The sequence below is a fragment of the Urtica dioica genome, chromosome 5 (assembly GCF_054948205.1).
Source record: "Urtica dioica subsp. dioica isolate 48M chromosome 5, U.dioica_male_clone48M_v1_H2, whole genome shotgun sequence".
Classification (NCBI taxonomy): Eukaryota; Viridiplantae; Streptophyta; class Magnoliopsida; order Rosales; family Urticaceae; genus Urtica; species Urtica dioica.
The window spans coordinates 31,148,493-31,219,661 of record NC_142760.1 but is presented as its reverse complement, the minus strand read 5'-3'; the positions used below and the strand labels follow the sequence as shown (position 1 = coordinate 31,219,661).

The 71,169-nt window shown below is 40.0% G+C and overlaps 5 protein-coding genes, 1 long non-coding RNA gene and 1 pseudogene across 7 annotated transcripts; 5 read left to right on the top strand and 2 right to left on the bottom strand.

Moving 5' to 3' along the window:
• The first annotated feature begins 14,108 nt into the window (after positions 1-14,108).
• Positions 14,109-15,835, top strand: LOC149397879 (uncharacterized). The gene is made up of 4 exons (XM_089614733.1): positions 14,109-14,312; positions 14,398-14,526; positions 14,897-15,072; positions 15,475-15,835. Exons 1-4 carry the CDS (start codon positions 14,193-14,195, stop codon positions 15,611-15,613), a joined length of 564 nt encoding a protein of 187 aa, XP_089470859.1. The 5' UTR covers positions 14,109-14,192; the 3' UTR covers positions 15,614-15,835.
• Positions 15,836-24,948: 9,113 nt separating this feature from the next.
• On the bottom strand, positions 24,949-25,587 carry LOC149397878 (secreted RxLR effector protein 161 pseudogene; annotated as a pseudogene).
• Positions 25,588-32,645: 7,058 nt separating this feature from the next.
• Positions 32,646-34,691, top strand: LOC149397877 (uncharacterized). 2 transcript variants are annotated; one of them, XM_089615510.1, is made up of 6 exons: positions 32,646-32,747; positions 32,845-33,083; positions 33,205-33,345; positions 33,435-33,563; positions 33,935-34,110; positions 34,503-34,691. In XM_089615510.1, exons 3-6 carry the CDS (start codon positions 33,226-33,228, stop codon positions 34,606-34,608), a joined length of 531 nt encoding a protein of 176 aa, XP_089471636.1. In that variant the 5' UTR covers positions 32,646-32,747; positions 32,845-33,083; positions 33,205-33,225; the 3' UTR covers positions 34,609-34,691. The 2 variants fall into 2 exon arrangements, with proteins under 2 accessions (XP_089471636.1, XP_089471635.1); XM_089615509.1 differs by lacking the exon at positions 32,646-32,747 and having other exon boundaries at positions 33,055-33,135.
• Positions 34,692-37,693: 3,002 nt separating this feature from the next.
• On the top strand, positions 37,694-44,566 carry LOC149397876 (uncharacterized). The gene is made up of 5 exons (XM_089614003.1): positions 37,694-38,003; positions 42,963-43,103; positions 43,193-43,321; positions 43,693-43,868; positions 44,289-44,566. Exons 1-5 carry the CDS (start codon positions 37,986-37,988, stop codon positions 44,425-44,427), a joined length of 603 nt encoding a protein of 200 aa, XP_089470129.1. The 5' UTR covers positions 37,694-37,985; the 3' UTR covers positions 44,428-44,566.
• A 10,115-nt stretch (positions 44,567-54,681) lies between these two features.
• On the bottom strand, positions 54,682-59,771 carry LOC149397875 (uncharacterized). Its single transcript, XM_089614375.1, has 3 exons — positions 59,572-59,771; positions 55,605-56,446; positions 54,682-55,142 (listed from the first exon to the last, which is right to left on the bottom strand). The coding sequence occupies exons 1-3, from the start codon at positions 59,769-59,771 to the stop codon at positions 54,682-54,684; spliced, it is 1,503 nt and encodes a 500-aa protein (XP_089470501.1).
• A 462-nt stretch (positions 59,772-60,233) lies between these two features.
• LOC149397874 (putative F-box protein At3g10430) lies at positions 60,234-61,558 on the top strand. Its single transcript, XM_089615458.1, has one exon. The coding sequence runs from the start codon at positions 60,289-60,291 to the stop codon at positions 61,387-61,389; it is 1,101 nt and encodes a 366-aa protein (XP_089471584.1). The 5' UTR covers positions 60,234-60,288; the 3' UTR covers positions 61,390-61,558.
• Positions 61,559-68,100: 6,542 nt separating this feature from the next.
• On the top strand, positions 68,101-68,903 carry LOC149397873 (uncharacterized). Its single transcript, XR_016297295.1, has 3 exons — positions 68,101-68,215; positions 68,311-68,411; positions 68,494-68,903. It is a non-coding gene; the product is annotated as an uncharacterized LOC149397873 (long non-coding RNA).
• Positions 68,904-71,169: the final 2,266 nt, after the last annotated feature.

Here is a 71,169-nt window from a genome sequence, read left to right as displayed (position 1 = left end):
ATCGTGAATTGATTCTCATTAGCTATTACTCGATTAAATTTAGTAATACATATACACCGTATTGCATGTGCAGCACACTTGTAACTAACTGAACTAACACATGTCACGTACAGGCAAGTGCTAGTCGAGTGCCCTAACCAACGGCATGCTCAGCTGTCTTTTTGTTGTACACGATGATGTACATGTGACAGCTAACTCAGCTTAGCATGATTACATTCACCACAACAAAGTTAAATATAACCTTCTCAACTAAAGAAAGTGAGATGCTGATAAACACATAAGTATCAAACTATCATAAGTTCGTAATTCTTATATCCTACCTCGATGTGCATATAAAATAGTTTAGGGCATACTGCTTGTACAAAAGGCATCGGTGTCCATGAATTCAAGGACGGATACAAAAATATTAAATTAGGAGGGCTATTTTGTAAAAAAAAAAACTCAATGGGGGCTATTTAAAAATTTAAGGTAAAATAAGAAGAAATATATTCAAAAATAGGCGAAAAAAAATATTTTAAAAAAATCGACCCCTTCCCTGCATGAATTATATCAAGATTCACTAAATAGCTTTGATGCTTTATTATATGATTATAGCATTAATTACTTCCATCGAAGTTAACTAAATTGTTTTATTATATGGAAACAGCGGGCATGGCATAAATCATACAAGAAATGGAAACTATGAACTTTCTTATGCAAAATAAATAAAAATCTCCCCAAATATTTGACCTATATTCCTAAAAACTAGTCCAGCTATCTCATTTTCGAGTATATTTTATAAATAACTCCGTTCTCAATCTATTTTTATCTGAATACTGTTAGGAATTCTTGCCCACGAGAAGATGCTTATGTAAATTCTCGTTGAAATTATTAATAAAATAAAGTTTTGTTATTTATAATTTATTCAAATCGAAAGCGTTATTTCTTATACATTAAGATTTATCAAACATTCATCAACCCATAGTCTCCGTATCAAACTAAGTCACATGCTCGGCATCTCAACTTGGGCAGTGAGCTAAAAGTGGTCGATGATTGATTCATGTTTGGATAGATGATTGATTGGAAGAAAATACAAACAATGAAGAGTTCGACAAAGAGTGAAATAAATTAGCGAACTCGTGAGAATAGAGAGCAATATGTATCGAGATTCAAAAGAGGGAAAAAGGTCCCGAAATCTCCTTAGGTCGAAGAGATTTATACTGGGGCGAAATACGAGATTTTCATAAACATGTGCAGTTAGCTGTCTTCTTCTTCTTCACCTTGTCGATTGCCACATCGCTTCCTTATTTGAAATATCTTGGGAATTCGTCAACCTTCCGAATCTTCAGGCGAGATCTCCCTGACTTCGACTTTGTCAAGGTATACCGCAGACGTGGATCGAGCTCGCAATACCACTTGGGTCAGGCTCACATAATTTCCTTATTCGGTTGTTTTGGTGAGGATTAATTAATTCAATTTCTTTTTTTTTGGGAATAGGGCCACGTGGCCCAATGCTATTTTTGGGTCGAGATGTGCTCCCACATACCGCTAGGATTAGGATATCGTTGCAGAGGAATTTTGATGAGAAGGCTCTTCTTTGTTGTCGGTTAAAGCGGTATAGGTGCATCACGGGAATGAATTTACCGTCCGCGAGTCAGTCGAGGTAGAAGAATCCGAATCCTCCATCGATGGCGATGTCAAGGTTCGAAAAGTAATCGAGGTCGGTGGGATCGACTTGTATTTACAAATTATTACTTGCACGACTACGCGGACTTGCGTTCGTAAATATCATAGCACCTTTCCTCAAGAAAATAATACTAGACAAAAGTCTATGTGTGACCACTGTTTTGTAGCGATAGAAACAAAGATGCATTGTCTTTATCACTACTCGGCAGCGCTTATATATATTTACCAGCAATGTCCCCAACATGTTTCTTTATGTTTTTGCTTCGTCCAAAGTTAAGCAGATGGCCCAAATGGACTCTCTACGGTAATATACAAATATAACCACCTATAATTAAGAAAATAACCCAAAAAGTTAGGAATGAGTTAGACTATAGTTTTGATATTTGTGTAATTGGACTAAGTTGTAATTGAAGACAAGGATCACCTTACCATTACCGTTATCGTACCGGGACTTCAATTTTAGGGGGAAACCGCTTATCGGAGTGGAAACTGAGGGGGATTCAGACAAAAAAGGAAACCGGTACTGGTAGGAAACCGCTTACCGTAGAGGAAACCGACAAAAATGTAGGAAACCGAGTGGTATTAGACAAATATTTTGCAATAATGAACACTTTTTTTTTCATATTTTGCAAAACTAAATTACTTAGATTACAAACACGTACGAAAAACACAAAGTTCAAACCAAGATAAAATTCAACATAAAGTACCGTAAAGTCGAACCTTGATTAAAACACGTACGACAAAATATAAAACACAAAGTTCAAACTAAGATAAAATTCAACATAAAATACCATAAAGTCAAACCTTGATTACAACATATACGACAAAATATAAAACACACTACTTAGTAATTAATTATACGTGAAGTGTCTCTCGTCACTCGTGAATGAAGAACCGAACGCCATAATTCATCATCAACTTAATTTTAATTCAATATAAACTTAATCACAGTCATCAATTCATCATCAAATTAAGTTTAATTGAACATAAACATGATCACAATCATCAAATTAAGTTCAATTCAACATAAACATGATCAACATCACAATCATCACCAAATTAATTTAAATTCAACATAATCATGAATTTCTTATCAAATTAATCAATTCATCATCATATTCTAGGATTAAGACACAAATTTTTGAAAAATTGAAAAAATCTCCAAATCTCCGAAACCCTAGACTCATACCTCTTGGAAACCTTAGTTTTTTGACGAACGAAGGCAGTGATGAACGGAATCCGCTGGAAAGTACAACTAAGTTGATGGAAATCATGATACGTAGGGAGGATTTGAGCAAATGAAGGCAAAAGAAAACGAAAAACGGCCGGATTCCTACCGAGTTCACGATACGACAACGGTTTCTTCACGTTTCGTCCCGGTGAGCTCCAGTTCGGCGAATCCCGATCGGAATCCGGCCGATTCCCCTGGAAAGCTAAACTTTGATTTAAAATAGAGAAATTGATTACTGTAGGAGTTATTTTACTCCACTTTCCAGAAATTTATAAACATAAAAAAAAATTCAATTCTATCACTAAAGAAATCTCAGAACGAGAGAAAGAAAGAATCTATGAAGGAATATCGGAAGAAAGAAAACCGTATTGATTTGATTGAATAACTGTAAAGGAATTTAATTCCTTATATACAAACAAACTTATAGAATTAGTCAAAACGACTAGTCGTATAAGTAAAAGATAAAAACGACAAAAATAAATAAAAAAGGCTGAAAACGACGAAGTAGTGCACATAACTTGTATTCTAAGAAACAAACTAAAACACTCTAACCCAAAACTCCCGCTCAAGATGAAATTGGTGCAAAGAGATCGACCAAGTTCATCTTGGATGACAGTCTGAGAATCGTCGGAGAGGGTAATGGTTTTGTGAATATGTCTGCAACTTGAAGATGAGTCCGGGTAGGAAGCAATTTCACCATGCCATGATTGAGATGTTCCCGGGCAAAATGTAGATCAATCTCAATGTGTTTGGTTTTTTCATGATACGTTGTATTCGAAGCGATGTGCATTGCCGCTTGATTGTCAGAGTAAATCACGGAAGCTGAGTCAGCAACTATCTGAAAGTCCTTAGCCAATTGCTGCAACCACAAGACTTCACTCATCATAGCCGCAAGAGCCATGTACTCTGCCTCTGCTGAACTCCTTGCCACTGTTGATTATTTCTTTGACTTCCAAGCCACAAGAGCATCACCTACAAAAACACAATATCCAGTAATGGATCGCCTGGAATCAGTACATGTACCCCAATCAGCATCTGAAAAAGCACAAAGGTGTACAGAAGAAGAAGATGGATAGAATAAGCCTAATCCTGGGTTAGACTTAATGTAACGAAGAAGATGATGTATAGCCTGTAGATGTTTGTCCCTTGGAGAATGAACAAATTGGCTCAAGCAATTTACTGCAAAAGTAATATGTGGCCGAGTAATGGTTAGGTACAATAAACGACCAATGAGTCTCCTATAACCAGTAATATCAGTAAGAACAGCAGTACCATCAGATAAAGATAAATCAACCCTAGTATTCATAGGGGTCTTTATAGGTTTAGAATCAAGAAAACCTGAGTATTCAAGAATCTGCAAAGCATAATTCCTTTGACTCAAAACAATCCCTTTCTCTGACCTAGCAATTTCCAAGCCAAGGAAATATTTGAGATCACCAAGGTCCTTCAACCTAAAAACTGAGCTGAGAAAGGTTTTAACATAAGCAATAACAAGTTTATTTGGACCAGAAATAATGATGTCATCAACATATAATAAGATAGCAACAAAAGCATTCCCACTACCACGAGTGTACAAAGAATAATCGGATTTGGATTGAACAAAACCAACTCCCTTAACAGCCTCAGTGAACTTCAAGTTCCATTGTCTTGAGGCCGGTTTAAGACCATAAATAGACTTATGTAGCCTGCAAACCAGCTTCCTAGTATGTGTTTTGTACTCCCCCTGAGGTAAATAATAACCAAGAGGCAGGTCCATATATACTTCTTCAAATAAATCTCCATTAAGGAAGGCATTGCTAATGTCCAACTGAGACAAATACCATTTTTGAGAGGAGGCAATACAGAGTAAAAACTTAACAGAGACTAATTTAGCAACAGGAGAAAAGGTATGGAAGAAATCAACTCCCTCATGTTGAGTGTAGCCATTAGCAACCAATCGAGCTTTTCTTCTAGCTAAAGTCCCATCAGCATTAAACTTTATTTGTGTAAATCTACCTGCAGCCAATAGAAGTCTTGTTGGCAGGTAAAGGAAAAACTGACCATGTATTATTAGCATGCATAACAGTGATCTCTTCTGCCATAGCTCTCCTCCAATCCTCTGACTTCCCAGCAATATGGTAGAAAGATGGCACTGAATTAACTGTGACGACAAAACAAGATTTCTAAAGCCAACAGACAATCTGCTATAATCAAGCACTTTATCAATAGAATGCTTAGAATTATAACTTTGACCTGTTTTAAGCAAGTTGCAATGATAGTCTTTGAGATAGGCTGATGGAACATGAGTCCTTGAAGACTTTCTGATTGTTGAATCATGAAGAGTAGGTTGATCAAGAATGGCCACAGGCTGGGCAGGTTGATCAATGACTGGTTCTTGTGAGGCCAGTATATCAGGACCAGAAGATGGCTCAGGATGATTAACATAAGTGAGATCATCATGAACACTCTCAGAAACATGAGACTCAGGAAATGAGTGAATCATGTTATGAGTCAGGACATGTAAATGAAGGCTTGCAAAAGGATCATCAATGTTGGTAGTCTGTTGTATGTTCTTAAAAGGAAAAATATTTTCATAGAACAAAACATCACGAGAAAGAAAGACATCCTTGGTATTCAGATCCAAGAGTCTATATCCCTTAACCCCTTGAGGGTAGCCAAGCATGACACATTTCCGAGCTCTAGGTTCAAACTTTGACCTATGTGCACTCAGAGTAGAAGCAAAGCACAAACAGCCAAAAACTCTCAAATGACTATAGTCAACCTCCTTGTTGTACAGAATTTCATAAGGAGTAAGATGAGATAAATTTGGGGTAGGTGTACGATTAATAAGATATGTAGCAGTCAACACACAATCAGTCCAAAAGGTAATAGGAACATGTGACTGAAAAAGCAAGGCTCTAGCAACATTAAGAAGATGCTGGTGTTTTCGTTCAGTCACAGAATTCTGCTGAGGGGTTTCAACACAAGAAAATTGATGTACAATGCCATGCTTAGAAAAGAACTAAGTACTGAAGGTAAGTTTCTTTGTATTATCAGAACGACACTGCTTGATAAAAGTGGAAAATTGATTCTTTACATAAGTACAAAACTTAGGAAAAACAATATGAACATCAGACTTTTGTTTCAGCTAAAAAATCCAACAATACATGCATTTATCATCAACAAGAGTAAGAAAGTATCTGTGACCATTGCGAGAAGTAACCTTATAAGGTCCCCATATATCACAATGTATCACATCAAACACATTAGCAGCAAAGTGATTTGCAGAAACAAAAGGCAATCTATGCTGCTTAGCTAAGGGACAAATGTAACAAGGCAAGTTCTTATCATGATCAGAAACAGTACAAGATAAACGAGATTTCAAAAAATATAAACGCTTAAGAAAGGTGACATAGCCTTTGATGCCAAGTCTGTGCTGTCACTTTATTCACATATGTGGTGGAGGTGGTGATGATGTCTTTGGTGAAAACATATAAACCCTCATAAAGCCTACCCTTCCCAATCATCTTCGAGTGATTGATATCCTGAATAAAAAAAGAATCACAGGTGAAAGTAACATCAACTTTAGAGTTTTTAGTTAAAGCATTAACTGAAATCAAGTTAAACTTGAAGCTAAGGACATAGAGAACATTATGAAGAGTTAGATAAGAGTTCAAAACAATGTCACCTATAAAATGGACAGGGATGATAGTGCGATTTGGTAAGGTAACATTGGAGTTAATTGTTGGAATTGATCTAGGGTTTAAGAAAAAGTTTAACGCTTTGGGTAAGCGGCAGAATTTTAAAAATTTTCTTTTGACAAGTAAAACGATTTTACTAACCTACACAAAGAGCAAGTACACGTAAATAAAAACTACCATGAGCATAATAAATTTACTAACCTTTTTAGAAGCTTGAACGTTGAGAAGCTTTTGGAAAGTTGCAACGTTCGTCTCCCTTCGCAGCACGTCTCTCTTCTTTCCTCGGCAACACGAGCAACCACGACAGTTTTTATCACAAGAATCACTTGAGAGAAAATGAATTAGTGAGTGGGCACTTTTAAACACGTCTGCTCGAGAACAAGTCTCAAAGTCGAAGAGCTAAAAATACTAGGTCAAATGAGGACTTAGGTGCCAAAACAAAAACGAAAAGAGCTTAGAGAGAGAGAGAGATAGGATGGACGGCCAAACTAGAGAGGGAAGCTCTCAATCTCTAAAACTTGGGATTAATCAAATGAGAAGAATAAGGCCCCTATTTATAGGAGATGCTTTACCTTCAATAAGGTATTTTCCTCTTCTATAGAATATCACATATTCATGAGCCAAATCCTTATTTCCCATTTTCATTTTGGGCGTGTAAGCCTTGGCTTCTAGAAGCAAATTTGTTTCATATTTTGCTTGCCTTGGCCGCCCATGTCCTTTCCTCCTAGAGGAAATTTGTTTCCTCTTTTTCTTTTGGCAAGTATCTTCATACATTAAGCACAAAATAAAATCTCTTTCACACTATGGGTTGCACGAAATTTAGTCTCCCATTTCCTTGGGTTGGACGGCCAAAAGGCTTCTAGAAAGCCTTTCTAGATTTTTCTTTACTTGTTCATGACAACATAAGAAAAGCCCATTAAGAATTTTCAAGTAAAATTCTATGAAATGAAATTAATTCATAAGGCCCAATGAATACAATATGGCCGAGTGATTTGTATCATCATATGACCATGTCAAAAAATTTATTGACATTCATTTCATGCCATGTCCAAAAAGACAAAATTACCCTTTCGACAATTTTCGTAAAACTTGTCTCGTTCTTGTTTTGATTTAGCTTCTAGTTTAACTATTCCTACTCGATATGATTTGTGACAGTGACCTCATGGATCCAAATGAGCAAAGCTTGAGCTAAATACTTGGACTCAAAAGTTCACAAACCTTTTCCAAGTTTAGCTTAATGTCAACTGACTCCACTAAAGAGTTGACACTGAAAATCTCTCGGTTCAAATGAATTTATTTTCTACTCAAGAATTCAACCTAATTGTAATGAGTGGATCCACAGAATATTATCAGTGTTCACCCTTCATGAATATCATCAGCTAGTCGGGATTTACAAAACTACCATTTTACCCTTCTAGATGTTATTTCCTCAACTCCTTTGTCGCTTGTGAATAAGTTAGAAACAATGTATTGACGAGGAGCTAACAAGTCACATTGTTTCATCCAAAAGAGTCAAGACTCAATTTGGACACTGGCCAGTTCATTTATTCACATTCCAAGGAACAAAGCATGAGGTGATATACATTGCATTTCAGCAATCTTGTACATGAATTCCATATCTATGAGAATCACATAGTGAGTCCGAACTCTGACTTTCTCAAATGAGAATACGTAAGCTGTGAAATGACATGCCTCATTTCCTGATTAAGTTAAGCACAATGCAATTCATACGTAGTGACTTCGAGACGAGGTTAAATGGTTTGTTCTTATCTTGTCTCTAGAAGTGCACTGGTCAATTCAGTACCTTCGGAAGATACCTAGAAGAACTATAGAGTCTCCAACTCTCAATGCCCCATAACTGGACATCATAGATTCTCCTAACAATCGTACTGAGGTCAATAGTCATTCGACCCTTAGATTGCGAATATATCGTTTTAAGCAAACTACGAAGAGTTTGTTCATGCAAATCTACATTTGTCTCTTCGTAAGTTGTTAAGTTTGTTTATGGACTAAAGACTAATGTTTTATCATAAAGCTTCAAACAGACAAAGAAGAATGAATGAACGTTTCAACTTTTTATTAATGAATAAGCGATTACAAGCAAGAGTCTTCATGAGACTTTATTATATCAAATGTACAAAATAAAGACTACAACTCTTCTTGTGGGCACCATTGACAACATTAATAACACTCCTAAGCTTACTAAAAAGAGATTTCTCAGCACTAATATGCACTACTACAAATATAGTTTTCTGATGCGCATGACTATCAGGTGCGACTAGTCGCACCTAAAAGTCGCATCTAAATGACTTTCTGGTGCGACTAGTCGCATCAGATTGTCAACCAGAAGTCCAAAAAATTTCGCTAATTTTTTTTTTTTGAGTATCAGGTGCGACTTTGTCGCACCTGATTGTTTAAAATTTTAAGCGGGCCAATTCTCCCCCTCATTTTTTCATTCAGTTTTAAAATGGGAAAGAATTTATAACAAAAGAAACTGCTCGGGAAAGAGAAAGAGAAGAAAGAAAGAAAAGAAAGAAGAGAGAAAGGGAAAGAGAGAGAGGGAACCGAGAAAGAACGCCGGAGCAAGAGCGACCACCGAGCAGCTCCACCGCGCGCGCGTCCCAGCCGAGCAGAACGCCACCGCCGCGAGCTCGCCGTGGCCGCCGTGACCCATCCTCCACCGCGCGCTTCAGGCCGAGGAAAAGAGATGTCGCCGGGAGTCGCGAGGACGCCGGAGTCTCATCATCACCACTCGACCTAGCCTCTCTTCTTCTTCCTTTCTTCTTGTCGCGCGCTGTCCCGCCCGAGTCTCCATCGCCGCGCACTCCAGCTGAGGAAGAACAACGCCGCCGCGAGCCACGGTGACGCCGGAGTAAGAGAAACCACCGGGAAAGAAGTGAGAACCCTCCAAAGAAGCTTGAATTCGTGGATTGAGGTAAGAATTCCTCTCCTTGGATTGAAATTCGAAGCTAGGGTTCTTGGTTCCATATTTGGGGGTTTTTGGTTCCGGGTTGAAATCAGTAAAATTGGTTGGTTTTGTGTATTGATTGGGATCAATTATTGATGTTGATGATTTGAAATTGAGGATTGAACTCGGAATTTCTTGGTTGTGGTTTGAATTTGGCCGAATTTTTGAAAAAGAAAAACTGTTTGAACAGCCTTTGTAAATCGACGTGGACAGACCTGTATGACCTGAGTTCTTATTTTTGGATATTTTTCATGGATAGTAGACTGTATGAGCTTTCTAAAATGACCAAGAACATGTAAATCCATTGAGTATTGAATGAGTTATGAATTTCGAAAGTTAGTGTTTCGCAGCAGTAAAACGGGATTTCCAGAATTGTAACAGCGAATTACGGGCTGTTTTTGAGATAGCTATTCTTGTCGTATATATGCTTGTAATATCTCGTTAGAAAGCTACATGAGTCTACTTTCATTTGACGCTAGAATCAATCGATTTTAAGTTTTGTAGCTCGAGTTATGATGGCTTAAGCGCTAGTGGGTCAGACTGTCGGGAATTCTTTTGACTTGGCTGAAATGAGTTTGTGATTTTGCTGTGATTCATTGGCCGTGACACTTGTTTTGGCTATGTGATTCATTTTGACTGTTTGTGATGTTGAAATTATAGGAGTGGCCTTGTTCGATTTGAATCGGTTTTGGGACGTGAATATGAGAATCGCTTGTCTAATTTCTAGAAATTTATTTGGATGAAGTGGGTTATGAGAAATTAACGTGTGTGTGTGAGTGTCTCTTGGTGTGCATGTTGTTTTGTTGAGGCCGAGGTGCCGAGGCTGCGATGGGATGGCTGAATGGCTGTCCACGCCGCAAGGGTTGGTAAGCTTTGGTTCGTCGAGAAGGAGGCGCTAGTATGCGCTGTACGGGGGCTACAAGGACACTGCTGTTTCGGCAGCGGGATGGCACGAAGGTTTTGGCCTCGATTCGGACCTCGCCGTGCGCTCAGCCCCGGCCCCGCTGCCTCCGAGTCCCAGCCACCGAGCCGCTGTCCCCGAGTCCCCGGCCGGCCGTCCTAGGTTAGTGTATATATTAGTTTTTTTTATATAATCATATATTAGTTAGTTAGCTAGGTTAATTAGGTTGATAAATATATACTAGTGTATTAATGTGAAATATGTAAGTTAATATATGTTAATAATTGTAAATGTTAATTAGATAGTTAGTAATTTAATTTTGATTAGTTTGTTTAATTTAATTTTGATTAGTTTATGTTAATTGTAATTGTAATTAATTTGATAACATGTTAATGTTTTGTAATATGTTTAGGTTAGTGTTTCTATTAAATTATTTATATAATTATTAGTTTAGGTTAAAATTAAGTTTAGGTTAAAATTAGTTTAGGTTAAAATTAGTTTAGGTTAAAATTAAGTTTAGGTTATAATAATGTGATTAGTTTAGGTTAAAATTAAGTTTAGGTTATTTGTATGAATATTAATGTGATTAGTTTAGGTTAAAATTAAGTTTAGGTTATTTGTATGATTAGTTTAAGTTTAAATTTCCCTGAAAAATGAATGAATATTTTTTTTCCTTTTTTTTTTGTAAGTAATTTATTGGATAATTTAATAGTTAAAATCTTTAAATCTAATAAATATGAACATTTGTATTATTCATATTTATGTTAATAGACTTGGATATAACTTTTAAATTTTAGTTTTTAAATCATAGAATAACTCCCTATATGGAACCCGATATGGTTCTTCAAATTTTAGTTTTAATATGCTGATTATATATTGTAATATATAATCAGCATATTAATTTTTTTAAAAAAAGATAAAGAGCATCAGGTGCGACTAGTCGCACCTGATAGTCAAGACTTTCAGGTGCGACTAGTCGCACCTGATAGTATAAGACTTTCAGGTGCGATTTGTCGCACCTGATAATCAAGAGGATTATCAGGTGCGGACTTTCGGGTGCGACTTTGTCGCATCTAAAGTCGCACCTGAAAGTACTTTCAGGTGCGACTTTTGCACTTTCAGGTGCGAAAAAAGTCGCACCTGATGCTATATTTTGTACTAGTGATGCCTAGTGGCACCAGAGTCCATAATCCAAGTGCCTAGAGAAGAATTAGTGCAAGAATGAGAAAAATTAACCAAATCATATAAACCTGCCTTTGAAGAAGTGAGATTGACTTCTCCTGAGGTGGACACTTGATTGGTGAGTTGATTGGAGAGATGGCTGATTAGCTGGTGGATTCGCTCGGATGAGAGGCCGGTAGAGGTGTTGCTCAGGACTGATCCGTCGATGATTCCTCCCATACCAGTAACATCCATTGCATTAGCTTGAGGCTTGGTCTTGAATTTGTATCCTGGTGGAAACCATGGATCTTGTAGCACTTGTCGATAGTGTGACCCAACATCTTGCAGTGAGTACACATCGGACGATCCTTACCTTGGAACTTCTTTTGATCATCCTTGACCGACATCGCTAGAGAGTTTGACTGATCTGTATTGGCAAGAACATCCAGTTCAATCGTTCTCTGAGTCTCTTCTTGAGTAAGAAGTGCATAGACTTAACTCATTGGTGGAATAGGCTCCATCAAAAGAACCTGACCACGCGTGTGAGTGTAGGAGTCATTGAGGCCCATCAGAAATTGAATGACATACTCAGATTGAGCATAATCATTCAATTTCGCTTTTCCTCCGCAAGAACAAGCACAAGTGCATTCTGGTTTAAATTCACACAATTCTTCATGGAGAGACTTCAACTTGGTGAAATAGACGCCAATAGTCTTCTAATCTTGAGCAAGATTGACAAATTCGTGTCTGAGCTGAAAGATCCGTGGACCATTACTCTGTTGAAATCGATCTTTGAGATCATTCCAAATTTCATTGGGCGTTCCTCCATAAAGAAGGCTTCCAGCAATTTATTTGCTCACAGAGTTCATGATCCACGCCACAATGGTGCTGTTGTTGCGACTCCATAGTCGAACAAAATCTGGATCCTCCGGATGAGGTTTCTTGATAGTACAATAAATGAAACCTAATTTGTTCTTCGCCTCAAGGATAATCAGCATCGATCGACTCTCCACGCCGTGTAATTCGTGTCGACAAGAACATTCGAGACAAGAGAACCTCCAGAAGAATTAGAATGATGCAAATAGTATGGATCATCAAGAACAGACCTAGGTCTCTGGTTGTTGTTGATTCCAGTGATCGGCGATTCCAACGATGAAGCTTCCTGATCCGGCATGATTGCGAAGAGGAAAGGAGCTCAAAGATGATTAGAGGAAAAACGCCTGAGATCGGAGAAGAAAATCAGAAAGAGCGGAGTAGCTCTGATACCATATTGAAATCTCAGAACGAGAGAGAGAAATAATCTATGAACGAATATCGGAAGAAAGAAAACTGTATTGATTTGATTGAATAACTGTAAATGAATTTAATTCCTTATATACAAGCAAACTTATGGAATTAGTCAAAACGACTAGTCGTATAAGTAAAAGATAAAAACGATAACAACAAATAAAAAAGGCTGAAAATGACTAAGTAGTGCACATAACTTGTATTATAAGAAACAGACTAAAACACTCTAACCCAAAAATCACTTGTATTTTAATGAAATTTGCTACTACATTATTATCTTTTTATTTTTATTTTTAAAAAGATGTCTTCTTCTACTTTACTGTGGGTCAGAGACAAATAACAAAAAAAAATTGGGTTCCCTTCATTTTTCCTCTCTCTCTCAAGTGTTTCCTCTTCCCGCGACACCGCCACATCTCCGATCCTGGCGCGCATGAGGACCGGGAAGTAATACAGAAAGCGAGACCTCTCGCTCATGTGGATCATGCCACGTTCAGAGCGAGCGACGAGGAAGAGCCACTGCGAGAGGGAGGAGAACAAAAACAATTCCAGTGATGAGAAGGAAGGAAGGAGACGACGAGCGGATCATCGAGATCTGCGACATGCGGCGGTGCGATTCTTCCACGACGAAGAGTTTCACCCTCACATGAACTATCCGTTGCCGAGGCTCGCCGGACCCAATCACAAGGAGGAGGAGGCTACGGTTCGCGCTAGTTTGACGGGTCTGCTCCGATAAACGAGAACGTGCCTCAAGCCTATTACTTGGAACTCGTGTTTCGGATATGAACTCATCGACAACGGTGAAGATAACAAATTTACAATAGCTTGTTTGCGAATCATAGGCTTAAGTTTACTGTCTCTTATTGAAGACTAAATAACTTTTATTTTTTTTAAAATTTTTTTTATTATTTTTTTTATTAGCTACTTTGCATGCTATAATATTTCGTTAGGAGATGTCAAACCCAAGCTCAAAGCAATTTTGCGATGAAGAAATAAAGAGGGAGATGTCAAAGGACGAGAGAAATATATCGGCAAAAAATAAGGGTCATAAAAAGGATAAAATCGTACTTTCTCACCCATTCCGAGAATCCAACCAATACAAGTGTCATAATACCGCTGGGTTGGGCTGAGCTGAGTTATAAATTACGGGTCAAGTAAACGTGTGTAGTTTAGTTTCCTCCTTATATATAGTAAAGAGTTTCATGTTTTCGGGTATGTAGTTTAACTTGTAATCCATTCTCTCTCTGAGCCTGTTTCAACTCTGATTCTGTTTTATTATAGGAACACAAATTACATCGAGACATGGAAACTCAGGAAATTGAATACATTGATCTCGATGAGGACTCGGATCTGGAAGACCCGGAGCGTTACGTTTGTGACCCCATATATTACAAATACTTGAAAAGTGTCCAGGCTTCCGAGGTTACTTATTTGATTCCCCTCGTTTAATTATTTTGATAATTTGTAAATTTATTGCCGATAATCGTTATTCATGAATTGATTCTAGGGTTTTGATTGTGACCAACCCGATATGGAATGGATGGGGAGTCTTCAACCCAGCACCAAGAAGACCTTATCCGATGAAAGCTTTGTTTGTCTAGCCAGATTTGCTGTTGAAGAATTCAACAGGCTCAAGGTGTGTTTCTAAATATATCTCTGGTTAATTTGGAGTATTTTTTTTTTATAATTTCTCAGAGTAGATATATTGTCAAAATTGACCGATTGTGGAATAATTTGTCTCATCTCACACAAATTCTATGTATATTCTAACTATGAAAAGTGAAACTAATATGAGTTAAAATCCTAAGAAAGAATTTGAATAATCTATGATTAGTATATTTAGAGTTTAATCGATCAAGACAATAAATACTACTTATTGAAGTTCAAAAAGTAGTAATATAAGGATAATTGTTTGTGTAGACAATATGCTTGAATATTCCCCAAACATACATACACATCTGTCGTTGTGGATTTTGTACTATTCTGATTTCACATTTGCATTGCAGGGTACTAATTTAGGGTTTCACAGACTTGTAAGGGCGACCTCAAAGCTGATGGTTGGTGTACTCGCGTACATGACATTGCAGTGCACCGATGGATGTTTTTACGAAGCCAAGGTCTATGAACGTTTTTCGAACCCATGGGAATTGTACATATTCAGGCTTGCAAAGCACTATTCAAGGTATTTCATTCTCCATGTGTTTTTATCTCTTTGATTCATGTGTGCTTGACTGATACGCAAACTCTCGACTCAATCCACATTTAAAATTAGGCAAGGGTTTCTTTTTTGGCGGTGGTCAAGTTGAATTGTTGTTCGAGTTGATGAAAGATAAATATGTACGTTAACAAGTTGATGTCATATAGGCTTGGTATGTGACTAAAGGGAAGAGCTTATATAAATGATTCACATCTGTTTGTTCTAGCTTCGATAGCCTTTTGTTGTCTAGCAAACTGTACGTTATATTGCTTTGCAAAGCAGATGGGAAAAAATAAACTATCATTCTCGTGATAATAATATTGCAGGTTCTTCTATATGCTATTTGATTGGTTACTCAGTTTGCATTGTGTTTCTTTTTATTAACAGCAATAGTGATAGTTCCAAAGACAGTGTTTCTCCGCCCAGCAGCAAGAGTGGGGGCTCCGATGGCAGCAATGGCAGCAAGAGTTGGGGTTCCGATGGCAGTGTTGAGATTACCCCTAATAGCAAAAAGCAGAAACTGTGAAATGTCTATAGATTTCTTTCTTTAGAAAAAACAACAAAAACAGTTCTTTGTGGATCATATGTCGTCTGGTTTTGAAAATTTATCATTGTAGGGTTGATAATATGTCGTTTGGTTATGAAAATCTATCATTGTAGATTGCTATGTGAATATTTTGAAAGATTTTAAACATTTTAGTTGCTGAATCACAAAGAAACTATCAATCTAGACTAACACATTTTAATTGCTGTGCGTTTCTTTTTTTCCTTTTTTTTAATTTTTATTTATATATATTATAGAGTTTTATAAGCAACTAGGCCGCCTAAAACGTTAGGTTTGGGATCTAGCCTATGTTTGGAGTTTTTTAGGGAAATAGCCAAACGTAATAGGTGGCAAATTATGTTTTACTTTTTTGTCCTCAGTTTTTTAATTAGCATATTTTTTTTTTCCTTTTTTTGTGCGTTAATTGTTCCTGATACGTAGGAGGAAGTTATTTTGCTTTGGAATCATTATCCACGTTCTCTCTCTCTCTCTCTCACTCTCTCTCTCCAGCCACTCCACAAATCGGATCTGGGCGTTTTCTCTCTCTCTCTCTCTCTCTCTCTCTCTCTATCTCTCTCTCTCTCCAACCCGAGCGTGGCTGCGCCCGGCGAGATCGGCACCGGGTGGCGTCGGCCTAGGAGCGCCGGGGAGAGCCGAGTCGACCGGCGTGGAGGCGTGCTCGGCGAGGCGGGCCCGGGCGAAGGTGCGCCGGCCCTCGTCGGCGCTGTCTGCGCCGGAAGCATCGCCAGATGAGACCCAGGCGGCTCTGGGGGCGCGCGCGGCCTGGGTGGAGTCGCGCAGGTCGAGCCGGGCGCTGGGATGGTCGTGTCGGCCCTGGGCGGCGACGCCGGGACTGTTTGGCAGGCGAGCGGTGGCGATGGAGGCCCGGGCAGCCTGGGCCCGGCCTTCCCCGATGGGAGGCGCACCTTACAATTAAGCTTCTGTAGTATATTATTTACAATTATTTCCATTTATTTTGAAACTAGATCTGAGTTTTTTTTAACCCAGATCTCAGATCTGGTTTTTAAAAAAATAGTACAGACTGTGTTGTTACAGATGATTTATTTACAGTTATTTCCATTTATTTCCATTCAAGAATGAGATAATTTCCAGTAATTTACGTTTATTATCTGTGTTGACAAGTTCTCAACAGTAACGCCAATCTTGGTGAGTCGTTCTAGATTAGCGTGCCACGTATAACAATTTTGAAATTTTCTGTTATTTTATATTATTATTGCCTATTCTTTAATATAAATATATTCATTATTTCCATTTGATTAAGTAAAATGGCAAATTAGTCTATTAATTATTGACACCTAAGCACGTTGGCTATTTCCCTAAAAGTTATGAAACATAGGCTAAAAACAAAATCTATAGTTTCAAAGTGGCTATTTTGCTACAATGCCCTATATTATATACATATATATTTTTATAATTGATGGATTAAGATCGATGATCCTCGTTTGATTTGGGACGGTCCTGCCTCTTGTTTGACTTAGGACGCTCGTTTGACTTAGGATGACACTATTACATGGACTTGGGACTATAGGGATTTCACCACCGAAATCCGCTCAAAACAAAAGATGTAATAAAAAAAATAGCAAAAAATACATAACAAGATTTATAGTGGTTCAATTTGAAAATGTGATTTATGTCACTTTGTAGCTGCAAATAGCACTATAAATCAATATAGGATGGCATTTACAATCATTCTCTATATATATTGTTATGAAAAATCAAATGAATAACTTAAATCGAAAACTCTTTAAACACTTGTAATGTAGGAATTTTAGAAAAGAGAATGGAGAAGTATGGAGAGTAAATTGTAGAGAGAAAATGAAAGAGTGAATTGTATAAATTGGGATGGATTTTCCCTTCATCATACTCATGTATTTATAGTAAAAAAATGTGTACATTAGTCAATAAGTTAGGTGTAGGGTAGTTAATTATTTACCAATATTCTTGACTTTTGAGCATACCAATTGTTAATGCCTGAAAATGGATCAACACGAAAACCGGTCCGCGGTTCGGTCTAGGGCCGGACCCTATGACCGCGCGGTGGTCGAACGGAGAAGTTGTCCCAACACCTGTACCTCCGCCGTGCCGGAAAGGATTTCCGACGACTCGTCACCTGAGAAAAGAGAAGAGAGTGAGCTAAAGGACCGCAGAGGGGTTTCCTCCGGCGGGCACTCCGACGCTCAACATTAGTCTAGGTGTCGTGCTTCGAGTTCTAGAGAGAGAAGCTCTGATGAGAGAGAAGCAGAGGTTTTGTAAGTGTGAGCCAACTTACCTCCAAATTGGAAAGTGGAGGTTTTTATAGAGGTGTGATGATGGGTCGGGGTAAAATCGTCATCTACCCGGGCTCCTCCCCCCCCCCCCCCCCCAGATATGAGTCTGGCTGGAGGTCGAGCCTGGATGGAGGTCGGGCTTGACCCGGAGGTCAGCCCTGCTGGAGGTTGAGCCTGGCTGGAGGTCGAGCCTGGCTGGAGGTCGAGCCTGGCTGGAGGTTGAGCCTGGCTGGAGGTCGAGCCTGGCCTTGAGGTCGGGCCTGGCCTGGAGGTCGACCCTGCCTGGAGGTCGAGTCTAGCCTTGAGGCCGGGCCTGGCCTAGAGGTCGACCCTGCCTGGAGGTCGAGCCTGGCTGGAGGTCGAGCCTGGCCTTGAGGTCGGGCCTGGCCTAGAGATCGAGCTCGCCTGGGGGTCGAGATCGCCTGGGGGTCGAGATCGCCTGGAGGTCGAGCTCGCCTGGAGGTCGACCCTGGCCGGGTGTTGAGCTTCGCCTGGGGGGTCGAGATCGCCTCGAGGTCGAGCTCGCCCGGAGGCCGAGCTCGCCCGGGGGGTCGAGCTCGCCCGGGGGTCGAGCTCGCCCGGGGGTCGAGCTCGCCCGGGGGGTCGAGCTCGCTCGGGGGTCGAGCTCGCCTGGAGGTCGGCTTGGAGTTTTCCTTCCTGACCCTTGGCGTGGTTGGGATTTTTCCTTCCTGGCCCTTGGCAGGGCTGGGATTTTTCCTTCATGGCCCTTGGCATGGCTGGGATTTTTTCTCCTAGCCCTCGGCGGGGCTGGGCCCTTCCTTCCTTGCCCTTGGTAGGGCCGGGTCCTTTCTTCCTTGCCTTTGGTAGAGCTGGGTCTTCCCTTCCTCGCTCCTGGTAGGGCTGGGTCCTTCCCTCCTTGCCTTTGGCGGGGCTGAGTCCTTCCCTCCCTGCCCTTGGCAGGGCTGGGTCCTTCCTTCCTTGCCCTCGGGGGGGCCGGATCATTCCTTCCTTCCTTGCCCTCGGCAGGGCTGGATCCTTCCCTCCTTGCCCTTGGAAAGGCTGGGTCCTTCCTTCCTTGCTCTCGGCGGGGCTGGATCCTTCCCTCCTTGCTCCTGGCAGGGCTAGGTTCCTTGATTTTTTGGGTTGGGCTTGATGTTTCTTTTGGGTAAGGAAAATCCCTCATAACATTAACCCCCCAGTTTCTTAGGTGACTTGTTATTCAAGAAACTTCACGAATTTGTGAGGTGGATCGTCGCTTGTCCGGTGATTCCTGACCGCTCTCGATTTCCAGTTCAATTGCGCTGACTGTGAGTTTCTGGGTTTCAAAACCAAGTTGTAGATCTGACAAATTGGAATTCCTCCCCTTCATTTCTTCTTCATCATCTGAGCTACTTGTGGCCACGCCTCGGGGGTCGTCACTTGGGCCACGACGAGGAGCAGCACTTTCAGATCTCGGTCGTACGTGGCGAGATCTCTGACGCGCGTGGCGGGCGCTTGAAGATCGCGCTCGGCCGGGAGTTCTCTCCATCGGCTTCGGCGGGACGCTCCGTCTCCGGGCCGACGTCGGACTCGCGAGCCTCGCCAGCCCCGTGTGAGCGCACGAACTTCTCTAGCTAGGTGTAGGCACGGGCTTCTCGAGCTCGGCATAGGCGCGAGCTTCTCGCTCCGTCTCCGGGCCGGCGTCGGTGCGCAGGCATCTCTAGCTCGGCGCAGGCGTAAGCTTCTTGCTCTGTCTTTAGGCCGGCGTCAAATGCACATGCCTCTCCAGCTCGACGCAGGCGGTGGGTGGGTGCACGGATGAGATTTTTAGAAGAGCGCTCGGGTCCTCTACTCGTGTGGCTGTTCATCTCTTCTTCCTCGACGAGGAACTTGAGTTTGGGTTCAGTGTTGAGCTCGGTGGTGCTCCTTCCCGAGCTCCCACCTCGTCGCCTGAGCTCTCCATACCGGGAGAGGGGTGTTCAAACTTTGTTCATGTGGGACGATGTGCCTTCGAGATGCATGCCGACCAAGGCACGCCCGTTGTCCGGGCTTCATTAGTAACTTTTCTTGCACCAAGCCCGGCGTTGGCCCCGTCTTCCTTGCGCGATTTGTGCACGGGCCAGATCCGATCGCCGTCGGATCTCTTCCACCTCATTTGTGGATGCACAGGTCTCTCCGGTCCGTCGTGGTCGCCTTTCCCAGTTCTATGCATCGGGGGTCGCCACCTCTCGGGTATAGCACGGTTTGTTTTACGCCTAGTTAGACTATAACTTTTGGGGATGGTGTAGTCGACTGTGCATCATCTGGTTGGATATTTACTCCAAATCTCTTTTGTGGTATTCAGATGGTGGAATGAGAGTTGTCTTTATCCTTTATTTTTCGATGTCATCGTACCATGTTGAATATATTGCTTGCAGTAACATGTTTTTTATCGTCCGTCTGGCGTTCCAACCTAGTTTCTCGGTCTTCATCTTCGAAAATTTCTTTGTAAAGGTGTTTTTTAGACGCCTACTTTGCTGTCGGGCTGGGCAACTTTGATGCCTCGAGTCCCTGTTCGCGTGAGTGCCTCGTGGACGCCTCGCCGCCTTCCTTGCTGTCGGGCTGGGCACTGTTGATGCCTCCAGTCCCTGTTCGCGTGAGTGCCTCGTGGACGCCTCGCCGCCTTCCTTGCTGTCGGGCTGGGCATCGTTGATGCCTCGAGTCCCTGTTCGCGTGAGTGCCTCGTGCGCGCCTCATCGCCTTCCTTGCTATTGGGTTGGACGTACTTGACGTCTCTGACCCGCGTGAGTGCCTCGGAGGGCGCCTCGCCGCCTTCCTCGTTGTTGGGTTGGACGTACTTGACGTCTCTGACCCGCGTGAGTGCCCCGGAGGGCGCCTCGCCGCCTTCCTCGCTGTTGGGTTGGACGTACTTGACGTCTCCGACCCGCGTGAGTGGCCCGGAGGGCGCCTCGCCGCCTTCTGCATTGTTGGGTTGGACGTACTTGACGTCTCCGACCCGCGTGAGTGGCCCGGAGGGCGCCTCGCCGCCTTCTGCATTGTTGGGTTGGACGTACTTGACGTCTCTGACCCGCGTGAGTGCCCCGGAGGGCGCCTCGCCGCCTTCTGCGCTGTTGGGTTGGACGTACTTGACGTCTCTGACCCGCGTGAGTGCTCCGGAGGGCGCCTCGCCGCCTTCCTCGCTGTTGGGTTGGACGTACTTGACGTCTCTGACCCGCGTGAGTGCCCCGGAGGGCGACTCGCCGCCTTCTGCATTGTTGGGTTGGACGTACTTGACGTCTCTGACCCGCGTGAGTGCCCCGGAGGGCGCCTCACCGCCTTCCGCGCTGTTGGGTTGGACGTACTTGACGTCTCTGATCCGCGTGAGTGCCCCGGAGGGCACCTTGCCACCTTCCTCGCTGTTGGGTTGGACGTTTTTTACATCTCTAGTCCCTGTTCATCATCAACCCCCCAGTTTCTTGTGAAATCTTGCAGAGATTGCTGAACAAACTCTATGAGGCTGACTTCACAGTCGTTCTGCAAGATATTGAGTGGGGTCGTTGCCGCCTTCCCTCGGTCATCCTTGCGGATAGCGGTGACCCTCGTGCTTTCAAGCCGTCATTGTTCGACGGTCTGGGCTCGCCAGCTAGCAGGGCCCCCTTGGAAGTTACCGTCTGTAAGAAGAATTCTTTAAGCTGACCTCCTTGTATGAGGTCCTCAATTTATCTTCTCAGTTGGAGGCACTCGATTTGTCGCTCGGAGCTCCCGCATCTCTCTGTAACTCTGCACAATATTCATTAGCTCGCCGTCGGGGGTCAGTGGTATCGCCGCGGGGGGCGGTGCGACCACCCGTCCTGTGTCCCCAACTGCCTGGCTTGTTGGCACGTCTCGACGGGGGAGCGGGTTCTCAGAGGGTGTTCCCACGTAGTTCGTGGATTACGCCCTCCTCCGGGGAGATTAGGGTCGTGGTATATCCCATTGTCGGTTTGGGCGGTGCCTACGGTCTTCATCCCTGCCCTCCCGCCTGGGTACGTCGACGTGGCAGGGTGAGTGGAATTGGCGCAAGTTGCCGCTGTCTGCCACTTCTTCCCTGCCTACGAGGCGGGCGAAGGCCGACCATTGGGACTCGTCGGTGTGCGCGACGGAGTGCGCGCGTGTGTTTTGGGGAGGCGGGTTCTCGCGGGTCAGCTGGTTGACATATGTGGGCGGTGCAGTGCGCGCCGTGTGCACTCGCGATCGACATCTTGGAGACTTGGGTCGGGGGCGAGGGGTGAAGCCGTGCCTTCGACCATGCTTCGTATCGCGGGGTTCGAATTTTGCGTCGCCTGGAGTTCCCGTATCTCCCTCTGCAACCTGTGTACAAGGTTCATTAACTCCATGTCAAGGGTCGGCTGTGTCGCCTTGGGGGGTGGCATGACCACTCGTCCAGTGTCCTCGGCTGCCTGGTTTGCCTGCATGTCCTTGTGAGGGAGCGAGGGGGGCTCCTATGGTGTTGGCAGACTCTGCCCTCCTCGGGGGAGATTGGCGTCGCGGGATCTCCCATTGGCGGTTGAGGTGGTGCCTGAGATCTTCATTCCTACCTGCCTGTCCTGCAATGTTGACGCGGCGGGGCGGGTGGAACCTGCGCGAGTCTTCGATGTCCGTCATTTCTTCCCTGCCACTGAGACGAGCGAAGGCCGACCGTCGGGACGCGTCGGTGTGTGCGACAGAGTGTGCGCGAGAGTCTTGGGGAAGTGGGTTTTCGTGAGGGCGCCTCGTCGGTACCTCGGGATGACGCGGCGCGCGCTGGGCGCGTACGCGGTCGGTACCTCGGGAGCTAGGGTCCGGGGCGTCCTCGCTCTCGTCTGGCCTGGGGTTGCGCCCTTCACGCTCTGGCAGGGTCTCCAACTGCTCCCCTCCCCCGAAGATTCCTTCCAAGGCGGGCTGGTACCCCCCGATCCTGGCCAGCGCGTCAGTCAGCCTGAAAAGATTGTCTTCCAGGCGCGTCATCCGCGCGTCCCTCTCATCTTGGACGGGGTCGGAGGTCACGCTCGCCTGGGGGGGCGTTGTGAGCCTGGTTTTGGCGGGCCTGGACTTGAGCCCGAGTGTTCATCGCGATGCTCCCCGCGGGGCGGGGGGCTGCGTTTTCGGAGACGGTCACGCGGTTGGCCATCTCGAGAGAAGGGTTCCTGATCACGTTCTTCGGTACCTAAGATGGTGAACCTTCAAAGCCGTGGAGGAAAGACTTGCCGGTGGAATCTCGTGGTTGTTGCTCGAGAGATCCCCTCCTTCTAGCGTCAAAATGTTAATGCCTGAAAATGAATCAACACGAAAACCGGTCCGCGGTTCGGTATAGGGCCGGATCCTATGACCGCGCGGTGGTCGAACGGAGAAGTTGTCCCAACACATGTACCTCCGCCGTGCCGGAAAAGGATTTCCGACGACTCGTCACCTGAGAAAAGAGAAGAGAGTGAGCTAAAGGACCGCGGAGGGGTTTCCTCCGGCGGGCACTCCGACGCTCAACATTAGTCTAGGTGTCGTGCTTCGAGTTCTAGAGAGAGAAGCTCTGATGAGAGAGAAGCAGATGTTTTGTAAGTATGAGCCAACTTACCTCCAAATTGGAAAAGTGGAGGTTTTTATAGAGGTGTGATGATGGGTCGGGGTAAAATCGTCATCTACCCGGGCTCCCCCCCCCCTCCCCAGATATGAGTCTGGCTGGAGGTCGGGCTTGACCCGGAGGTCAGCCCTGCTGGAGGTTGAGCCTGGCTGGAGGTCGACCCTGCCTGGAGGTTGAGCCTGGCTGGAGGTCGAGCCTGGCCTTGAGGTCGGGCCTGGCCTGGAGGTCGACCCTGCCTGGAGGTCGAATCTAGCCTTGAGGCCGGACCTGGCCTAGAGGTCGACCCTGCCTGGAGGTCGAGCCTGGCTGGAGGTCGAGCCTGGCCTTGAGGTCGGGCCTGGCCTAGAGATCGAGCTCACCTGGGGGTCGAGATCGCCTGGGGGTCGAGATCGCCTGGAGGTCGAGCTCGCCTGGAGGTCGACCCTGGCTGGGTGTCGAGCTTCGCCTGGGGGGTCGAGATCGCCTCGAGGTCGAGCTCGCTGGAGGTCGAGCTCGCCCGGAGGTCGAGCTTGGCTGGAGGCAGAGCTCGCCCGGGGGGTCGAGCTCGCCCGGGGGTCGAGCTCGCCCGGGTTCGAGCTCGCCCGGGGGGTCGAGCTCGCCCGGGGGGTCGAGCTCGCTCGGAGGTCGAGCTCGCCTGGGGGTCGAGCTCGCCCGGGAGTCGAGCTCGCCCCGGGGGTCGAACTCGCCCGGGGGTCGAGCTCGCCCGGGGGTCGAGCTCGCCTGGAGGTCGGCTTGGAGTTTTCCTTCCTGGCCCTTGGCGTGGTTGGGATTTTTCCTTCATGGCCCTTGGCATGGCTGGGATTTTTTCTCCTAGCCCTCGGCGGGGCTGGGCCCTTCCTTCCTTGCCCTTGGCAGGGCCGGGTCCTTCCTTCCTTGCCTTTGGTAGAGCTGGGTCTTCCCTTCCTCGCCCCTGGTAGGGCTGGGTCCTTCCCTCATTGCCCTTGGCGGGGCTGAGTCCTTCCCTCCCTGCCCTTGGCAGGGCTGGGTCCTTCCTTCCTTGCCCTCGGCGGGGCCGGATCATTCCTTCCTTCCTTGCCCTCGGCAGGGCTGGATCCTTCCCTCCCTGCCCTTGGCAAGGCTGGGTCCTTCCTTCCTTGCCCTCGGCGGGGCTGGATCCTTCCCTCCTTGCTCCTGGCAGGGCTAGGTTCCTTGATTTTTTGGGTTGGGCTTGATGTTTCTCTTGGGTAAGGAAAATCCCTCATAACACCAATTATTTACAACACTCCCCCATTGGGATGCTTATTGGTACATTTACGTGTTCATACTGCCTCGTTAAAAACCTTACTAGGAAAAACTCAGTGGGATAAAAACCGTAGTAAATAAAAAAAAAGTGTACATCTATGCAAAGCTCCCCCTGATGCAGACATAGGTGCATCATTTCTATAAATCTTGCAGTTTACGTATTCCAATGTCATGAACATGTTTTCTGAAAGTTGAAGCGGGGAACGCCTTTGTAAGGAGATCAGATGAGTTATCACAAGAACGAATATGCTGGATGCTGATAACATTGTTCTTCTCTAGCTCTTGAGTGAAGAAAAGAACTTCGGAGGGATGTGTTTTGTTCTATCACTCTTGATGAATCCTTCCTTCATTTGAGCAACACATGCGGCATTATCTTCATAAAGTGTGATGGAGTCCTCGATTGTTGGAAGACCACTGGTGGCTCTGATATGTTGCGTCATTGATCTCAGCCATACACATTCACGACTTGCTTCATGTAGTGCTATAATCTCCGCATGATTTGATGATGTGGCAACGAGCGTTTTCTTTTGAGAACGCCAAGAAATCGCAATCCCTCTATACGTAAACACATATCCATTATGAGATCTCCCTTTGTGTGGATCTGATAAGTAACATGCATCTGCATAACCAATCAAAACCGGTTTTGTCTTGTTAGGATAAAATAATCCTAAATCAACCGTTCCTTGAAGATAACGAAGCACATGTTTGACCCCATTCCAGTGTCTCTTTGTAGGAGCTGAGCTGAATCTTGCTAATAGATTAACTGCAAAAGCTATATCTGGTCGATTGCAATTAGCAAGGTACATAAGGGCTCCAATCGCACTGAAATATGGTACTTCAGGACCAAGAATATGTTCAGATTCCTCACATGGACGAAATGGGTCTTTTACCACATATATGGATCTGACAACCATTGGAGTACTTAAAGGATTTGACTTATCCACATGGAAGTGTTTTATCACCCTTTTTGTGTAATTTGATGATGCACAAATATTCCATTTTTCACGTGCTCAATCTGTAAGCCAAGACAAAATATTGTCTTCCCAAGATCTATCATTTCAAATTCATTTTTTAAGTAAGAGATTACTTCTTTGATCTCTTCATCAGTCTCAATGATGTTTAAATCATCAACTTAAACATCGATGATCACACACCAGTATGTTGTTTTCTTAATGAATACACAGGGACAAAGAGAGTTATTGACATAACCCTTTTGTATTAAATATTCACTTAAGCGATTAAACCACATTCGCCCGGATTGCTTTAACCCATATAAAGATCTTTGTAATTTGATGGAATATTTTTCTCTAGGCTTTGAACTAGATGCTACATGCATCTTGAATCCTTCAGGGATCTTCATATATATATATATATATATATTTGAGTATCTAGCGATCCGAATAAATAAGTTGTGACAACATCCATGAGATGCATATTTAGTTTCTCGTGCAATGCTAGGCTGATTAGGTATCTGAATGTAATTCCATCCATTACAGGGGAATATGTTTCCTCAAAATCAATTCCGGGCCTTTGAGAAAAACCTTGAGCAACAAGTCGAGCTTTGTATCTCACAATCTCGTTTTTCTCATTTCTCTTTCGCACAAATACCCATTTGTATCCAACAGTTCTCACATCTACATGTGTGAGTACTATAGGTCCAAGGACCTTGCGCTTGTTAAGCGAGTCAAGTTCGGTTTGAATTGCATTTTTCCATTTACCCCAATCGTGTCTATTTTTACATTGAGTAACAGACCTAGGTTCGTGATCTCCATCATTTTCATCCATGACATCACATGCAAGACTATATGAGAATGCATCATTGATTTCATCATTTCGGTTCCATTGTATACTTGTTTTGGCATAATTAATCGAAATTTCTCGGTTTTCCTCGTTTTGTATTTCTGGAATACATTCCTCCATTTTGGGGTAATTTTTTCTCTCTGCTCCTTTTCTTTTCCGAGGATTTTTATCTTTGGAACCGAATAGTCTTCCACAATTCAGGCGAGTTTTGACTTCATGAGTGACTTTATTTTCAAATTGTCCTTTTGGGACATCAATTTGCGCAGGAGCATTTGCAGCTAGAATGTATGATTTAGTCACTCTCTTAGTGTCTGCAAACGCATCAGGAAGTTGATTTGCAATACCTTCCAAATGTACAATCCTTTCCACTTCTCCTTCACAGTCTTTTGTGTAAGAGTCAAGATGCAATAATGTTGGTACAGACCAAGTAATTTCCCTTTCCAGTTGGTTCATTTCTCCCCCTAATACTGGGAAATTTTCTTCATCAAAATGACAATCAGCAAAACGTGCTGTAAAAACATCACCAATTTGAGGTTCTAGATACCTAAAAATAGATGGACTTTCATATCCTACATAAATTCCAAGCCTTCTTTGAGGTCCCATCTTTGTTCTTTGAGATGGTGCTATAGGCACATAAATAGCACATCAAAAAATTCTCAGATTAGATATATTTGGTACTTGGCCAAATGCAAGTTGCAGAGGATAGTATTTATGATATGCACTTGGTTGGATGCGAATTAATGCAGCAGTATGCAATATTGCATGACCCCATATTGAAGCAGGGAGCTTTGTTCTCATTATCAATGATCTGGCAATAAGCTGGAGGCGCTTGATTAGCGATTCAGCTAGACCATTTTGGCAACGTCAATCTCAACTGACATACAATAATCATCGAATGTTTGCGATGGAAATTAGGGGTGAAATTTTTTGGCCGTCGTCATTTTCTGGGATTTAGGTTTTTAGGTCTCCGAAAAACCAATGGAGAAGAAAGAGGACTTCGTAGAGATATGAAAAAATTATGGAGAATGTAGAGATATACCTGAGAGAATGTGTTGTTGCTGCTGTTGTTGATTTCCCGACGATTTCGGCGACGTGAGTGTGATGGTTTTAGAGAGAGAAACCGCCGGAGGAGAGAGAGCGCGAATGTAGAAGAAAGTGAAACTGAGTTGGTTTTTTTTTTAACTTGAACCAGTCAAAATTGTGGGTATTTTCAACATAAAAAATCAAACTAAAGGGTAAGATTGTACTTGCTCACATGAGCAACTACTAAAAGTCTCGAAACCAAGGAACTCAATATTTTGGTCCAAAACAATAAAATCACTACTATAACCGGCCATTTTCCATTTATCAAGGAAATGGACGCGACTAAAATCAAATAAACCCTGTCAAAATTAAGTTTTTTCCCCCCTAAAGTAAGATTAAAATGAGGTCCCTTACCAATAATATTTTTTTTCCAAAACAAAGTCACAAGGAGGTACTCGTCATGAGAGAGAATTTATTTTTCTCTCTTTTATTCTCACTTTAAGCATATATAAATATAATTTACCCTTCATCCAATTCAAATTAAATAGTCTGGAGTTGAACTCTAAGCTGCATTAGCCTTACCTTTGAACTTCCGACGAAGAGCTAGAGGAGAGTGGACCATATATGTGCAAAAGTTCTCATACCTTGAGACATAGTCAAGCATGGATTCAGAAAATGAGGACATGAGCGACAACATAATGGCTTGATCGGTGCAATTCTTCAATTTGGATTGAGATTTGATCAGAAAATAACTCTTGATCGTAAATTGATTCTCACTAGCTATTACTCGATTAAATTCAATAATACATATACACCGTATTGCGTGTGTAGCACGCTTGTAACTAACTGAACTAACACATGTCACGTACAGGTACGTGCTCGTCGCGTGCCCTAACTAACAGCACGCTGAGCTGGCCTTTTGTTATACACAATGATGTACATGTGGCAGCTAACTCAGCTTAGCATGATTACATTCACCACAACAAAGTTAAATATAACCTTCTCAACTAAAGAAAGTGAGATGCTGATAAACACATAAGTATCAAACTATCATAAGTTCGTAATTCTTATATCCTACCTCGATGTGCATATAAAATAGTTTAGGGCATACTGCTTGTACAAAAGGCATTGGTGTCCATGAATTCAAGGACGGATACAAAAATATTAAATTAGGAGGGCTATTTTGTAAAAAAAAAACTCAATGGGGGCTATTTAAAAATTTAAGGTAAAATAAGAAGAAATATATTCAAAAATAGGCAAAAAAATATTTAAAAAAAAATCGACTCCTTCCCTGCATGAATTATATCAAGATTCACTAAATAGCCTTTAATGCTTTATTATATGATTATAGCATTAATTACTTCCATCGAAGTTAACTAAATTGTTTTATTACATGGAAACAGCGGGCATGACATAAATCATACAAGTAATGGAAACTATGAACTATGAACTTTCTTATGCAAAATAAATAAAAAGCTCCCCAAATATTTGACCTATATTCCTAAGCTATCTCATTTTCGAGTATATTTTATAAATAACTCCATTCTCAATCTATTTTTTTATTTGAATACTGTTAGGAATTCTTGCCCACGAGAAAACTCTTATGTAAATTATCGCTGAAACTATTAATAAAATAAAGTTTTGTTATTTCTAATTTATTCGAATTGAAAGCGTTATTTCTTATACTTTAAGATTTATCAAACATTCATCAACCCATAGTCTCCGTATCAAACTGAGTCACATGCTCGACATCTCAGCTTGGACGGTGAACTAAAAGTGGTCGATGATTGATTCATGCTTGGGTAGATGATTGATTGGAAGCAAATACAAACAAGGAAGAGTTCGATAAAGAGTGAAATAAATTAGCGAACTCGTGAGAACAGAGAGCAATATGTATCAAGATTCAAAAGAGGGAAAAAGGTCCCGAAATCTCCTTAGGTCGAAGAGATTTATATTGGGGCGAAATACGAGATTTTCGGAAACACGTGCAGTTAGCTTCCTTCTTCTTCACCTTGTCGATTGCCACGTCGCTTCCTTATTTGAAATATCTTGGGAATTCGTCAACCTTCTGAACCTTCAGGTGAGATCTCCCTGACTTCGACTTTGTCAAGGTATACCGCGGACGTGGATCGAGCTCGCAATACCATTTGGGACAGGCTCACATAATTTCCTTATTCGGTTGTTTTGGTGAGGATTAATTAATTCAATTTCTTTTCTTTTTTTGGGAATTGGGCCACGTGGCCCAATGCTATTTTTGGGTCGAGATATGCTCCCACATACCGTTAGGATTAGGATATCGTTGCAGAGGAATTTTGATGAGAAGGCTCTTTTTTGCTGTCAGTTATAGTGGTGTAGGTGCTTCACGGCGATGAATTTACTGTCCGCGAGTCGGCCGAGGTAGACGGATTCGAATCCTACATCGATGACGATGTCAAGGTTCGAAAAGTAATCGAGGTCGATGGAATCGACTTGTATTTACAAATTACTACTTGCACGACCACGCGGACTTGCATACGTAAATATCATAACACCTTTCCTCGAGAAAATAATACTAGCTAAAAGTCTATGTGTGACCACTGTTTTGTAGCGATAGAAACAAAGATGCATTGTCTTTATCCCTATTCAGCAACGCTTTATATATATTTACCAGCAATGTCCCCAACATGTTTCTTTATGTTTTTGCTTCGTCCAAAGTTTAGCATATGGCCCAAATGGACACTCTATGGTAAAAATAATATACAAGTTTAACGCCTTAAAAAAAAAATATATATACAAGTTTAACCACCTATAAATAAGAAAATAACCCAAAAAGTTAGGAATGAGTTGGACTATATTTTTTATTTTTTTTTTGTGTAATTGGACTAAGTTGTAATTGAAGATAGAGAAATTGCTCACTAGGAGTTATTTTACTCCACTTTCCAGAAATCTATAAAAATGAAAAAATTTCAATTCTATCACTTGTATTATTTTAATGATATTTGCTATTACTTTATTATCTTATTTATTTATTTATTTTGTTATTTTTTATTTTTAAAATGACTTCTTCTACTTTACTGTAGGTCAGAGACAAATAAGAAAAAAAAATTGGGTTCCCTACACTTTTTCCCAAGTTCTATCTCTCTCTCAAGTGTTTCCTCCTCCCGCGGCACCGCCACATCTCCGATCCTGGCGCGCATGAGGACCGGAAAGAGATGTTGGAATAAAGTTAATAAATATTATTTATTAACATGTGTATGGCTGATTTGTGTCAACAATTTGAGTGGGTTCCACTCATCAGAATTGAATAATTCCAAGTGATACGGATTCCTCGTAACGAGGGCTATAAAATTGAATATTTGTTTGCCAAAATCGGACCTAAGATGAATGAGAAATTGATGCTCAAAGTAGGCTAAAGAAACACAATTGTTGTTGTGTTGTGGAAGTGAAAACCAAGAGTCCCACATTGGTTGGGGATGTGTGTTGTGGTAGTGTTTAAATACTATCCTCTTCCTTTAGTAGTCAAGCAAGTGCAAGAGAGGAGAGTGTGGGTGAGTTATCTCTTAACCCCTCGCGCGCACACACACGCGCGCCGCCAGGCCGGGCCGGGCTCGGGCTTCGGGGAATGTCTCGGTCTCGGGCTTTCTTTTTACTTCCAATTTCACTTCTGAAAGTTAATACCTCAAATAACGGTTTGTATGCTTCAATGCAATGGTTTTGAGCTTTATGTGCGCATTATGGCTGTGTAATAATGCCATTAAGGCTGAAAACGTTGGATTGTTCGCATGGTTTTGAATTCAAAACGGTGTGTTAAATGGCTGGGTGTAATAGCCTGCGTTAATGCCTTTATGGCTGGACGTTTTTGAAGTTCAAACCATAGCCTTGGCCTATATAAAGAGGCTTCAGCTCTCATTCAGAAGACACACGAATTCCTTTGTTTCCCACTGTTCTCGAGCTCCTTCTTTCCCAGAAAATCTTTTCTTGTCGTGGTGATAGTTTTGCACAGGTCCTAGTTCGCTGAGAGTCAAGTGTATTGGTGCTAAGCTTGCCTCTGCTAGTCGTTGTATCCTGGGAGGCTTTCGCTCAAGTTTTCCAGCATCCGTGGGAGGGCGATAAAAAGCTTCAAGGAAACCGTCCAACGGGCCTCGACTAATTTTCCGTTTTGTTTTCCGATTCAAAGGTTTAGCCGGTTTATTTGTAATTATTTTACGTGTAATTTTCTTCCATGCAAATTGTCTTTTATTTACGTCAATATTGCTAACAAGAGAAACATGCGTTTCTGTTTGTTTTTCAGAAACATGGTACTTTTTTTTTTAACTATTTCATAATGAGTTTCTGTTTGTTTTTCAGGCTGGAAGTAGAACCATCGATTTAGAGCTAACCACATTGTCAAGCACCAACCATGTGGAACTTAACCCCAGTGATGCAGGGTTTCAGGATAGATACATTTTTCAAGAGATAATCAAAGAGATGGCTAAGAATAGGCCAATTGATACCAAAGGGAAAAAGGGATTCAAAGGTAAGTCATACGCCGTGTTAATTACTTTTGTCATGATTCCGATTGAGGTTAGAGAGCTTCTATTCCATTTTCATATATCTTAAGGAAGTTTTAAATTCTTGTGTGTATAGAGCTGGGCGTGTGATCTTTTTTGTTTATTTTATTTTATTTTATTTTACTTCTAATATTTCAATAATTCTTAATTCTGGTCTATTATGCCAATCTTGGTGCTCAATGAGGTTGACAAACTCTCAAGAGAAGCTCAGCACTCTCTTCGAGAAATATAGTGCTTATTGCCGCCTCATACTCTGCTGCAACAGCTCATCAAAAGTTAGTGAAGCGATACGATCTGGTTGTCTAAATGTGCGAATTAGTGCCCCTACTGAGGATCAGGTCGGATATATATATACTGAAAGCGAGACCTAAATCGACCTCGCTCATGTGGATCATGCCACGATCAGAGCGAGCGACGAGGAAGAGCCACCGCGAGAGGGAGGAGAACAAAAACAATTCCGGCGATGAGAAGGAAGGAAGGAGACGACGAGCGGATCATCGAGATCTGCGACATGCGGCGATGCGATTCTTCTACGACGAAGAGTTTCACCCTCACATGAACAATACTTTGCCGAGGCACACCGGACCCAATCACAGGGCCGTCGGAGGAGGAGGCTACGGTTCGCGCTAGTTTGGCGGGTCTGCTCCGATGAACGAGAACGTGCCTCAGGCCTATTACGTGGTGGAAGAGCTCGTGTTTCGGATATGAACTCATCTACGACGGTGAAGATCACAAATTTACAATAGCTTGAATTTACTGTATCTTCTTGAAGACTAAATAACTTTTATTTTTTTAATTTTTTTTTAATTTTTTTATTAGCTACTCTGCAAGCTATAATATTTCGTTAGGAGATGTCAAACCCAAGCTCAAAGCAATTTTGCGATGAAGAAATAGAGAAGGATATGTCAAAGGACGAGAGAAATATATCGGCAAAAAATAAGAGTCATAAAAAGGATAAAATCGTACTTTCTCACCCATTCCGAGAATCCAACCAATACAAGTGTCATAATACCGCTGGGTTGGGCTGAGCTGAGTTATAAATTACGGGTCAAGTAAACGTGTGTAGTTTAGTTTCCTCCTTATATATAGTAAAGAGTTTCATGTTTTCGGGTATGTAGTTTAACTTGTAATCCATTCTCTCTCTGAGCCTGTTTCAACTCTGATTCTGTTTTATTATAGGAACACAAATTACATCGAGACATGGAAACTCAGGAAATTGAATACATTGATCTCGATGAGGACTCGGATCTGGAAGACCCGGAGCGTTACGTTTGTGACCCCATATATTACAAATACTTGAAAAGTGTCCAGGCTTCCGAGGTTACTTATTTGATTCCCCTCGTTTAATTATTTTGATAATTTTTAAATTTATTGCCGATACTTAATCGTTATTCATGAATTGATTCTAGGGTTTTGATTGTGACCAACCCGATGAGGACTGGTTTGGGTGTCTTCAACCCAGCACCGAGAAGACCTTATCCGATGAAAGCTTTGTTTGTCTAGCCATATTTGCTGTTGAAGAATTCAACAGGCTCAAGGTGTGTTTCTAAATATATCTCTGGTTAATTTGGAGTATTTTTTTTTTATAATTTCTCAGAGTAGATATATTTTCAAAATTGACCGATTGTGGAATAATTTGTCTCATCTCAAACAAATTCTAGAGTATATTCTGACTATGAAAAGTGAAACCAATATGAGTTAATATCCTAAGAAAGAATTTGAATAATCTATGATTAGTATATTTAGAATTTAATCGATCAAGACAATAAATACTACTTATTGAAGTTCAAAAAGTAGTAACATAAGGATAATTGTTTGTGTAGACGATATGCTTGAATATTCCCCAAACAAACATACACATCTGTTGTTGCGAATTTTGTACTATTCTGATTTCACATTTGCATTGCAGGGTACTAATTTAGGGTTTCACAGACTTGTAAGGGCGACCTCAAAGCTGATGGTTGGTATGCTCGCGTACATGACATTGCAGTGCACCGATGGATGTTTTTACGAAGCCAAGGTCTATGAACGTTTTTCGAACCCATGGGAATTGTACATATTCAGGCTTGCAAAGCACTATTCAAGGTATTTCATTCTTAATGTGTTTTTAACTCCTTGATTCGTGTGTGTTTGACTGATACCCAAACTCTCAACTCAATCCTCATTTAAAATTAGGCAAGGGTTTCTTTTTTGGCGGTGGTCAAGTTGAATTGTTGTTCGAGTTGATGAAAGATAAATATGTACGTTAACATGTTGATGTCATATAGTCTTGGTATGTGAATAAAGGGAAGAGCTTACATAAACGATTAACATCTGTTTGTTCTAGCTTCGATAGCCTTTTGTTGTCTAGCAAACTGTACTTTATATTGCAGATGGGAAAAAATAAACTATCATTCTCATGATAATAATATTGCAGGTTCTTCTATATGCTATTTGATTGGTTACTCAGTTTGCATTGTGTTTCTTTTTATTAACAGCAATAGTGATAGTTCCGAAGACAGTGTTTCTCCGCCCAGCAGCAAGAGTTGGGGTTCCGATGGCAGTGTTAAAATTACCCCTAATAGCAAAAAGCAGAAAATGTGAAATGTCTATAGATTTCTTTCTTTAGTAACAACAACAAAAACAGCTTCTTTGTGGATCATATGTCGTCTGGTTTTGAAAATTTATCATTGTACTATTGTAGGGTTGATAATATGTCGTTTGGTTATAAAAATCTATCATTGTAGGGTTGCTATGTGAATATTTTTAAAGATTTTAAACATATTAGTTACTGAATCACAAATAAACAATCAAAAGACTATATTTTGTTTAGATAGAAACCTAGTGTATCTCACAGAATTATACTCCTAGCGTGTAGGTTCGCATGAGATATCTCAAAATCCTTGCTAAGAATTGCTACGAGTAATGACCGACATTTCCAAATTGACCAACCAATGAAGCATAGCCATAACTAAAAAGTTAAACCTTCACCGAAGACAAAAAATACTCTGAGAGGAACATCAATGCCCATTTGATGATTTCCATCAAGCTATTATTGTTCTTCCAATGGTGGCGATAGGTGTGGTGCACCACAATGATCGACTGTGGAGACAAACGAGATGTGGCGTTGACTAGCAAGCCGAAGCCGTGTTGGACAGGATGGAGTCCGACGCCTTTATTAGAAGTGACATTTTGGCTTTTAAAAGTGACATATGTCGCTTCTTGTCACGTCTAATGTCCTTTTTTTGTAGTAGTGTAAGGGGAAACAAAATAATGAACTTCGAAAGCCTGGACACTTTTCAAGTATATGTAATATTCGGGGTCACAAACGTGAAACTTCGGGATACTTCCAGATCCTTGTCCTCCTTGAGATCAATGTATTCAATTTTCTGATTTTCCATGTCTCGATTTCACCTGATATTTGTGATCAAATCATGAATTAATACAATGCTGAGAGAGAGCGAGATAAGAGTTAGGGTACAACATACCTGAAATCGGATCTTTTCGCGATTGAGGAATGATAGAATTTTGCTGCTTTAGTTGGCCGGAAGTACGCTAACTCTGTTATCTCATTGTCTTAAAAATTTGAGGAAGTGTTTTAGAGCGCCTTTTTTTTTTTTATAAATAATTTTGTTTAAAAAGAACATATTCACGTCATTTTGACAGAAATAACATTAACTATAATTTTTTTTTTTTAAATGTTAAATATAAGTTCGCTTTATGTTTACTTTTTCATATTAATATCTCATTTTTATACTTAATATAACACTAAATAGATATTTTATTGACAATAAATTTAGAATAGGGCATGAAAATAATAGTGTCTAGTTCGCGCCGACGTTTATGGGATGAAACAATGTCATCCATGATCGAGGCCAAAATTCCGTGATTGACGAACTGAAAGATTCCGCAAGTTTTTGCGGCATCTTTGACTTGATTAGCTATTTTCAAGCGGTCTCCAGAGAGGTAAATCACTAGAATCGACACGTGCTTGGATTTCGGTGAGCAGGTATTGAGGTTCGAGAGAGATTCTTCATAATGAACGAAAATTTTGGGAATGGACGTGGTTCAAGAATTTGAGAGCCATTTGACTCCTATCTTTGATTTATCAAACTCCTTCAACTCCTTCATTCGGTCATAGTGGTGACCAAGAAGATTTAATCCTTAACCTTCCATTGATATTTTGTCTTAGCGATTTCTTGTAGACAATGAATAATTGAAATTTTATACACAATATAGCATTAGAGATGAGACGGTGGATGAAATTCGGATAAAATACAATTCTATGACTACATTACATAAAGATGAGACAAGCTTGATGATCATATATGATAACAATAAAAAATGACAATAGTTTGAAGCGTTTCTCTCCACTTTAAAATGTCACGTTGTTAAACTTTGCATATTTATAAGAGTTTTAATTTAGTTGTTAGTCGACGATGTAGCTCTTGAATTTAACAATTGCCCTTCCGCACTTATAGTGACTGAATGTACAATAATTGGTTTATATTACTTGCCATATTGCATATCAAATAAAAAATAGTAGCAAATTTTGCAATTATTGATGAATAACTAATATTTAACATGTTTAGACCATTGATTAATCAATGATGTACCTCTCGAGTTTAACAAATATTAGAAAGAGAGATTTAGACTCTTAACCCTTCAAACTTACTACAAGGGTCTAGATTTCAGAACCAGAAAACTCACCGTGTTACTCTCATCTCCAGGTCGTGCAATCTAATGTGCTTCCTGATATGTTTGAGGCTACATATAAATCTATAACCAAAGGGAACCCCATGTGGAATGAGCTATCAGTACCTTCGGGGACACTATACGAGTGTGACTCGAACTCAACCTATATTCACGACCCGCCCTATTTCAAAGAAATGACCATGTCTCCTCCTGGCACTCACGGTGTGAAGAACGCCTTTTGCTTGCTCAACCTCGGGGACAGCATCACGACTGATCACATCTCGCCAGCTGGCAGCATCCACAGAGACAGCCCTGCGGCCAAGTACCTGATGCAGCGCGGGGTCGACATAAGGGACTTCAACTCCTATGGAAGTCGCCGTGGCAAGGACGAGATCATGGTTCGCGGAACTTTTGCGAATATCCGCATTATCAAACAAGTTGCTGAAAGGAGAAGTGGGTCCTAAGACGATTCACATCCCCACCAGCGATAAACTGTCTGTGTTCGACACTGCCATGGTAAATTTTCCTCTTAGATCTAATGTGATGAACGGAATCCGTCGGGAAGTGCAACCAAGTTGATGGAAATCACGATACGAAGGGGGGATTTGTGTAAATAAAGGCAAAAGAAAACGGAAATCGGCCAGATCCCTACCGGATTCATGATACGGCAATGGTTTCTTCACGTTTCGTTCTGATGAGCTCCTGTTCGGCGAATCCTGGTCGGAGTCCGGTCAATTCCCCCGAAAAGCTAAACCTTGATTGAAAATAGAGAAATTGCTTACTGTAGGAGTTATTTTACTCCACTTTCCATAAATCTATAAAAATAAAAAAATTTCAATTCTATCACTTGTATTTTAATGACATTTGCTATTACTTTATTATCTTTTCATTTTTATTTTTAAACAGATGTCGTCTTCTACTTTACTGTGGGTCAGAGACAAATAAGAAAAAAAATTGGGTTCCCTTCATTTTTCCCAGGTTCTCTCTCTCTCTCAAGTGTTTCCTCTTCCCGCGACACCGCCACATCTCCGATCCTGACGCGCAGGTGATGAGAAGGAAGGAAGGAGACGACGAGCGGATCATCGAGATCTGCGACATGCGGCGGTGCGATTCTTCCACGACAAAGAGTTTCACCCTCAAATGAACAATCCGTTGCCCAGGCTCGCCGGACCCAATCACAGGGCCGTCGGAGGAGGAGGCTACGGTTCGCGCTAGGTTGGCGGGTCTGCTCCGATGAACGAGAACGTGCCTCAGGCCTATTATGTGGAAGAGCTCGTGTTTCGGATATGAACTCATCGACGACGGTGAAGATAACTGAAATTACCGAATCCGGGCAACTGTTTCAGAAAGTGTTTGTAACAGAAAGTGCGACAGTTGCTGAAATTTAGAGAAACACGAGATAAACGATATGAGTGCGGAATAATAAAGAGACACCAGAGTTGGTAACCCAGTTCGGCAATTCGTGCCTACGTCTGGAGGGCCTTTGCCCGGTGGAAAGCAGTTTACTATGATAACGTGGTACAATAAGGATTTACACTCAACGACTCCCTCGCTAGCTACCCAACCTACGCATATCCTCTTCAACAGCAACTTAGGCTCCCCCTAAGTACGAGATCCCCTCGATTCCCACAGAATATCTCTCCCGAGACTTCTAAATGTGTTTCCCAACAAAAACAATTGAAAAACCTAACCTCTAGCTTCTAATACAATCACCCGTATATAGGCAACAAAGCAGAGGTAAAAGACACCTTAAAAGCTTGAACACAGGTCGTTCTAATCTCAGCTAAACACTCAAATAAATCTCTCAAAAGGCGTGAGTGTAGAAGGTGAGGTGATGACCTATTTATATGAGAAAACTAGGTCAACACGAATCTTGAAGTCGGATTAGGAAGACCAGCCCATTATCTCATTAATCCACGCTGGAATCCTTCTTCAAGTCGGAGTAGCGAAGCCCAAAAGTCAATGGGCCGAGACTGTTATACAGGACTGTTACAACACAAACTGCGACACTTGTGACCGAAAATTGTAACAAAGCCCAACGCTATCCGATAATATATTCCACGATTCTATATTATTTTTCCAACATTAAATCGCCAATTAATGTAACAACAATCTCCCCCTTTGGCGTTTAAAGGCAAAACAGAATCGTACCTGTGACACTTGTGACGATGACGACGACGACGACGACGAAGCTTCAACACCATTATAGCAGAGTCACCAAGAGTCACATAATCTCCCCCTTTTTGCCATAAACATACCTCCAAATTTGAACAGCCACCAAACAACAGTTTGCTCCCCCTGAATGTGATGCATTATCGTAGAAACCGTTTCATGTCGAAAAGAAAATATCACCGCGTCGGAGAAAACACGACCCAAGCTCAATACAAAAGCTTCTAGCTCAATGAGTGTAGAAAAGAGGCGCTCATGGTGGTGTAAATCTACTCCGGAGGTGGAGAAAAACGTTGATTCATCGGAGAAGAAACCAAAAATTTCGGAATAAATCGCAACTACTCCGACCAGCGTCGCCAAACACGACTTTCTGAATTCGTTAACCGTTGGATCGTCACGAAATTTGTACACCATGGTCGTAACACATAAAGGTACATTCTGAACGGTGGAGATTGGATTCTGAGACTCCGAAGTCTGTCTGCCGAGTGAAAAACCAGAGCAGTAAAATCTGGAAATCTGCAACTTTTTTTTTTTTTTTTTTTTTCGAATTTCGACTTTTTTTTTTCTTTTTTTTTTTAATTTCGACTTTTGACCTTTTTTTTTCTAACTTTGACTTTTTTTTTTTTCGAACTTTGACTTTTTTTTTTTTTTTTTTTTTTTTGAAATTCGACTTTTGACTCTTTTATTTATTTATTTATTTTTTTTTTAACGAAAAACACAAAAAAAACTCCTCGGACGAACACTAAAAATCCGAATTAACATGACAACTTGCACTTGAGGTAAAAAATATCGTACCTCAATAAAAGTGTATTCGAGCATTAATTTTCCATATTTATACTCGAATACACGTTGATGATAGATCACGAATCAGTCACACAAAGACCCACGACAGGCCTAAGTGATTCGAACTTTGAATCGTCTTTCGTGAAAATATCTGCAAGTTGTTGTTTCGGAGCAACATCCTTTTTTATGGAGTTACCGCATATGATAGATTGCTTGTCTTTGGTCGGGACTTTCAGAGGAGTACACGCACCGCGATTTTGTGGATCTTTGACTTTCCAAACTTTTTTCATGGCACGAGGGTTTAATCTTGAACGTCTTTGCTTCTTCAGATCTTTCAGGAGCTTGTAACACCAGGGTTTAATATGACCCTTCTTCGCACAGTAATGACAAACCCAAGATTTTTTGCTTGCCTTCGCAGGTGTTGCAGAAACTGTTGTAACAGTTCTTGAGCCAGCAGCTTCATTCTGGGAATTTATGCTCGGGACGAATGTAGTCTTAGAGCTGGATGCTCCTCCTCTCTGATAGCCTAGACCATGATGATCGCCACTGGTTTTGCCTGTACACAAAATTTCATCAAGTTTTGACGTTCCAGAATTGAGCATTCTAATATTTTTCTTCAAGAGAGTTATTTCAGAATGAAACTTATCTTGTTGAGATCTTTCAGATTTCAATTCTTCATTTAAGGAGGCAACAGAGGCAAGGAGTTCATCCTTTTCTTTTGAAGCGGTGGCAATCTTCTCATAAAGCCTTTGATTAAGAATAACAACCTCATTCCACTTGCTGTAGAGAAGTCCATAAGCCTTGGTAACAGACTCAAGTGTTAATTCTTCTTCATCTTCTTCGTTGCTACTAACTTCAGAGTCGCTGTTGTAGAAAACGTCACTAACACAACCTGCGACAGTGTTGCATGGCTTCAAATTGTCTTGAGAATCACGGGCAGTAAAAGCAAGGAAGTTGTCAATAATGTCTTCCTCTTCTGAATCTTCATCACTCCAAGTACGGGTGTTGTAGCTTTTGTTTCGCTTCTTGAGGGTGTTGGCACATTCTGCTTGGATATGACCGAATCCATGACATTCTCGACATTGAATCCCCTTAGCTTTGACATTCAGATCTGTGGAAATTTCGTTGGCGTTGGATCTGTTTTGGGAACTGTCAGAGACAGTTTCTGAAACATTTCTGCAAGTGTTGTTGTTCATCCTCTTCATGAATTTTCCAAAGTTCTTAGCCAGAAGAGAGATAGTCCTAGCCAAGTCTTCATCTTCAGTAAGGCCGTGGTTGTTGTCGAGGTTAGCTTTCAATGCAATTCCATGAGTCTTCGGCTCGGGATTGTGGTGCTCATCGTTCATCTCAAAGGTTCTGAGGGAACCCATTAACTCTTCCAGCTTCATCGTGGATATGTCTTTAGCCTCTTCAATGGCAGTGACTTTGTAGATGAACCGCTTCGGAAGCGACCGTAGAACTTTTCTGACAAGTTTTTCCTCAGACATTTTTTCACCAAGGGCAAACGATTCATTAGACAAGTCACAAAGTCTAGAATTGAATTCACTAATCGTTTCATCTTCTGTCATTCTTAAGTTCTCAAATTTAGTAGTCAAAAGCTGGAGACGAGACATTCGTACCGTATCAGTTCCTTCATGAGTGACTTGAAGGATATTCCATGCGTCTTTGGCCACTTCACATGTAGAAATCAGCTTGAATGTGTTGGGGTCGACGGCAGCCATGATCGCATTAAGAGCTTTAGAGTTACCGCTTGCCAGTTTATCTTCATTCACAGACCAATCAACTTCAGGTTTCAAAACAGTCTCTCCGGCATCATCGGTGGTGGTGGGGTGCTTCCAGCCAGTGAGGACGGCTCTCCAAGCTTTCTCGTCTAGTGCTTTTAAGAAGGCTTTCATCCGAGCTTTCCAATACGAGTAGTTTCCACCGTCGAGGAGGGGCGGACGGCCAATAGATGCACCTTCTCTCATGAACTCCATCTCTAAATAAACAGATCAGTAACACTACGGATCACACTCAACAGGACTGAGTGAACCGCTCTGATACCAATTGAAATTACCGAATCTGCGCAACTGTTTCAGAAAGTGTTTGTAACAGAAAGTGCGACAGTTGCTGAAATTTAGAGAAACACGAGATAAACGATATGAGTGCGGAATAATAAAGAGACACCAGAGTTGGTAACCCAGTTCGGCAATTCGTGCCTACGTCTGGAGGGCCTTTGCCCGGTGGAAAGCAGTTTACTATGATAACGTGGTACAATAAGGATTTACACTCAACGACTCCCTCGCTAGCTACCCAACCTACGCATATCCTCTTCAACAGCAACTTAGGCTCCCCCTAAGTACGAGATCCCCTCGATTCCCACAGAATATCTCTCCCGAGACTTCTAAATGTGTTTCCCAACAAAAACAATTGAAAAACCTAACCTCTAGCTTCTAATACAATCACCCGTATATAGACAACAAAGCAGAGGTAAAAGACACCTTAAAAGCTTGAACACAGGTCGTTCTAATCTCAGCTAAACACTCAAATAAATCTCTCAAAAGGCGTGAGTGTAGAAGGTGAGGTGATGACCTATTTATATGAGAAAACTAGGTCAACACGAATCTTGAAGTCGGATTAGGAAGACCAGCCCATTATCTCATTAATCCACGCTGGAATCCTTCTTCAAGTCGGAGTAGCGAAGCCCAAAAGTCAATGGGCCGAGACTGTTATACAGGACTGTTACAACACAAACTGCGACACTTGTGACCGAAAATTGTAACAAAGCCCAACGCTATCCGATAATATATTCCACGATTCTATATTATTTTGCCAACATTAAATCGCCAATTAATGTAACAACAATAACAAATTTACAATAGCTTGTTTGTGAATCATAGGCTTAAGTTTACTGTCTCTTATTGAAGACTAAATAACTTTTAATTTTTTATTAAATTTTTTTTCAATCTTTTTAGCTACTCTGCAAGCTATAATATTTCGTTAGGAGATGTCAAACCAAGCTCAAAGCAATTTTGCGATGAAGAAATAGAGAAGGAGATGTCAAAGGACGAGAGAAATATATCGGCAAAAAATAAGGGTCATAAAAAGGATAAAATCGTACTTTCTCACCCATTCCGAGAATCCAACCAATACAAGTGTCATAATACCGCTGGGTTGGGCTGAGCTGAATTATAAATTACGGGTCAAGTAAACGTGTGTAGTTTAGTTTCCGCCTTATATATAGTAAAGGGCTTCATGTTTTCGGATATGTAGTTTAACTTGTATCCATTCTCTCTCTGAGCCTATTTCAGCTCTGATTCTGTTTTATTTAGGAACACAAATTACATCGAGACATGAAAAATCAGGAAATTGAATACATTGATCTCGAGGAGGACTCGGATCTGGAAGACCCGGAGCGTTACGTTTGTGACCCCATATATTACAAATACTTGAAAAGTGTCCAGGCTTCCGAGGTTACTTATTTGATTCCCCTCGTTTAATTATTTTAATAATTTGTAAATTTATTGCTGATACTCAATCGTTATTCATGAATTGATTCTAGGGTTTTGATTGTGACCAACCCGATATGGAATGGATGGGGAGTCTTCAACCCAGCACCAAGAAGACCTTATCCGATGAAAGCTTTGTTTGTCTAGCCAGATTTGCTGTTGAAGAATTCAACAGGCTCAAGGTGTGTTTCTAAATATATCTCTGGTTAATTTGGAGTATTTTTTTTTTGATAATTTCTCAGAGTAGATATATTGTCAAAATTGACCGATTGTGGAATAATTTGTCTCACCTCAAACAAATTCTAAAGAGTATATTCTGATTTATGAAAAGTGAAACCGATATGAGTTCATATCGTAAGAAAGAATTTGAATAATCTATGATTAGTATATTTAGAATTAAATTGATTAAGACAATAAATACTACTTGTTGAAGTTCAAAAAGTAGTAACATAAGGATAATTGTTTGTGTAGACGATATGCTTGAATATTCCCCAAACATACACATCTGTTGTTGCGAATTTCGTACTATTCTGATTTCACATTTTCATTGCAGGGTACTAATTTAGGGTTTCACAGACTTGTAAGGGCGACCTCAAAGCTGATGGTTGGTATACTCGCGTACATGACATTGCAGTGCACCGATGGATGTTTTTACGAAGCCAAGGTCTATAAACGTTTTTCGAACCCATGGGAATTGTACATATTCAGGCTTGCAAAGCACTATTCAAGGTATTTCATTCTCAATGTGTTTTTAACTCCTTGATTCGTGTGTGTTTGACTGATACCCAAACTCTCAACTCAATCCTCATTTAAAATTAGGCAAGGGTTTCTTTTTTGGCGGTGGTCAAGTTGAATTGTTGTTCGAGTTGATGAAAGATAAATATGTACGTTAACATTTTGATGTCATATAGTCTTGGTATGTGAATAAAGGGAAGAGCTTACATAAACGATTAACATCTGTTTGTTCTAGCTTCGATAGCCTTTTGTTGTCTAGCAAACTGTACTTTATATTGCTTTGCAAAGCAGATGGGAAAAAAATAAACTATCATTCTCGTGATAATAATATTGCAGGTTCTTCTATTTGCTGTTTGATCGGTTACTCTGTTTGCATTGTGTTTTTTTTTTTTTTTTTTAAATTTGTTTTAACAGCAATAGCGATAGTTCGGAAGACAGTGTTTCTCCGCCCAGCAGCAAGAGTGGGGGCTCCGATGGCTGCGATGGCAGCAAGAGTTGGGGTTCCGATGGCAGTGTTGAAATTACCCCTAAAAGCAAAAAGCAGAAACTGTGAAATGTCTATAGATTTCTTTCTTTAGAAACAACAACAAAAACAACTTCTTTGTGGATCATATGTCGTCTGGTTTTGAAAATTTATCATTGTAGGGTTGATAATATGTCGTTTGGTTATAAGAATCTATCATTGTAGGGTTGCTATGTGAATATTTTGAAAGATTTTAAACATATTAGTTACTGAATCACAAATAAACAATCAAAAGACTATATTTTGTTTAGATAGAAACCTAGTGTATCTCACAGAATTATACTCCTAGCGTGTAGGTTGGCATGAGATATCTCAAAATCCTTGCTTAGAATTGCTACGAGTAATGACCGACATTTCCAAATTGACCAACCAATGAAGCATAGCCATAACTCAAAAATTAAACCTTCACCGAAGAGAAAAATACTCCGAGAGGAACATCATTGCCCATTTGATGATTTCTTTCAAGCTATTATTGTTCTTCCACTGGCGGCGATAGGCGTGGTCAGGCCCGGCCCTGACTTAAGGCGGGCAAGGCTTCTGCCTTGGGCCCCCAATTAGTTTGGGCAAAAAAAAAATTATTTTACACTTTTTACCTATTTTTAAGAAAATTTACATTTTTTTACCCTAAAAATTTACATTTTTTTACCCTAAAAATTTACATTTTTAGCCAATTTTCTAAAAAAATTATATTTTTTATCCTAAAAATTTAAATTTTTATTAGTATTATAGGGCTCCAAAATATTGAATCGCTTAGAGTCCCCAGTGAGTTTGGGCCGGCCTTGGGCGTGGTGCACCACAATGATCGACTGTGGAGACAAACGAGATGTGGCGTTGACTAGCAAGCCGAAGCCGTGTTAGACAGGATGGAGTCCGAGGACTTTAGGGTAACAATTGAAACAATATACATTTTATAACTTGTAATAATATTATTTTGCAAAAAAAAAAGTCTAATTTTAACAAAGTCAACCAATCCAAGAAGAACACACAAAATCAGCAAGGGACGATGTCATTTTCTCATTATCGATGGATGAATGTAAGTTTTAATTAAAATATAACCTACTCAACTTATTTAACAAGTACTAATTCATTATCTACATTCATAGAGACAAAATAATGGTTTAATGCTCCGCTCGATGCATGGGAGAAACTCGATCAAAATAGTTATGTGATTTGGGCTACGCTTGCTGTCGAAGACTACCATGTAAGTCTAGTTTAATTTACACTAATGCTTCATGTTTCAAATATGTAATTAATTTTTTAACGGTTGTATGCAGGCACGGATTGTAGATCAACTCGCTAATATACGACGACAAGCTAAGAGGCAATAGAAATCCTCGGACGGTGACACAATGGAGCATGCTACGATGGCTCAAGTTCTCGAAACGGTACAAAGAGATGTCATCACTACGGGGTGTTGTCAAGGGTGCCCACAAGAAGAGTTGTAGTCTTTATTTTGTACATTTGATGTAATAAAGTCTCACGATGACTCTTGCTTGTAATTGCTTATCCATTAATAAAAGTTGAAACGTTCATTCATTCTACCTTGTCTGTTTGAAGCTTTATGATAGAACCTTAGTCTTTAGTCCATAAACAAACCTAACAACACATGAAGAGACAAATGTAGATTTGCATGAACAAACTCTTCATGGTTTGTTTAAAACAATATATTCGCAATCTAAGGGTCAAAGGACTATTGACCTCAGTACGATTGTTAGGAGAATCTATGATGTCTGGTTATGGGACATTGAGAGTTGGAGACTCTATAGTTCTTCTAGGTATCTTCCGAAGGTACTGAATTGACCAGTGCACTTCTAGAGACAACATAAGAACACACCATTTAACCTCTTATGTCTCGAAGTCACTACGTATGAATTCCATCGTGCTTACCTTAATCCTGAAATGAGACATGCCATTTCACATCTTACGTATTCTCATTTGAGAAAGTCAGAGTTTGGACTCACTATGTGATTCTGAACAGGGCCTATTGGTGAAGTATTAAGTTGTGAGAATGTCATGAGTAACTTTGTGAAGTTCTCATAGATATGGAATTCATGTACAAGATTGTGAAATGCAATGTATATCACCTCATGCTTTGTTTCTTGGAATGTGAATAAATGAACTGGTCAGTGTCCAAATTGAGTCTTGACTCTTTTGGATGAAACAATGTGACTTGTTAGCTCATCGTCAATACATTGTTTCTAACTTATTCACAAGCGACAAATGAGTTGAGGAAATAACAGCTAGAAGGGTAAAATGGTAATTTTGTAAATCCCGACTAGCTGATGATATTCATGAAGGGTAAACATTGATAATATTCTGTGGATCCACTCATTACAATTAGGTTGAATTCTTGAGTAGAAAATAAATTCATTTGAACCGAGAGATTTTCAGTGTCAACTCTTTAGTGGAGTCAGTTGGCATTAAGCTAAACTTGGAAAAGGTTTGTGAACTTTTGAGTCCAAGTATTTAGCTCAAGCTTTGTTCATTTGGATCCATGAGGTCACTGTCACAAATCACATCGAGTAGGAATAGTTAAACTAGAAGCTAAGTCAAAACAAGAACGAGACAAGTTTTACGAAAATTGTCTAAAGGGTATTTTTGTCTTTTAGGACATAGGACGAAATGAATGTCAATAAATTTTTTGACATTGTCATATGATGACAAATGATTTAAAAACCACTCGGCCATATTAAAGAATTTGAGCCTTGAGGATTAATTTCATTTCATGGAATTTTAATTGAAAATTCTTAATGAGCTTTTCTTATGTTGTTATGAACAAATGAAGAAACATCTAGAAGCATGTTCTAGTGCCTAAATTTCGTCCAACCCAATAGAGAAAAAGAGAGTTTATTTTGTGCATAAATGTATGAAGAAACTTGCCAAAAGAAAAAGAGGAAACAAATTTCCTCTACAAGGAAACAAGGTGGGCGCCAACAAGGCAATGAGAGAACAAAAGAGGAAACAAATCCAAGGCTTCTAGAAGCCTATGTTGGACGTGTGACTCTTAGGGAAAAAGGGAAATTTTGCTCATGAATATGTGATATTCTATAGAAGAGGAAACTACCTTATTGAAGGTAATCCCTCCCCTATAAATAGAGGCCTCATTCTCTCATTTTATTCATTCCACATAAGTTAGAGATTGAGAGCTTCTCTCTCTAGAACTTGTGGTTTCCGCCCCTTCCTCTCTCTCTCTAGTTTTCTTTTCGTTTTTGTTTTGACACCTAGGTCCATATTTGACCTAGTGTTTTAGCTCTTCGACTTTGAGACTTGTTCTCGAGTCGTCGTGTTTAAAAGTGCCCACACACTAATTCCTTTTTTTTCTCGAGTGATTCTAGTGATAGAAACTATCGTGGTTGCTCGAGTTGCCGAGGAAAGAAGAGAGACGTGCTACGAGGGGAGACGAACGTTTCAACCTTCCGAAGGCTCATCAACGTTCAAGCTTCTCAAAGGTTAGTAAATTTATAACGCTCATAATAGTTTTTATTTACATGTACTTGCTCTTTGTCTAGGTTAGTAAAAAAAATTTACTTGTTAAAAGAAAAATTTTAAAATTCCGCCGCTTACCCGAAGCGTTAAACTTTTTCTTAAACCCTAGATCAATTCCAACACGGGGAGCAGTGAGAGACCTAGTTGGCGTGTACAACATCTTATCTAGGCGTAGTGTCATACCGATTGTCCCGGACCTTGAGTCAAGATTGAACCAGATTGCGAGCCACTACCGGTCGTCGTCATTGATTTCCCCGCGTACATCAGAGCGCACCCCGAGGTACGGTGACGATCACATGAGAATAGGGATCGTAGCCGCGAGCCTGACCCTCGACATGGACCAACTGAAAGATGTGGAGGAACTCCTCATGTTATACGAAGTTCTTAGACTTCTTATTATGTTTCTATTTTTTTTTTTTTTAGACTTTTTAACTATGAAACTAAATGCATTTTGTTTAGAATTCTTATTATGTATTTTGTTATGTATGAAATTTTTGATTTTCATGTTTTTGAAAATTAGATTAAATTTTCATAAAATAATAATATTAAAAAATAAAAATTAAAAAAAACAGCAGGATTAGAAGCGACAATCCGCTTCTAATGTCGCTTATAAGGATTTTCTGCGAAACGGCTGGAACACTTTAGAAGCGACTAAAGTCGCCTATAAATCGTTTCCATCATTTTGCGGGACCATTTAACGTGCAAAACTCTAGCGACACTGGAAGCGGTATTTTAGAAGCGGCCGACCTTTAGAAGCGTCATTGTCGATTCTAATGTCTCTTCTATTCGGCCTTTATTAGAAGTGACATTTTGGCTTTTAAAAGTGACATATGCCGCTTCTTGTCACGTCTAATGTCCTTTTTTTGTAGTAGTGTAAGGGGAAACAAAATAATGAACCTGGGAAGTCTAGACACTTTTCAAGTATACGTAATATTCAGGGTCACAAACGTGAAACTTCGGGATACTTCTAGATCCTTGTCCTCCTTGAGATCAATGTATTCAATTTTCTGATTTTCCATGTCTTGATTTCACCTGATATTTGCGATCAAATCCTGAATTAATACAATGCTGAGAGAGAGAGAGAGAGAGAGAGAGAGAGAGAGAGAGAGAGAGAGAGAGAGATGGTACAACATACCTGAAATCGGATCTTTTCGCGATTGAGGAATGATGGAATTTTGCTGCTTTAGTTGGCCGGAAGTATGCTAACTCTGTTATCTCATTGTCTTAAAAAATTGAGGAAGTGTTTTAGAGTGCCGTTTTTTTTTTCAATTTTGTTTAAAAAGAACATTCACGTCACATAAATAACATTAACTATATATATATTTTTAAATGTTAAATATAAGTTCGCTTTATGTTTACTTTTTCATATTAATATCTCATTTTTATACTTAATTTAACACTAAAAATAGATATTTTATTGACAATAAATTTAGAATAGGGCATGAAAATAATAACGTCTAGTTCATGCCGACCTTTATGGGATGAAACAATGTCGTCCATGATCAAGGCTGAAATCCCGTGATTGACGGGCTGAAAGATTCCCCAAGTTTTTGCGGCATCTTTGACTTGATTAACTATTTTCAAGCGGTCTCTAGAAGGTCAATCACTAGAATTGACATGTGCTTGGATTCCGGTGAGCAGGTATTGAGGTCTGAGAGAGATTCTTCATAATGAACGAAAATTTTGGGAATGGACGTGGTTCCATAATTTGAGAGCCATTTGACTCCTATCTTTGATCTATCAAACTCCTTCAACTCCTTCATTCGGTCATACTGGTGACCAAGAAGATTTAATCCTTGACCTTCCATTGATATTTTGTCTTAGTGATTTCTTGTTGACAATGAATTATTGAAATTTTATACATAATATAGCATTAGAGATGAGACGTTGGATGGAATTCGGATAAAATACAATTCTATGACTACATTACATAAAGATGAAACAAGCTTGATGATAAAAATGACAATAGTTTGAAGCGTTTCTCTCCACTTTAAAATGTCACGTCGCTAAATTCCGCATATTTATAAGAGTTTTAATTTGGTTGTTAGTCGATGATGTAGCTCTTGAGTTTAACAATTGCTTTTCCGCACTTATAGTGACCGAATGTACAATAATTGGTTTATATTATTTGCCATATTGCATATCTGATAAAAAAAAATAATAGCAAATTTTGCAATTATTGAGGAATAACTATATATTTAACATGTTTAGACCATTGATGAATCAATGATGTACCTCTCAAGTTTAAAAAATATTAGAAAGAGAGATTTAGACTCTTAACCCATCAAACTTACTACAAGGGTCTAGAATAGTACCAAGTCCATACAACAATGGAAAATTGCCAAAACCTTAATATTTAATAAACTTTCTTTCAAGCTGAAAGTACACTCTTCAAACATGCCTTATTGGCTATATCTGTTAAAAAAATGTGACGGTTCGTAGCCTTTGAGTTTGAGTCTACCACACTCACGTTGGAAACCACAGATCACGAAGTTTTCATAAACCTCAGAAAAATTGTCTTCCTTCTCTTTGGCTTTCTACGATCCGCATGACTTGCATTCATCGTCGTCATGACTAAAGCATTACCAAAAAACATCAGTTGATACTTCTTTTTTAATATTCATCCCTTAGCTAGACTCAGATTTGTTGGCTGATTTTTTTTACACTTGGAGCTCTGGCGGAGTTCACGGTGTTGGTCCTATTTGAGGCCATCTCAAACCTCTTGCCAATTGATTTTTTTTATCTTTTATGTAGAGACATACAACCAATAGTCTCTTGTGCTTCAAGTAATTTTGGAAGTTCTTAAAAAGTGAACTTAATTTCTCAATATTTGATTCATCTTGAAAGAATATAGAAGATGGGTCTTTGATTCCCCATCACTTCTTATACCAACACCCCGCTAATCACGGAGGATGACACATAACCGCATAGATATAAGAGTTTGCCCTCGATCAGTTTGGCCAACACAAGACGGGAAGCCAAATACTCCTTAAGATGCTGGAATGCTTTTCTGCAAGCGCCGTCTCATATTGGTTCAGTATCCCAAAACAATCTCGAGGTGCGCTCTAGATCCGTATCACAGAGGAAATTTACCAATATATCGTCGAAATAGACTTTCATGGTCTTACCTATTGTCTTCTCAAACATCTTGTTCACGAGCCTTTTGTAAGTTGCGCACGCATTTTTCTAGCCAAATGGCATCACCTTGTAACAATTGATTCATCTACCGGTGATGTAAGCTGTTTTCTTTTGATCATTGTGATGCATCGCGATTTGATATCATCCGGAAAATGCATTCATGAAGGACAACATTTTGTGCAGGACAGTTGCCTCAACTAGACGGTCGATATACAGAAGGGGAAAGCTATCATTCGGGCATGCTTTTTGGATTGTTGAAATCTATGCACACCTTTCATTTCTTATTATTTTTCTATACGACGACCGTGTTAGCTAACCAGTACAGATATTTCACTTCCTGGATTGACATTGCCTTCATGAGTCACTCTACTTTATCATTTATCACTTTATTGTCAGGGCCAAGTTTACAACATTTTTTGCGTTCGTGGTTTGCAGCTCAGATCAACGTTTACTTGATAGGAAACAATGCTAAGGTCGATCCCCGATATATCTTTTGTGGTCCAGGCAAAAGTCGACATATTTGCTATAAAAAATTAATTTTCCAGCGACTTATTTGAAAAATATTTTATATACTATTGAAAAGTAGAGAAATTGACACATCTAATATCATTTATAATCAATTTCTCATTTTCCTCTAAAATAATAATTTCAATGGGAAGAGACTCCTTCGATGAGCTCTCTCCATTTGTTGACCACTCTCGGGTATACAGCATGAAAGAGACATTTACGACTCTCCCCAGGCTCGCGCTCAGGGAGTTTGAGACCTAAACCACCCCACCAACCAAGACATGGCCCTCAGCCTTTTACCAGCACGGAAAGCTTGGGCTCCTCGGGGCTGACCTGCAACTCGTCCATGGCGGCGCTGGTGAAGGTCCCTCGTTGGGTGAGACTACGTTGGAGACCATCTAGGTGAGACTCCCAAGTGAGGTCCTGGACGAGAAAGAGGTCCTACTAGACTTAGTGAGTAACTGGGTTTTGTATGTATATTGAAAAGGCGTGAATAATGGTAAGAGATGATATTTCCTTTGGTAAGTGGGGAGAAGTGAAGAAATTATGAAATAGTCTCTGTGAAAAGACGTGAACAACATAAGAGAAGTGAAGCCAAACAATGGGTAGATATGAAAATAGGATGGTAAAGATCAAATTATAGATTGAAGAAATTGGTTGTGGTGATTTATGACTGGAAGAAATAGTCTATGTGAAAGACCATAAAAAAAAGAAAGATATGAAAATTTCTTTAACCTTTTGTTTTCTTTTTATTTGTGGGAATAAATCATGCAGTATGTTCATGAGGGATCAATTTGTGGTCTTACATGTATACAAAATGTTAGAGCAGAGATTGCATGAAACGTTGTTCCTCTATCTCTATGTGTGTGTGTGTGTTATGGTAACACCGTTGGTGAATGAGTATTCATTCTAATTTTTCTCGTATGGTAACAGTGTTTCTGACTTCATTTGTTTTAGGTTTTATCTTCAATGACGAAGTCTAAAGGAACCAAGGTAGATGAGGCCTCCTAAAAAAGTGTCAGAAGAAGCCCTAGGACGGCTTCGAAAAGGAAAATTATTTCCCCGTCCAAGAGTTCCGACGATGACGACGCGTTCATGGTCGTACCACCAAAGATAAAAATGTATAGAATAAAAACTAAGTGACTTATTTGGAGTAATGTAAGGTGACGCCGTGTTTTATTTTGTGTTTGATATAGACTAAAAACAAGGCCGAGTCCTCGGGCGTTGCGGCGGCCTCGGAGAGTCCTAGCACTTTTATTCCTCGAAAAGTGAGTGTCACAAACCATTTGGATCCTGGTAACGGACTCACCCACTTCGTGACATATGTGTCACGAACTCGCTGACTTCGTGACAGATATGTCACAGATTGACCCAGTCTGTGACACATCTGTCACGAAGTTAGCGAGTTCGTGATACATCTGTCACGAACTCAAGCATAATGGTTTCACTAATAATGTCATTGACTTATATGTGTAGGAGTGGAGACAGTGTAAACCGGAGGGCAATGTTGAAGGTTTTTCCTTTAACTTTCACGGGGGATTGGAAAATTTCCTCGCTCTCTTACTCGGCCGTAGCGCCGAAACTCAAGCTGGCTTCGCCTAATCATGTTTTGGGCAGCTTGTAGGGCAACCCAAAATAGTCCAATCATCGGCGATCATAAGCCACCCGGTGTTGAGGACCGGGAGCTTCGAGGGAGAAACCACTGACGGGCTTCTGATTGAGATTGGAGGCCAAGTTCGGGAGTTTACGAAGAAAGACTTCCAGGAGATTACATTCCTCAAAGTCGTCGATGAATACGAGGAATTCAAGTTCGAGGGGGTTGTTTCTGATGACAGCCTCTTCAAAAAATTCTTCCCGGGGAAGTATTTGAGTCGTAACTTGGTCAACCAATTCTTGGAGCCGAGCATGGATTAGCCGACAGAAGTTCAGGTAAATTACCTGAAAATATACTTTGTCTTGAATGTCCTCCTCGCGGACGACGTGAAGAACAGGACACCGTGCTTAGAGCTCATTAAGGTGGTGGAGGACACGGACATATTCGGTCGCCATCCATGGGGCAACGTGGTGTGGAACTACCTTCTCGGCGAAGACTGGAAGTTTGTGGCGAAAGGTGGCGAGCCATTGGAGCAAGGTAAAAAAAAAAGGAATCTCCATCTCCCAGGATTCGTCGAACCGCTTCAGGTTTAGGCGTACAAGTGTTTGCCTTTCCTGACGAACATGGGGGTTTGTCAGAGAGTCTCCACCACAGCTCGGCCAATAATGCGTCGGTGAAAGTCTACCGGACTTGTTCAGGAGACCGCCATGAAAGGAATCAATTTCAATGAGGTAAGAAATTTGTAGGTTAATTCATACTTAATATTCATAACTAATTTGTTAACTTGTCCCACGTATAGGTTGAATTTCACGGACTCGACGACACTTCTTCAAGCGTTGCCAGCCCTTCTACGACGCTAGCGGTGGTGGACAAACGCCCGGAGAAGAAACCCAAAAAAGACGTCCCACAACCACAAGCACCACCACAACAACCACCACGACCACAAGCACGAACAATTGAGGTAACACGATTTTGGGTTTATGTTTTAAGTTAAATAACCACTGTGGCATGTTTATGATCAAGACTGCCTAGTTTTTGGCGCACGACCTTCCATTGTCTAATTTGAAACAGGAGGACAAGATCATGTACCGACAGAAGATGACCACCGAATTATACCGACACGGAGCGCTAAAACTACACACACATAGAAATGTCAATGTTGAGGCTACTTAAAATTATGTGTTTATGATTGTACGTATGTGTTTATGATTGTACGTATGTGTTTATAACTGTATATATGTGTTTATAACTGTATATATGTGTGTTTAGAAATTTATGTATTGTCTTGACATCAATTAATTAGTTTAGAATTTTATGTATTGTTTCGAAATCAATTTATGTGTCACAAAGTGACCTCATTTCGTGACAGATGTGTCACGGACTGAGATCATTTCGTGACACGTGTGTCACATACTCTGTTCACTTCATGAAATATGAGGTTGTTTTATAAACCATTCTTAATAATAAACTCAATACCAATAAAGTTCAAAACATTCAAAATGTAATACATAGCAAAACACTAAGGAAGTTCTAGACATTCACGGATAAAACGTGTCGAATTACAAACCAAACCAATGACCCATCCCCGGAGCCCTCACTTCTGGTGGAATTGGGTTGCGACACGTAGCTCTATTGTGAACTACACCTCCACAACGGGAACATTTACGAAGCGGGGCATCAGATTCTCCAAGAGAGGGAATCCTTCTCTTCTTAGGTCTACCCGCCGGACGACCTAAGAAGTTAGGCGGATTTACTTCGATCTGCTTGATTTCGTCGGGAAAAGTCCATGACGATTCACTTCCTTGAGGATGAATAACCCCTGCATACGCCAATTTCCAATACTCGGTCGTGTAGTAGTCTTCACAATAGCTCTCAACTGGTAGGTTGCGTAAGCGACACGCCGCAATAGCATGGGCACATACAAATAGATCAGTTTGAAATTCTCGACATAAACACGTCTTATCAATCAAGTTCACTGCCCATGGTGTTCCATCTGTGTCTAAAACCTCGAATTCGTATACTGCAGAAGGTCAGACCTAAAACATAAGCAAAAAAAACTTTAAACATAAGCACTCAGTCCGTGACACATGCGTCACAAAATGACCCGAGTCCGTGACACATGTGTCACAAAGTGGATCCACTTCGTGACACATGTGTCACGGACTGAAGTCACTCCGTGACACATGTGTCACGGACTCGGGTCATTTCGTGACAGAATTTCAAAATTAAAAACACACTATAACCTGCATATTTGCCGAGACAGCAAGTTTTTTTTAACATTTCGGTATGATATTCCATTGACAACACACTTTGAGTTGATGATGCATTTTCTCTCGTTGGTAGAACCAAACTTGCATTCTCTCCCTCAACCAATCAAGGCATTTCACTATTGGAAATGATCTTGCTTTAACAGTTAACACATTCAAAGACTCTGCGTTGTTTGAAGTTATGATCGTATACCTTGATGTCTTGAAAAAACAACGTGCCCACTTCTTATTTCCTACTTGTTTGACAAGGTACAGTCGTATCAACAGGTCTTCCTTGTCCAACATGCGCATAAAATTTTGATATTCAAATATAGTATACGCTTTTGCTGCACCGTAGAACTTCCAGTTGACTTCTTTGCCAAGTTTTTTGAATTTTTCCTTGACGTTATTCTTCACGTGGTATGCGCAAAAACCATGTTCTGCTCTTGGAAAAACTTTCTTCGCGGCGTTAATGATTCCGGTGTTTCGGTCGGATACGATGACCATGTTATCTCTCTCCCCTAATGCTTCCTTAAGTTTATTGAAGAAATAAAACCATGACTTGGAAGTTTCTGACTCACCAATACCATAGGCAAGCAAGAATATTTGCTCATTCGCGTCCATCGCGGAAGCCGTAAACATACTGCTCTTGTGATAGTTTGTCAAGAAGGTTGCATCAACAATTACAATATGCCGATAATACTTCCATCCCTCTCTAAACGGAGCCAAAGAAACGAAAAAGTACATGAAATATTTATGACGATCAGTTTTTAGGTCGATGAGAGAACCTGGATTCTTTTGCTCTAACATGTACTTGTATTTTGCAAGAGAGGCATATGACTCATCATCAGTCCCATATAAGGACTGTATTGCACATTCTTTTGCCCTCCATGCTTTTCTGCATGAAATATTGACTCCAACCTCTGTTCGCATGTAACTCTGGATCTCCTTTGGGGTACAACTATGTACAGTTGGATCAATAAATTTGTGTTTCACCCTCTCTCCAACCAACTCTGTAGTAGCTTGCGGTTGCCCGTTTTGTTTGTCCTCCACAGAACAAGTGTGCTTTGGATCATATCTTGAACCATAAACATGTACACACGGTCAAAAACATTTTAAAAAAAGTGCATCCATTTCGTGACAGATCTGTCACGAAGTGCATCCATTTCGTGACAGATCTGTCACGAAGTGCATCCACTTCGTGATACTCGTGTCACAGACTGGATTCAATTCGTGACAGATTTGTCACAGACTGATTCATCTATGAAGAGAAGTTAGGAAATTTCAAATAAAATCAGTTTTTAGGTCGTGAAATTTTACCTTCTAATTTCTAAACAATCTGTGTTCTTTAGTTTCATTGCCCGGACCGCCCAATCACAATTTTTACCCGCACAAATTACATGAAGTTTGAGCGGAGATAATTCTTCATTTTGAACCGATAATGATTATTGATTGCATCCAACTGTAAATGCTTCAACAACGCTGCTTTGTTTGCATATAATCATTTTTTTACACTTACTGGAGATAAAATGTACAACACCTCAATATCATTACTCTCGACACATTTATCTGATTCGGAAGCCGTAACCGAACACCTCCTATTCTCTTGGCTCGATACCTTTTCTTTTCTTTGTGATCGAGTTGACGGCTGTGGTGGAAGAGGAGGCTCTTGCTAGTGTTGAGTCTATGGTGGAGCCTCTATCGACAAAATAACTGGTGGCGGAGACCCTTTGGGTTGGGGTGTCGCTTGGCTAAAAGTATTGATGTCATCCAACCCAACAGTATCATTGACGAAATCCTCATTCACGTGACTCGGATATAGGACTCGGCATGTTTGGAATGATCCTGCTTCGATTGCAAGCGAATCCACTCTCGCTTGTGTTTGATGTTGGAGTGGATCCAACCCGTGGAGAAGACGCTTCATCCTCTTTTTTATCCTTAAATGCCTCATGACTAATCTCAAGTACAAGATTCAACTTCGTCCGGTTCGGTTCGTTCTTCCTCAAGTACAAATAACATCGCAAACTTTCGTTGTCGTCTATGGTTGGCGGTATGAGCCCGTCAGTTTCATGTTTGACATTGATTGAATGCGTTGCAGGGGTCATGTTCAACCGAGCATACAATGTTTGTATCAAACTTGGGTAATTCAAATTGGTAGGAAGTATAAGTGTAAGAGTACCACCCTCTTGATATATGCCCGGTTTTCCCACTTCCCGCTTTGCTTAGCATATAAACATATTTCCGTCATAGCTGTATACGTTCAGTCATATTAGATATGAGTATTAAAAAACAGTTATTAACATTGAAAAATATCCAGTTCGTGACACATGTGTCACGAAGTGAATCCAGTTCGTGACACCCTGGAAAAATCGGGAATTCAACAAAAAAACACCATTTTCGACAAACAAATCACACCCAAACACAATGGAACCTATTTCAGCATGAAACAAAACAATTAAACATGTTATTGTATGTTAAAGATAGGAAGAACTTACCAAAATATGTTTGAAAAAATTTTGGATCTAGGATTTGCAGGAAGAAGAAGCTTGGATATTGAAGTTTTTATGAACAATTTCCAGACAAAAAAACTTGAATCTTGAAGTTTTGATGAACAACCTTGGATTGCAAAATGGTTTTAGATGGGTTTAGCATATTGCAAAATGGGTTTAAAATGAGTTTAAGAAACTTACCCTCGGCGAGCAAGAAGATTCCGACGACCCAAGAGATGAAGAATACGACGATCCAAGAAGCTTCACTCGATCATTCTCCAGCTGAGTGCAAGAGGAAGAAGTTGAAAAAAAAACGTCAAAGAAGTTTGCAGAGGGGAGAAGTGAAACGTAAGAGATGTGTTTGAGAGGATAAAGAGTGTTGAGGGTAGTTGGAGAAAATTTAATTTCTCTCACCTATCAAAAGTACTAGTTTTGTCAATTTTTTTAATTTTGGGCTAAATATGGTATAAGTGACATTGAGATGGTATTATTAATGTCAATTCCCCAAATAAATATGTCAATTGCACGTGAAGAATATTGGGCTACTTCGACATGAAACTAATTACAATGATTTTATTCGATTTTATTCAATATATAATATCACGCTTCGTGTGTGTGTATATATATATATATATATTATATATATATATATATATATATATATATATATGAGTTAATGGCGGCATAAATACTCAATGTTTGAGTTTTGTGTCACTTAAATACTTTATCTTTTATTTTCACGGTAAAAATACTCAATGTTGATTCTGAGTATCACCGTTACTACTTCATGGGTTTAAACTAACGGAAATGCTACAGGGTGTAGTCAAATTGCTAAACCATTGCAATTATGGATGCTTTTAAAATGAAGAGCAAATTAATTTAAATAAAAAAAAATAAAAGATGGTTTTATAATGATTGATATTAAAAAGCCCCAAATTCATTAGATTTAGGTTTATTTTTGTTCTCTACTTTCTTTCTTCTTCATCGTCTCTTCTCTTTCTTTTTTCTTCGCCACTCATCTCGAGTCATCTTCGTTATCATCTGCTTTTCGAAAATGGCAGATGAGCAGTGGTCATCTTCATCGTCTGGGAAGAATCGCACGGAGTGTAAGAGAATTTCACTGTCTCAGAGAAAGATACGGGGCTGAAGAACGGCGATGTTCGAACTACCAACAGATCAATTGGAGATTATTTGTGACTGCTTTTATGCTTGTATTCTGATTGCTTTGGTTGTAATTTAATGGCTCGTCGGAATTTGTACTGACGTGTTTATATGTAATTTATTTGTGACTGCTTTTGTGTATTTTGTAATGGTGTTGGTACTGATCAATGAGAGAATTTGTACTCGGTGTTTTTTTTTCTTCTTAAAACTGTAGAATTCTATCTATGTTGGTATTGATCAATCGAAGACTTGTTGATACAGTGTTTGTTTACTTTTTTTTTTTTTTTTGCTTAAAAATGGAGAATCGTAGCTGTATTGGTACTGATTAATAACATGTAAAATAACTTAAACATTTGCAAATCTGATCCGTAATACAACAGGGCATATCAAAATATCTTTTGGAGTTCAAAATAGCTACAAAAATTATATTAGATCTGTGATAGCAGACGTCAAAAAACAGTCACAAAAACAGCTTTATAATTAGCTGTATTACATTAGCTTTTCAATACTTAATTAGTCTAAAAAATAGCTGCTATACAAGTAGCTATAAAACATGAAAAACTGCTGCTCAAGGAGCCTCAAGCCATCAGATTCCTCTCCGTCACTACACAAGCTATTAAGGTCACTTTTAGACCTAAATCCATCAGAATCTTCGCCTACGCCGTCATTAGCATCTTGTTGGTCGTTGTTGCAGACTTCGTCGATGACCGTCCGCCAGTTAAACGGCTTCATCGTGTTCTGCGTGTATGCCATTTCCTCTTCGGCGCCGTCGCCGAACTCTTCCTCGGCCTACAGAAACTCGTCTTCGTTCGCTTTCTCCCCGTGATTCTTCCATCATCGACAGTCTACAATCAATTTTTAGGGTTTTCTCTTTTTGGCTTTTGGTTTTTGTCTTTTGTTTTCTCGTTTTTTTTTTTAACTAAATCTTTTGTTTTCTCGTGCTTCAGTGGATTTAGGGATTTAATGTGGCTGTTCAAATTTTTATGTTTTAGCAAAATATATTTATCAAAATCATTAATTAATAAAAATGCAAAATTAGAAGTAAATCAATGCCACATTGGATTTCTGTTAGTCTTAATCCATGAAGTAGTAACGGCGACGCTCGAAACTAACATTGAGTATTTTTACCGTGAAAATAAAACATGAGGTATTTAAATGACACAAAACTCATACATTAAGTATTTATGCCGCCATTATATATATATATATATATATCACATATACCCTATTTATCGAAGTCACCTACTCTTGTTATCCCACTTCGGAGGCAATGGAGGTTCCAGTGAGCTCTAAGAACGCGGGAAAATTGCCGAAAGAATTATTGTTTTGGGAGATTCTATCGAAATTGCCGACGAAATCTCTCACCCGATTCAAAAGCGTGTCGAAGGAATGGCTGGGTATGATCACAAACGACGCCGTTCTGAAGAGAAGTCACGCTCGCCATCAACTGGCTCGTAGCTCTGGCGAAATCTCCGTCCTCGTTCTCGCGAAGAAAAAACTGGTAGGCCACAGACTGTTTTTGAATACTCCACAAGATGTCGAGGAGTTAGATCTATCTTATATGCTGAAAGAATTGAGAACCATAGTACTCTACGAAGTCGACTTAATCGGGTCTTCTTACGGCCTGGTTCTTCTCTTTTGGAACCACTGGCTGATATTGTGGAACCCGACCACTAGAAAATTTAGGTTTATCCGGGACACAATAGAGGGATTCGGTTTAATGGTTTTCGATTTGGGGTTCGACCACGAGAGGGACGATCACAAGGTGTTTCGAGTATCGAATACGTCGAAGAGAGAGCTGGATTTCCAAGTGTTTAGCAGGAGAGCCGGTTCGTGGAGGAATCTCGAACCCCTCTCGGGATTCGGGCTCCGAAGCTTCCCGCACGGCAGGGTTTCGATCCGAGGAACGCTCTATTTTCTCGCCGTACGATTTGTGCCCAACGAAATCGATCCGAAAGTCGTGCTCTTGTCGTTCACTTACCAGAACGAGCAAGTGCGCAGAGTAATCGACGCGCCGCCTTGTGACGGGACCCAGTGGCGGCTCGGCAAGTGGGAGGACGACTCGCTGGCTTTGATCGCGCAGAACCAGATTGAGGTTTATGATTTTTATGTTATGGTCAAGGACGGCGAAAACGGGTTTTCTTGGTTCAAGCTTTTCGTGTTCAATCGTTGCTACGGCGATGTCCGAAGCGACCAGATTCTGATGGTTCAGAGACCCGGGCGCTCCAGCGGGGACAGCGAGCTTGCCCTGTGGGACCCGCAGGACCGAGACAACTGTTTCGTGATATCGAAACTTGAGAGACATTGGTACTTCCGCGCTGCCGTCGACTACTTTCCCACCTTGTTCTCAGTCTCTCCCGATCCTCTATAAAACAAAATTAATTTAATATGTTCATTATTCGCTTGCTAGTTTTTTCTGTTTTTAATTGGATGATAAATTGAATATGTTAATGTCTTTTATGATTACTGGAAACTATGTCTGGGGATTTTGTTAATTGGACGAGGGGTACGAACTCAAGTCTCGCTTCCTCACCTTATTTTGTTCCCGAGATCTAATTTTGTGAGTATTCTTCAGTGTTATTTGAGATTTCGAGTCGGATCCATTGTTTACCGAAATTGAGCTTCAAGAAATAAAGTCCAATATAGCAAATTAACTCATATATACATATATATTGTTTTCCATCATTGGCATCAGTACAGCAAAAGTGGTCGAATATTCTTTCTTCTCAGTTGGTGAAGGCCAAAGCAAATTATCTTTCGGCCTTAATCAGAGAAGAAGCTTTTTCTTTTTGAAAAAGCTCGGGTCAAATAGAACGACCAACTTACTTTCATGCTACTCGCAAGGCGCGTAACTTTCACCCAGCTTTTCAGCCAAATGGATTTGGTGGCTTACCTCAGAGAGGATTATGATCCACCTTGTTGCTATTAATTTCTTTGTTGAGCTATTTAGTTATAATAGCTACTTCAATCTGGATCGTTTTTGGATAGAATTGATGTTACTGTTACCAATGAGTAAAACCACAGGTTAGCAGATTTACCTGATGCTCCTGAAATTTTTTTAGGCCATAAAAAATCTGAAGCTCTTATCAAGAGCTTGAAGCACTCGTCTGCTTTCGGATATGTCAAAGACTATCATGTATTGAATTTGATTTAGCAGCTAATTTAGTTTTTTTTTTTCCGTCAAAGCAACTGATTTAGTTGAACTGTGTTAATAAAGCTTTCAGTCAGTTTCGTGGAAAGAAAGAAGAAGAAAAAAAAAAGTTATGTAATCTAAGAACCTAAATAGACTCTACCGGAGCCACTATGCTCCTATTATTGGGTTTTAATGAAGACCTTAATAGAAAGAGTATTTAAAATATATCTAAACGGCATAATCAAGTTACAACAAGGGGCTGCCTAAATCAGTTGTGCCGTACTCAAAATGGAAATGGAAATATATCCCTTGTTCCCGTCCCATATTTTGCAGAAAATGGGACTCTCGAAACCGTTTTGTCCGTGAATGGAAAGTCTCGGTGTCATATTTCACAGGGCCGAGAATACCCATTCCATACTACAGGGTTACATGATCCTCTTTTTTTTTTTTAATTTAGCTTGTTATTGACAAGCAAAGAGCAGCGGCTAAATTACATATAATAGGTTATTTATTTATTTATTTATTTTTTTATGTAATATTCATTTGCATTTAAATTTCTTATGTAATCCTTTTTTTTTTAATTTTGTTACTCAATATTTCGCTTTTTATTTATAAAGTTTGAATTTATATCTTTTTAGAGTTCCAAGTTTTATTTTTTTCGTTTAATTTTCTTATATAATAATAAAACGGAAAAATGATACTAAATGGGACTAAAATGGTGATCCGAATTCCATCCCATTTTAAATGGTATCGGGACAAAAATTCGTTTCAGGAAATATTTTTTTCCCCCATATCTCAGATGGGACCAACAATTGGGAAAACGGGATCCCACGTGGCCACCTTTACTCCCAAGTGTAATATTATATTTTGTGTAATATTATAGTTTGAAATGGAGGGTATATGTGATATACAATCGAATAAAATCATTGTATTTAATTTCATATCGAATAGCCCAATATTTTCCTAATTCAAATGGTTTATATATGATTTAATTCGTGTATATATTTGGGGGTATGTTACACCTTTTATTTTTTTATTTTTTTTTTCGAGATTGGGGGTGTGTTACTGATATCAGGAAATATTTTCGTCACAATACTCTGTTTATTTGGTCAATACTTTTGTTATCGTTGTCTTATTAAAAACAAATTCAACCATGTTTTTTCCACGTATATTACGGTTTGGAAATGCATTTTTCTTTCTAAAAAAAAGAAAAAAGAAAAAAGAAAAAAAATCTTCGTGCGTAAAAAGTTCTCAGGTTTGTTTGATTTCTCTACACTTATATAAAAGCTATGTATAAAAAAGATTCCTTATAAAAAAAGATTCAGCCACGTTTTTTACACTTAGATCACGGTTTGTAAACAATAATCTTTACACATTTAATTCATACCGTTATTAATGGATTTTTTTTTTTTTTTTTTTTTTAGTTTGAAGATAAATTCAAATTTAGATGAATATTGTTAAATTCGTTTTTGGATCAACCTCACTTAACACCCGGCCATGATGTTCACATGGAAATTGGAGTGTGGTGAAGTCATGTATTATTGTCATCCTTGCCTCGTGAAAAACGAGGTTTCTGGAAATATGAATTTTTTATGGCTATTAAAATTTCATTCAATAGGGAATGTACAATGATAAGAATCATAAAAAAACGACACGCGACTCACGAACTACAAATTTTTGAAATTTCATGATTCTCTCAAAGGGTTTACCTTTTAAAATATAAAATTTCAACTTATGGCTGGAAAATTAATTTTTTTATAGCAATTAAATCGACTTTCTCCTGGACCACAAAAGATATATTGGGGATACACGTTAGCATAGCTTCCCATCAGCTAAACGTTGATCTGAGCTGCAATCCGCGAAAGCAAAAACGTCGTAAACTTGGCCCTGACAAGACTAAAGTGATAAATGATAAAGTAGAGAGACTCTTGGAGGCAAGGTCAATGCGGGAAGCGAAATATCCATACTGGCTAGCTAACACGATTGTCATAAAAAATGGGAAATTGAGGGTGTGCTTAGATTTCACCGATCCATACAAAGCATGCCCGAGGATAGCTTTCCCTTCCGCATATCGATCGTCTGGTTGAGGCAACTCCGTGCACAAAATGTTGTCCTTCATGAATGCATTTTTTTATACAATCAAACTGTGATGCATCACGATGATCAAGAGAAAATCGTATACATCACTGGTAGAGAAATATATTGTTACAAGATGATGCCATTTGGCTAGACAAATGCGGGCGCAACTTAGTAAATACTCGTGAACAAGATGTTCGAGGAGAAATTAGGTAAGGCCATCTATTTCGATGATATGTCGGTAAACTTCCTCCGTGATACGGATCACGTAGCGCACTTCGAGTAGTGTTTTGAGATATTGAACCAATACCAAATGAAACACAATCCTGAAAAGTGTTCGTTCAGGGTATCATCTGAGAAATTATTAGGCTATATGGTAACCTTACACGACATTGAAGCAAATCCCGATCAAATCTTATCATTAATTGGAATGCCTTCACCACGCAACAAGTTCAACGTTTGACAGAAAGAGTCGTTGCACTTAATCAATTCATCTCAAAGTCGACAAACAAGTGTTTCACATTCTTCAAGTGTATTTAATAAATGATTTCCAAGGACTTTATACGAGACATCGCTTGCAAAAAAGCATTCCGGCAGCTTAAGGAGTATTTGGCTTCCCCTCTCGTGTTGGCCAAACTGATCGAGGACGAAATCTTATATCTATATGTTGATGTGTCCTCCGCCATGATTATCGGGGTGTTGGTAAAAGAAGAGATGGGGAATCAAAAACCCGTCTTCTATATTCTTTCAAGTTGAATCAATTATTGAGAAATTGAGGTCACGTTTGAAGAACTTCAAGAATTACATTAAGCACAAGAGACTATTGGTTGTATGTCTCTACATAAAAGATAAAAATCAATTGGCAAGAGGTTCGAGATGGCCTCAGATAGGACCGACACCATGAACACCGCGAGAGCTCCAAGTGAAAAAAAAAAACTAAGCCAACAAATCAGAGTCTAAGGGATGAATATTAAAAAAGAAGTATCAACTGAGGTTTTTTGGTAATGCTTCAGTTGTAACGACGATGATTGCAAGTCACGCGGATTGTAGAAACTCAAAAAAGAAGGAAGACGATTTTTCTGAGGTTGATGAAAACTTCGTGATATGTGGTTTCCAACGTGACTTTGGTAGACTTAGACTACAAGGCTACAACCTGTCACATTTTTTTAACAAATATAGCCAATATGGCATGTTTGAAGAGTGTAATATCAGCTTGAAAGAAAGTTTATTAAATATTAAGGTTTTGGAAATTCTCCATTGTTGTATGAATTTAGTACTATTCTAATATTAACCCTTGTTGTAAGTTTGAAGGGTTAAGAGTCTAAATCTCTCTTTCTAATATTTGTTAAACTCAAGAGGTACATCATTGATTAATCAACAGTCTAAAAATGTTAAAGATATAGTTATTCCTCAAAAATTGCAAAAGTTGCTTCTATTTTTTTTATTTGATATGCAATATGGCAAGTAATATAAACCAATTATTGTACATTCGGCCACTATAAGCATGGAAGGGCAATTGTTAAACCCAAGAGGTACATCATCAATTAGCGACTAAATTAAAAATCTTATCAAGTATGCTAAATTTAGTTACGAGACATTCGGTCACTGTAAGTGAGGAAGGGCAATTGTTAAACTCAAGAGGTATATCATCAACTAACGACTAAATTAAAAATCTAATTAAATATGCTAAATTTAGTTACGAGACATTTTACTGTGGAGAGACATGCTTCAAATTATTGTCATTTTTTTATTGTTATAATATATGATCATCAAGCTTGTCTCATCTTTATGTAATGTAGTCATAAAATTTTATATTTATCCAAATTCCATCCAACGTCTCATCTCTAATGCAATATTGTGTATAAAATTTCAGTAATTCATTGTCTACAAGAAATCAATAAGACGAAATATCAGTGGATTGTCACGGACTAAATCTTCTCCGTAATCACTATGACCGAATGAAGGAGTTGAAGGAGTTCGACAGATCAAAGATGAGAGTCAAATGGTTCTCAGATTTCAGAACCACAATCATTTCCAAAATTTTTGTTAATAGCTGCCCACCGGAATCCAAGCACTTGTCGATTCTAATGATCGGCCTCTCTGTAAACTGCATGAAAATAGTTGAATCAAATAAAAGATATTGCAAAAAATTGGGATTCTTTCATCTGGTCAACCACGAGATTTCGGCCTCGATCATGGACGACATTGTTTCATCCATAAAGGTAGGCACAAATTAGACGCCATTATTTAAAAGCCATATTCTAAATTTATTGTCAATGAAATTTTTATTTTTAGTGTTAAATAGTATAAAAATGAGATATTAATATGAAAAAGTAAACATAAAGCGGACTTATATTTAAAAATTTAAAAAGAATTATAGTTAATGCTATTTTTGTCCAAATGACGTGAATGCTCTTTTTAAACAAAATTATAAAAGAACGGCACTATAAAACACTTTCCCACATATTTTATACGATGAGATAACTGACAGCGTACCTTCAGGCCAACTAAACAGCGAAATTATGTCATTCCTCAGTCATGAGAAGATCGTATTTCAGGTATGTTGTACCTTAACTTGTTTCGATTCTCTCTCTCTCTCTCTCTCTCTCTCTCTCTCTCTGCATTGTATTAATTATGGATTTGATCACAAATTTCAGGTGACATCAAGACATGGAAAAATAGAAAATTGAATACACTGATCTGAAGGAAGACGAGGATCTGGAGTACCCCGGAATTTCACGTTTGTGGCCCCTGATATTTCATATACTTGAAAAGTGTCCAAGCTTCCCAGGATCATTGTTTGTTTCCCCTTAAACACTGCCAAAAAGGCGTTTAGAAGTGACAAGAAGCGACATATAATATTTCTAAAGGTCAAAGTGTCGCTTCTAAAAGCGGAATAGTAGCGCGACATTAGAAGCGATAATGTCGCTTCTAAAAGTCAATCGCTTCTAAAATTAGAAGCGACTGTCGCTTCTAGTTCTAAGATTTTGGCGTGCTAAATGGTTCGTGCGAAATGATGAAAACGGTTTATGAGCGACTCTAGTTCCTTTAAAGTTTCCCGCCGTTTCGTGGAAAATCCTTAGAATCGACATTAGAAGCGATAGTGTCACTTCTAAAAGTCAATCGCTTCTAAAATTAGAAGCGACTATCGCTTCTAGTTCTAAGATTTTGGCGTGCTAAATGGTTCGTGCGAAATGATGAAAACGGTTTATGAGCGACTCTAGTTGCTTCTAAAGTGTTCCTGCCATTTCGTGGAAAATCCTTAGAATCGACATTAAAAGCGGATTGTCGCTTCTAATGCAGGGTTTTTTTTACTTTTATTTTTAATATTATTATTTTAAGAATATTTAATTTGAAAATTTAATTTAATTTTCAGAAACATTAAAATAAAAAACTTAATTAATAAGAAAATACATATTAAGAAGTCTAAACAAAACAGATTTAGCTTCGTAGTTTAAAAGCCTAAACAAATTTAAAATGAAATAAATAGAAGAATTAATTCATTTTTTACCCTCTGGACTCGTACCTCGATTACATTTCACCCCCTGAACTCGGAAATGTTGCAGAACTAATCTCAGAACTTAGACACGTGTTACAACTTGCCATTTCCGTCAGTATTTAGACGTTAAGTTTAACCTTTTGATGACGTGGCAATATTCTAGATACTTTTAATATTTAAATATTATTATCAGATTAAATAATGAAATATTTCTATCTCTCTCCCCTGTCTCTCTCTCTCTTTCTTTTCTTCTTTTGCCTGGAAACGTGAAGACCCTTCGATCAATAAAAATAGAAATAAAAAACAAAAACTTGGAATAGAGCCTTATCAGATTAAATAACTTTATCAGATTAAATAAGGTAGTCTTCTTGCCTCATTCATTATTTTTAATTTGTTTGTGGGGAGACAGACTCGAATAGAGCTGGGCCTCTTGTGGAGTACGAACGAAGGATCGCCTCTGGTGAACTCGTCGATGGCGATACTTGCCAGGTAATGAATGAAATCAAAGCCTTGAAAATTATGTGCTAAATCAGTGAAGAATAAACCCGATTATTGTGTTTTTTGTTTTTAATTCGAAATTGCAGTTGGGGACTTTAAAAGAGATTCAAAGGCTCTACGACGAGCTTGTCGAATCGGCCGACGAGTGCAAGTCGGATCGGTACAGAGCTTCTGAGAAATCTTTGAGGTAAAAGAAATTATTCATCGCCTAATTTGAGAGAACCCATTGTTGTATTTGAATTGTGTTTGGCATTCTGTTTCATTTTCAGAAGTCGGTGGGTTTGGTCTCGGCGGAGGAGGCTGTAAAGTCGGCGTCGACACCGACGCCACTGGAGAGGAATTCTCCGGCGATCTCAGAAGGAGGTCCGACTCCGAAAGCCACGAAGCCAAGGCCGCCGCGGCGGGGCCGGGATGCAAATCGATCTGCGGGACCCACGGCGTGAAGGACCATCACCACCACCACCGGTTCTGGAAGCGACACGTCAGCAACAACCACCACCGAAGCGAAGCCGTCGAAAAAAATCCTCCTCCTCCTCCGACGACTATGGACTCGTTTTTCTTGCCGGACGATGTGTTGGAGATGTGCCTCGCGAGGCTTCCTCTGACGGCCCTCGCGGCGGCCCAGCTCGTCTGCAAAAAATGGTGTTTAATTTCTTATCTCTCTCTCTCAGGAAAAGAAGAAGAAAGGAGAGAGAGATAGAGATAAGAATTGAAATAATTGTTTTTTTAATAATTAATATATCTAATAACAATATTTAAATACCAAAAGTATTTAAAATAACCAAAAATACTATTATACCCTTTAAAATCATGCCACGTCATCAAAAAGTTAAATTTAACGTCCAAATACTGACGGAAGTGACAAGTTGTAACACGTGTCTAAGTTCTGAGATTAGTTTTGCAACATTTCCGAGTTCAGGGGGTGAAATGTAATCGGGGTACGAGTCCAGGGGGGTAAAAAAGGAATTAATTCTAAATAGAAACATAATAAGAAGTCTAAGAACCGCGAATAACATGCGGAGTTCCTCCGCGTGCTCCGTATTTTCCAGCTGATCCATGTCTGGGCAGAATCGTGGCCACAATCCCTATCCTCAGGTGATCATCGTCGTACTTCGAGGGTGCGCTCTAATGTACACGATGAGCTCGATGACGGTGACCGTAGCGGCTTGCAATCTAGCTTAACCTCATTGCAAGGTTTGGAATGATCGGTCTGGCAGTATGCCTAGATCGGATGTCGTACGCACCAGGTGATGCATATCTACCTCTAAAACACGGGCGCCTCGACTCGAGCTGATGAAGATCCAACCTCGATATGTGAGCCCGAGCAAGAGAAGATCTAAAAAATGAATCAATGGACATATCCTTAGAGTCCAGTCCCGTCACGTGCCAAGAGCTTGAGCCATCACAGACAGCTCCGTCCGGGGATTTCTCTTGTGCCATCGTATATTAGCGAGTTGATCTACAATCCAAGCATGATAACGACCGTTAAAATAATTAATCACATTATTTGAAACATGAAGCGTTAGTTTAACTCCCATCAGCAGCAAACGTAGTCCAACTCCCATATCATTGTTTTGACGGATTTTCTTCCATGCATCTAGCGCTCCAAGAATTAAACCATTATCATGTCTCTACGAATGTAGATAACGAATTAGTAGTTGTTAAATTCTATTTTAGTCCAACCCACGTTCACACCATCCCCAACCCATTTTAATCAAAACTTAATAAAATGGGTGTAACTTTTACACCAAATTTTGATGCAACTATAGCGCTTTTGCTCCAACCCATAACACCAAATTCTACACCAAAAAGAATATTTTTTTTCTATACGTTTCAATATTACTTCATATCAATTGCGTATTAACCCATCTATTAATTTATTATGTCAATAATAATCTTATTAAATATTATATAATTTTTCTATATCAACAATATAAAAAATATATTAATATTAAATATTAAGTTAATACTACAAAATTAATATTTAAAAAAATCATCCTATAAAAAAACATTTTTTTTATAACATTCATAGAATACAAATTACATAAACATTGCATTTTATAGGTAATTAAATACTTAAAAATAAATTAGAAAAAAAACACACACATGAAAAATTTGTATTATTATTAGTATAATTGGTATGTATTTAATTGGGTATGTATTGTGCTTAATTAATGTTACGTATTTTGTTTATGTTATCTTATTTACTATTTTCTTTTAATTGATGATATATATTTTTATATAAATTAGGATCTAAATAATAAATTAATTTTTTTGGGGTGAATTTGCAATTAAAAATTGTGCTACACCAAAGTTGGAGCGGATAAATAGCCTCACACCAAATTCGGTGATATACTATTTATCTAAAAAAAAATTGATGTCGAATTTTGTGTAGGTTGGGAGCAAACCCACACAAAATTTGTCACTTCCCACACCAAATTTGGTGTGTATTGGAGTTGCTCTCATCCATCGATAATGAGCAAATGACATCGTCCCTTTCTGATTTTGCGTGGTCTTCTGGGATTGGTTGGCTTTGTTCTGTTTGGAATATTTCCGTAAAATGTGTTTCAGTTGTTACCTTAAAGTCCTCGAACTCTATACTGTCCAACACGACACTCCACTGCACTCAGCTTCAGTCAACGCCTTTGGCTTACTAACCAGTGCCACCGTCTCCACCCACACAAGCCTGAACCGCATGTTGTATTTTATCTTAAGGTCACGAAAACGCTTCTTCGCGTCGCGGATGATAGTTTTATTGATGAAAATGCGATGGCAATCAGCAGATCGAACCTCTCGGTCTCTATGTCCTCGTGTGTCTTTGGTGCACGTAGGGTACGCTAGATACGCCTGTCCATTCCATCCTGATAAACTGCCACGTGTTGGAAATTCATTAATGGTCCAAATAAGTGCGGCCTGCATTAAGAAGACTTCATTGTTCTCGACCC

Excerpts from the sequence above, each read along its gene's own strand:
- LOC149397877 (XM_089615510.1), top strand. The coding sequence starts at position 33,226 with ATGGAAACTCAGGAAATTGAATACATTGATCTCGATGAGGACTCGGAT. Across the intron at positions 33,346-33,434 it reads AAAGTGTCCAGGCTTCCGAG|GGTTTTGATTGTGACCAACC; the intron begins GTTACTTATTTG and ends AATTGATTCTAG. Across the intron at positions 33,564-33,934 it reads AAGAATTCAACAGGCTCAAG|GGTACTAATTTAGGGTTTCA; the intron begins GTGTGTTTCTAA and ends TTTGCATTGCAG.
- LOC149397876 (XM_089614003.1), top strand. Across the intron at positions 43,322-43,692 it reads AAGAATTCAACAGGCTCAAG|GGTACTAATTTAGGGTTTCA; the intron begins GTGTGTTTCTAA and ends TTTTCATTGCAG. Across the intron at positions 43,869-44,288 it reads CTTGCAAAGCACTATTCAAG|CAATAGCGATAGTTCGGAAG; the intron begins GTATTTCATTCT and ends TTGTTTTAACAG.
- LOC149397874 (XM_089615458.1), top strand. The coding sequence starts at position 60,289 with ATGGAGGTTCCAGTGAGCTCTAAGAACGCGGGAAAATTGCCGAAAGAA.
- LOC149397875 (XM_089614375.1), bottom strand. The coding sequence starts at position 59,771 with ATGGCATACACGCAGAACACGATGAAGCCGTTTAACTGGCGGACGGTC. Across the intron at positions 56,447-59,571 it reads CTTGAGCAGCAGTTTTTCAT|ATATGATCCAAAGCACACTT; the intron begins GTTTTATAGCTA and ends TTATGGTTCAAG. Across the intron at positions 55,143-55,604 it reads AGGAAATAAGAAGTGGGCAC|TATACGAATTCGAGGTTTTA; the intron begins GTTGTTTTTTCA and ends GACCTTCTGCAG.
- LOC149397879 (XM_089614733.1), top strand. The coding sequence starts at position 14,193 with ATGGAAACTCAGGAAATTGAATACATTGATCTCGATGAGGACTCGGAT. Across the intron at positions 14,313-14,397 it reads AAAGTGTCCAGGCTTCCGAG|GGTTTTGATTGTGACCAACC; the intron begins GTTACTTATTTG and ends AATTGATTCTAG. Across the intron at positions 14,527-14,896 it reads AAGAATTCAACAGGCTCAAG|GGTACTAATTTAGGGTTTCA; the intron begins GTGTGTTTCTAA and ends TTTGCATTGCAG.